This window comes from Paramisgurnus dabryanus, chromosome 8 (genome assembly GCF_030506205.2).
Source record: "Paramisgurnus dabryanus chromosome 8, PD_genome_1.1, whole genome shotgun sequence".
NCBI lineage: Eukaryota > Metazoa > Chordata > Actinopteri > Cypriniformes > Cobitidae > Paramisgurnus > Paramisgurnus dabryanus.
The window spans coordinates 36,046,889-36,109,669 of record NC_133344.1 but is presented as its reverse complement, the minus strand read 5'-3'; the positions used below and the strand labels follow the sequence as shown (position 1 = coordinate 36,109,669).

Genomic DNA, 62,781 nt, shown 5'->3' with positions numbered 1-62,781 from the left:
GGCGCTTAGCGTCTACGTCACGACTCTCAGCCCGCCCTCTTTTCATTGATTCGCCGGTTGTTTTGAAACCTGAGGAAAACGGTTTGAATGGGAGGTATCTCAGACTGAGTACAGAAGCGTAATGAAATTTAGCGGAAGTACAAAGTCTGACGTAGTCAGGCTAACAAATGTAGGCTATTATAATCCAAGCAAATCATGCCATAAGCTATATTTCAGGTGTTGTGATTTGACAGAATACTGTAGGTTTGGCGAGAAACAAACCTTAAATGCAGTTTTATAAAAGCAAAAATCTTTTCTATGTTAATTTAACCAACTAGCCGGTGGCTTACCTGAGCATTTGCCAGGTTCTGTAACAGAGGACCCAAAAGCGAAAAAAATTAACACTGCTTTATTGAAAATCAACTTAAACAGTCAGGCCATTGAGTCCCAAGCCACCAACAACGAGTCAACTTTAGTGTTACAGAGTTTTCACTTAGGAAGCTTTTGTTTACCTCACTGCTCCATGCGCGTTTTCTCCCTTGACTTTAATTTGCTAATCTTGATGACACATGTAGCCTACAAATGCGACCTCTGGAGGCTACAACCTTCGGATTTAGAAACGGCCTTGTTAGCAACACATAACAAACCACGAACAGCCTTTTAATGGTAAATTTCATTTTCATTTAATTATTGTGTAATTAGAGAGGCAAATAAATGCGATGGCGGTATAGCGCATATTTATGCATATAACGTATGGGTGGAAAAAGTGGAAAACAAGTTAACAAGGCACATATCAGCAGCTGACCATACTGTTCTTCCCTTATTAGTGGATTTTAGTTGTCAAAAAAAAAAAAGAAAGATATAATACAAATAAAAAATATAATGTTTTGAGAATTTCTGAGATCATTGTGTCGCGTTGGTCTTTAATTTCACTCATAATGGTCTTAAAAAGGTCTTAAAAAGTCTTAAATTTGACTTGGTGAAACCTGCAGCAACCCTGAAGAAAAACAAGACAAAGTTGTGCAGCTTATTTCTGTGTAAGCTTATGAACAAAATGATCGGAACATTTGGCATTCTAGGGGCAACAGGTGAAATCTTGCCTAGGGCAGCAAATTGGCCAGGGCCGGCCCTGCCGGATGGACTTATGGCTCACACACAATTTTTAAACAAAGGTATGTTGTCCTGTTTAGATTTTTCATGTTCACTGTTGGCCATGATGATGTTTAATAATTCATTGCGCCGCCCGCCACGGTCCTTCGACTTTAGATGTCTTAAATGTCTTGTCTGCAAGTGTTAATTTTTACAAAATAGAGTAACGCACGTAACAAACTTATTTAAATTTCAGTTATTGTAACTGTGTTACTTGATTTAAAAAATACTTTGTTACATGCTTGTTACCACTAAAAGTAGTGGGATTACAGTAACGCGTTACTTTACTCCCATCACTGTCCAGCACATATGATTTTTTCTGCACACAGTTTTGTAACTACACCATTTTTTACTCCTGTCATAACAGAAGCTCCATCTGTGGTGATTGCCACTAGCTTGTTCTTCCAATCAGTGCTGACCCCACTCTTCATTATACTGCACACTTGCTTCAGCTATATTTGTAGCATCTGGCTTTGAGACAGCTTTTACCCTGATAAAATCAAAATTGACCTTCCCCTCAGTGCCACTCCTGATGTAGACCATTTATTTTTCCATTACTGCACTGTCCAGGGATCCAAATGACATGACCGAGATTAACTTGCCATCTGATAATCTTTCCCTCACCTTTCTTCTCTCATCCTCTGCTATGTAGTGTATGAACTCTTTTGCCTGGTACATCTCTCCTATCTTCAAGCCTTTCTTCCTGTCCACCCTATAAATTATTTTTGTGTAAATGAAGCCACTGTTCACGCCTACAACACTGTACATTTCACTGAGATTTTTCTTTTTAAGAAACCCCAAACATAAAGTTTCATCTGTGTCTATGGAAGCACTGTGAATCACATTAAATGCACTGTTTCTAAAACATGTAAATAGTAACGTTAATTCACTTACACATCCATGCGAAGTCAGTGAAAGGCCTCCCCTTTTTTCAGATGGCGTGGGCATTTCGAAAAAGTAGCTGCATCTTCTCCAATTCAGATGTCTTCACTAAAGTGAGGCTTCTCCCAGCAAGGCTCTCTTCAATGCTACCCAATGCTAGTTTTAATCCTTAGACTCTCGTGATGACTTCAGGCATTCTTATGGTCCTTTACTGCCTCAACTTTAAAATTATTAGTTCCCACCATGAAACTGCTCATTTTGTTTTTTCTTTGGCGTACATGCGGCAATCCTTACAAAACATGACAACATTTTCGTTATCAAACACAAGCCATTCACGACCCATCAGCTATTTGGCATTAAAAAAAAAACATTTTTTGTTTGTTTGTCTGTCTTCGTCCCTTGCCTCATTCCTCTTCTTTCCCCCAGAAGTCTGTCCCAACCACCGCCAGTATATTAGTAGCTAACTTAACTCCGCCAGTTTATTAGTAGCTAACTTAACTCCCTGCTATTTCAGTCTATATTTCAGTCACCCTGCTCTGGCTCCATTCGTTCTCCTTCCTTGTGTTTTCTGGTGAACACCCTTCATTTGTTTCCATGGTTTTATTAACACCTGGCAAAATGAATTTCACCCCGTAAGTGTTAATTTAGAACCCTGGTTCAATGCACAGTAAGGTGCGGTTACAGGATCAAGTTAACTCAGCCCCCACCCCAAATTCAAAGGGCTGCTGAGTACAGTTGTGGGGCCAGATCAATCCCATTTATTAGAGCAGAAAGAGTGTTCCCTTATGTCCAAAGGCGCAATAGAGAAAGTTATAGCAACAGACAGGGAAAAAGGCTTTTACAGCAAATACATTATAGTTTCAAAGTAAGATGGCGGAACTTGTCCAATCTTTGATCTGTGCCACCTAAACAGATCAGTTAGAAAATTAAAATTCTAAAACTGACTGTCAGACAGATCGGGCTGACAACTTAAATATATAACTCTGACCTTCTCAAATATATTGATTAAAATAACCTGTGAATTTAATACTTAAATTATTAAGGCGTATACATCAAATAAAATATGTACATTTTACACAAAATATATGTTCTATTTCTTGTAATTTATTTTGGTTTGTTCAACTAAAAAAAAATCACATAACTGACATTAAAGGGATAGTTCACCCAAAATTGTAAATTCTGTCATCATTTACTTACCCTCATGTTGTTACAAACCTGTATACATTTCTTTGTTCTGATGAACACAAATGAAGATATTTTGAGAAATGTTTGTAACTAAAACGTTTGTGGACCCCATTCACTCCCAAAGTAGGAAAAAATAATGCAATGGAAGTAAATGGGGTCCACGAATGGTTTGGTTAGAAACATTTCTCAAAATATCTTCCCTTGTGTTCATCAGAACAAAGAAACTTATACAGGTTTGTAACAACATAAGATTGAGTAAATGATGACAGAATTTTCATTTTTGGGTGAACTATACCTTTAAGAGATTTTATTAAGTTACTTTAATAATTTATTTTAGAGATATTTACAAAGCCACTGTGTCACAGTGTAGTATGATGTTGAGGCACTGTGACTAGCCTTATTACACAGCTATTATTATTACACAGCCACCATTAACACCAAGCACGATTCGAATGCCGGCATTTAATGTATACACGGATCTGTGTAGTGGTGTAGTGTATTGTGCATCTGTGTTTAATGTTAATGTTTTATGTTGTTTATCACTGTTTGTTACTTTCCAAACAAAACTACATTTCATCTGCCATCAAACATTGACTATGTTTACATGCCGTAAATATTCGGGTTATGATCAGGTTAAGGTCGGGTTTCTGAAACATTCGGAATAACCCGTTTACATGCGTGAGCAGAGAGTTACCCCTGTATACATGGAATTGGCAATATCCCAAGGTAAACGGTGATTAAACGGTAAATGCAGTGATTTTGCGTGGCTCACTAGTGCGCTATGCGGTTTTACCTTCATTTACTAAAATAAAATAATTATTAAGCAGGGTAGGCCAGGTTACATGTCTTTCCTTTTTGAGAAAAAGATTAACAAGCTATACTAGCCTTCAGCTAAATATATTTTTGAAAAAAAAAAATTAATTGAAGAACAATTTTCTAACAAGAAGGTTTTTAAGTGCAAATTTACAGAGCATCGGTAAATACAGAACACAACAGTGTCTTAAAGGAGTAGTCTACTCATTTTCAATATTAAACTATGTTATTACCTTAACTAAGAAGAGTTGATACATACCTCTATCATCTTAGTGCGTGCACGTAAGAGCTTGGGCGCGCTGCAACACTTCGATAGCATTTAGCTTAGCCCCATTCATTCAATGGTATCAAACAGAGATAAAGTTAGAAGTGAGCAAACACATCAACGTTTTTCCTATTTAAGACAAGTAGTTATACGAGCAAGTTTGGTGGTACAAAATAAAACGTAGCACTTTTCTAAGCGGATTTAAAAGGGTAACTATATTGTATGGCGGAATAGCACTTTTGGGAGTACTTCGACTCGCCTGAAAAATCAGCTCCCCTTCTCCCTATCATAATGGGAGAGGGAGAGTATTACTGCGCCGAGTCGAAGTACTCCCAAAAGTGCTATTCCGCCATACAATATAGTTACCCTTTTAAATCCGCTTAGAAAAGCGCTACATTTTATTTTGTACCACCAAACTTGCTCGTATACGCACTAAGATTATAGATGATAGAGGTATCAACTTTTCTTAGTCAAGGTAATAACATTTTAATATTGAAAATGAGTAGACTATTCCTTTAAAGAAATTAAAATTAGACAGTATGTATGCACCTATAAATGTACAAAACGAATGCAATAGCCTACAGAAGGAAATGAATATTTATTCATGGCATTTTCAATAATATATTACTAAATAAATTAACATCTATAAAGTATGGCTAAATTAAGCTGGATAGATTATTTTTAGTCAGACGGATTTGTCATCCTTTCAGAACAAGCTTATATGCTATCTATAACAACTTACATTATATCCTGAGTGTTACTTGGCCGAAACTATGTAGAAAATAGCCTATGCGAGTAAAAAATTACAGAACAAAAATGTTTAGCTCCCGTGGATCGAACGAAAAGCCGTTAATTAAGCGGACTGAGGATGTGCAGAAACAGTCGAGTCGGCAGACGATCATCAATGTTTATAATGTTTCACGCAGGTACTGTTGATGAAAAACTTTTATATCTAAATGTCCAGGTAAGAGTGAAGTATTCAGTCAGTTAATAATAAAGCCACCGGTGTTATTGGCTGCAGTTTCCTTTTCCACGGAACAGACGCTGTATACAAACAAAAAGGTTTTTATTTTAAGTGGTTTTATTGCTGGTAAGCAATCAGTTATATTATGGCGCTTTGAATTTGTGTTGATCAATTAGATTAAAGTAATTTTAATCTTAGAAACTGCATCTAGATGCAGACGACGCTACAGTTATTCTGTCATCTTTCACTTTTTTCACACATTCACTGTACGATTTAACGAAATATGAATAGCATAGTATTACAAAAAAACAAGTACCTCTCATAACTCTTGACAATCTATTTGGCCTTTATTATACATGTATGATGTGAAAAACAAGAAGGGCATAGCTATATGAATTTAATGTGAAAAGGGCGGTCGTTGCGATTGATTTCCTCCTCGCTCTAAAAGTGTGGTGCATCTCAGCATGCTACCTCTACTCCCTGCGGGTTTTCTGGCGCATACAAGAAGTTCCTCTACTCAAAAGACCAAGATTCCTTTGGTATAGAACATGTGCAGTACACAAATCAATGTTCCTTTTGATGGGGATATGCCGATACGCGTTTACATGACCAAAATTTCGGGTTAGAAAAGGGGTAACCCAGGGCTAATATTCTGGATTTTAAAAACAGGAATATGAGCATATTCGTGTTTTTGCCGGTGTTTACATGGACGTGCGCGACCGTGTTATTGCTAATATTCCGGTTTGAATGGGTTATTGGCTGCATGTAAACGTAGTCATTGAAATAACCACACGTATATTCTTTATCTACTATCATTTATTGGGCAACAAACATGTATACAAAGATTAAAACACTCACCAGTTTCCATTTTCCAGAACCAAATCTGCACAATAGGGATGTTACCAGTGACACCAAAGCTCCGAAGCGTGTGTCAAAAAAATGAACCTATTTTCATTGAAGCTTTGTATCGAAGCTTGATTCCTTCTGGCAAAATCACGTGACCAACGACGACTGAAGCTTCGTTTCACACATTATATCACACGTTTCATCATCTGATTCAAAGGTTTTAAATTGTGCGATGAGCGGCGCGCCCTCTTGGGTTGTATTGGAGTATTGCATTACACGGAATCAATTGCTGTATAGTGAGTTTATAGTAAAAAGCCTTTTCTGCACGACTTAATACCATGATATTTTTTTTAAATTGGTTCACATTTTATACTTTTGAGACAAGGTCTATCCTTAATTTGTTATTTTTGTTTGGAGTTACCATTTGCATGAAATGGAACATGCTTTGGTCATGGATTTTATATTTTGTTAAATTTATTTTTTAATCTATCTGTCAATCCATTAATTCTTGCTTTTATAATTAATACGTTGTTTGGTTGTGGAACATTCTGTGATACAGAACTTTCATCAGCAGAGGTCCTCATCAAGCTCTGATACAAAAAGCTTTGAGTAACGAAACATTTTCCGATACAATTGGGTTGAAAGCTTCACTGCTTCAAGAAAGCTTCACTTCGTCATCACTACTGCACAATATACAACCTGGATTTTTATACACTTACCATGCTGAGCAGCCATTTTGCTTGTGACATCATATGGGTCACCAGTTCATGCCCGTATAAAAGTGTTCTGTTTTTCTGTTTAAAGTCTTACTGGTTGTTTGATATGTGTGTGGAATTTTGTGTTTGTTCTTATGTATTTTCATTAATGTATATTTTGTTGCCAATTAGGGCTGGGACACGCGTTAATGTAATCGAAGACGTTGACGCCAAAAATACGTCGACGCAAAATATCCGCGTCGCTTTGTCAGACCCAAAAAGGCGGTGACATAGAGGAGTTGCAACGTGAGTGGCTCCAGTCCACGCCGGCTTCACAGCACGTGTGAGCAGTGCGTAAGCGGCGCATGTTTTTTCAGCGCCCATGTTAACAAGCATGCTGCAATCGTTGGTGCTGCGCTGCTCAAGCTCAATTAAAGTGAAAGTGCTTTGTTTATGATTTAAATGCTCGTGGATTGACGCGAAAAAGTGTCATTTCACCTTAATATCATGAATGTGATGCCAAGTGTGTTTTAAACAGTCATGACTTTGAGCAATTTAAAAAAAGCCATGAAATATGTAAAAACACACTGTTTCCAGAAGACTGCGCTTTTATTCACTCTCTGTACAGCAGTAAATGAGTCCTCATCTATCTTAATAAACTTAAGAGAAGAGATTTAATAATGTATACTTCTTAAGTCTAATTGTGTTTATATCTGTCATTACATGGACTAGAACAGCACGAAAACAATGTGGATTAAACAAATCAAGTTATAAAAATGACACTGTGTGACCATCAAAAGGAACATTGAAGAGGTTTTGCTCATAAATGCATGCAAAATAAAGTAATTTGAACTTGAGATTTTTATACTGTTACTAAACTGGACAGTATGCGCTGCAAACGCTTTATTGAATGGTACCTCTGACTAAGAAGGCATTATTTTGCACTTGTATAGTCTTTTTTTATTTTGAAATTTCAAGAGCAATCAACATATATTGAAATGTTTACATTCAGATATGTAAATCAACATGTATAAATTGCTATTAATCGTAAAAAAATAATCGTTTATCCCAGCCCTATTGCCAATGTATGTTTGTTAGTCAGAGGAGAAACCCCCACCAATTTCAAAATGGTTTGATCCAGGGGCGGAGCTAAGAATATAAAATGGCTCTCACACAGTCAATCAGGGTGGGTTGTTGTAGGAGTTTGTGTTTGGCTGTGTACAAAGTTAATTGCTGATGCAGTTCAAGTCAGTTGATTTAGCTGAACTAGCGTGTAAATACTTTGTATATAGTGTGTATTTTGTACAGTTCATTTTCTTTTTGATTATTTTTCTATTTTTACACCATGTGTCATTAATAAATCACCCTTCATCTGAATCCAAGTGGCTTCTGTGTCACTTTTGCCTCCTATCCCCCCGGTCAAATCCTAACACAATGAATCATTTTTTACAGTGTATACATTATGAACTTACGCTATTATTAAATGCATATAAATAAAAATATGTAAAACTAAACAAAGAAGATATCATACAGGAACTGTATGTAAGCATATTTTCTTGTTCGGTCCACGTGGGTATAATACATAATTAAATACATAAAAATGGTCACATATTCTTCTTAAAAATCAGACTCAAGATGCGTCATTTGATTAATTAGGAGCCAGACCCACAGGGCTGTAACCCCTATTGTATCCATATGTTTTATTATTCATCTTCTTGGCCAATGGGAGTCTATGGCAGCCCTATGAAGGAAAATTATGAAATTTGGCACAGTTGTTGTGGTGGTCCTAAATAGTCATGTGAGCAAAGATGTGGTCACTAGCATTAACTCTATAGCACCACCAGCGGCTCAAAAATTTTATGTTCAAACTGTTTTAACTGGTGATCTGTTTAATTCAATTCAAATTTTTTTATATAGCGCTTTTCACAATTGTTAATTGTTGCAAAGCAGCTTTACATGAGTAAATGTAGAGGAGAACACAGAAAATCAATAGATATAAGAAGTAGAATATAGCGGCTAAGGATAAATCGTACAAGCGAGTGTATTAATAATGTAACGTATACAGTAAAGTGCTAAGTTAAGCCAAAATTGGCTGACTCTCACTGGGACAAAAAACCCCCTAGGAGAAAACCCGGTGGGAAAAACTCCTAGAAGGACAAAAACCCTAGGGAGAAATTAATATATATTTACATATATAGACATGGTAGGGATAGGAAGCGAGTAAGCGGATTAAACTGGTTCAGCCGGTGGTCGTTGGTCACGCATCGGCTGGGCATCACGTTGAAGGACAGCCAGTAGATCAGTAGTGGGATGACCTTCACAGCAACAGGAACTGGGTCTGTTTGTCTCATTGTCCTCGGGGTCGAGGACGAGACAGGGAGACAAAAACAGAATTCTATTAGCGTAGGGGCCGTTTGCATGTAATAACTACAAAATAACTACTGCGGGAAATGTACCTTTACTGGACATTCTATGTGAATGCTTTGTTAAAGAAGAATGTCTTAAGTTTAGATTTAAATTGCTCGACTGTGTCTGATACTCGAACATTTTTGGTAAATCATTCCAGAGCTTAGGGGCCAAGTAGGAAAATGATCTACCATCTTTAGACACTTTTGATATTCTAGGGATAATTAAGTAACCAGAATTTTGTGATCGCAGTTTACGTGGTGGATTGTATTCTGATAATAGTTCTTTAATATACAGGGCGCTAGGCCATTTAAGGCTTTGTAGGTGATTAGTAATATTATAAATTGTATGCAATATTTAACTGGTAGCCAGTGTAAAGATGCCAGAATTGGACTAATGTGGTCAAACTTTTTAGATCGAGTAAGCACTCTTGCGGGGGCGTTTTGAACCAGCTGTAGCTTGTTTACCTGATTTGCATTGCATCCCCCGAGTAACGAGTTACAATAGTCTATTCTAGAGGTCATAAAAGCATGGATTAGCTTTTCTGCATCTGATGCAGACAGCATATGGTGTATTTTTGAGATATTTCTAAGATGGAAGAATGCTGTGCGGCAGACGTTGGAGATATGACTATCGAAAGATAGATTGCTGTCAAACATTACGCCTAAATTCTTAACCGTGGAAGATGGCACCACCGTGCAGCCATCTATGGACAACTTGTAATCTGATATATTATGTTTGGAGCGATTTGGTTCAATAAAAAGTATCTCAGTCTTATTGGAGTTTAGCATAAGAAAGTTATGTGCTATCCAGTCCCTAATATCACTAATGCAGTCTGTTAGCTTAGCAGACTGCTGTGTTTCGCTAGGATGTGACGAGATGTAAAGCTGGGTATCATCCGCATAGCAGTTAAAACTTATGTTATGTTTCCTGATAATGTCTCCTAGAGGTAACATGTATAACAAGAATAGGATAGGGCCTAGAACTGATCCCTGAGGTACGTCGTATTTAACGGGGGAGTGATAGGACTCTTCCTCATTTACATAAACAAAGTGATATCGATTGGTTAGATACGATCTAAACCAGGCTAACGCCTGACCACTGATGCCAACATAGTTTTCTAGTCTATTGAGTAGGATTCTGTGATCTATTGTGGCAAAGGCTGCACTAAGGTCTAGTAATATAACGCCTGTTTCACACATACTCCGTATGCAGTGCGTTTGCGTTGCGTATTGCAGTACGTATGCGGTGGGATCCGTCAAGCATCCATTGTGCTTTCACACATACTCCGTTTGCAGTGCGTTGCTAACCGCTGCTTCTGCGTATCAAATGATCATGTGATTGACACTTTCTGTTGAAAAGCGCCTCATCAATAAACAATATAATAGCCTGCTGTGTTTTTTTCTTCACAAAACAATATACTTTAGATATTATTTGATAGACTAGTTATGATGTTTAAAATCTCTAGTGTAGTGGTCAGGACACATAATGGATCAAAGGTCTATTTATCTCCACATATATCAAAAATATAAATTAGCATTATAACTTTTGAAGAGAAAATATAGGTGACAGGCACTATTTATATATTTCCTACTATTTATATATTTGCATAGACGAGAATATTTATATAACGGCAATGAACGTCTCATATGGCAAGAAATATTCTCACATAATTAAAATAACAGCATAATGACATGAATAAACAGACAAGGAAGCAAGAGTGACATGCAAATTGTATTATTATTACCGGAAAAACAGCAATATTACTGAAATAAACTCTGAGGTAAATACGCCAAGTCTAAATAAGCTCAATAACAGTTGAAAAAAAACATTATTATCTCCCAAAACTTTATATGACAAACATTATATTTAAAGCAAATGTATTCTTACAAACATTCAAGATCCACACATTATTCCATATTACTCCCGTTACTGAGCACGTTCGTCTCTCGCCTCGCTCTGTTATAATAATGCTGATTGACAGGTGCGCTTCCCCGTCTTTCAAACACATCAGTTTATATAGTTCTCCTTAGAAAAATTAACCATAATTTTAACGGTTGACAAAACGTTTTTTGTCAGATTGATTATGATTTGTATGACCTTATTTAACAGTTATGGATATTGTGATCAGACAATATGAATTTGGTTACTGTTGTTTTACTACAAATAAAAACTAAAAGACTATGTTAGTATAATTAAACAATGGTAAAATTTATAGTATACTTTATGTATATGCATGTATATAAACACGGTAGAATATTTAACAAGATGTTATATATATAATTTTTCAACTCGTGGTGTTTTGCTTTAATTGCTTCATACTGGGATTAAACAAATAAGATTACAGAAAAAACTACTGAAAAACTTTATTTACATCCATTTAGAGTGAAATTACTGCATTTTTGGTTAAATCTGTGTTCATTCTGACCACAAAACATGCGCTATCACTTTAAATCAGCGCGTGCAGCTTGCGTGCTGTACAGCAAAAATAGACTCGCTGCCGAAACGATCGCAGCACTGCTGCACCGCACCGCATCTGCAACGGACCAGACGGACTGCATACGTATGATGTGTGAAAGCTCTAACCTGTTAACATGGCTACGTAAAAAATTACGCACCGCAAACGCACTGCATACGGATTATGTGTGAAACAGGCGTAAGGATTGAGATTTCACCACGGTCAGATGTTAAAAGGAGGTCATTTGTAACTCTAAGCAGCGCTGTTTCTGTGCTATGGTGGGGCCTGAATCCTGATTGGAACTTTTCATATGTATTATTATTCCCTATGTGCGTAGTAGCTGGCTTGCCACTACTTTTTCTAATATTTTAGAAAGAAAGGTAGATTAGAGATTGGTCTAAAGTTATTAAGATCTCCCTGGTCAAGGTTTGTTTTTTTAATGAGCGGTCTAATAACTGCTAATTTGAAAGCTGTTGGAACGTATCCTAATTCTAGCGATGAGTTAAAGATATTTAGTACCGTGTCTGACACTACATGAAATACCTCTTTAATTAATTTTGTGGGAACGGGGTCTAATATACAGGACGATGATTTAGATGACTTTACTAATTTAGAGAGCTCTTCTATTATAGTAGGTTTAAATGACTCAAGATGTTCGTATGATAATCTAGTGGTAAATGTACTATTGGGTAGAGTGGTGGCTGCTTGCGTAGTTTCCATGTTTTCCCTAATAAACATAATTTTGTTAGTAAAGTTCATGAAGTCGTTACTATTGTGTTGGAGTTAACTATTGGTTTCTGTTTGTTCTTTGTTTCTAGTCAGTTTCGCAACTGTGCTAAAGAGGAAACGAGGGTTGTTATGATTTTCTTTAATAAGCGTACTGAGATAGGTAGATCTGGCGGTTTTAATAGCCTGTCTGTAGTGTTGAACTCTCTTTCCATGATGAACCCCATACCTCTTACTTTGTGTTTCGGTAGTTTCTTTCCATTTTTCTAGCTACTTTTTTAAGGGCTGCAGTATGATGGTCATACCATGGAGCTGGCGTTTTTTCTTTGATTCTCTTTTTTCGAATGGGAGCAACGGCATCCAACGTGCTAGAGCAAACGTTGTTCAGGTTTTCTATTATAATATCCAGATCTTCACGGTTATCTGCTACATGTTTCATTTGAGACAGGTCTGGAAGAGTGCTAATAAAGCTATCTTTAGTGGTGGAAATTATTGTTCTGGCTAATCTGTAGCATGTTGTAGACTGAGCGGTCCTATTTAGAAGTATTGTGTATGACACAAGGCAATGTTCTGAAACAGCATCGCTCTGGGATGATATTTTGATGTAATTAATATTGAGTCCGAGTGACAGAATTAAGTCTAATGTGTGCTTACGAGTATGCGTGGGCCCTGACACGTTTTGTTTAATACCGAGAGAATTTAGAACATCGATAAACGCACGTCCTAATGCCCACGTCCTGTTTAATCTATGAAATTTCTAATTAGTACACATGACTACTCTTACAGTAAAACTCCATTTTGAATTGTACTGTGTTGTGTTTTTTCACTACTTCTCCTTCAATTTTCCCTTACAAAAATGTTCTGTGGTAATCCTGTGGTATATCATGTGATAAAACATCACAGGTACCACACAAAACTTGTGTGGTAATTGTGCGGTATTGTGTTGTTTTTTGGGACACTTTACCACAGGATTTTGTTGTAACGTCTGTAATATTCCTGCAGTATTCTTATGGGATTGTGTGGTATTAATTTCATATTTCTGCGGTATTTACCACAGGATTTTGTGCCAATTATGTAAGATTACTGCAGTATTCCTGTAATATTCTTGTGTTATTACTTTCATATTTCTGTAGTATTTACCACAGGTATTGTGTTGTTTTTGGGACACTTTACCAAAGGATTTTGTTGTAACGTCTGTAATATTCCTGCAGTAATCTTGTGGTATTACTTTCGTATTTCTGTAGTATTTACCACAGAATTTTGTTGTAATGTATGTAATATTCTTGTGGGATTGTGTGGTATTACTTTCATATTTCTGCGGAAATTACCACAGGATTCTACTGAGGTAAATGTCCTCAAAACACTGCTTATTTATGATTCAGTTATATGAATTATATAATAACTGTTTATATATAACAGTTTTATCTCAAAGTAATGGTAGTGCTAAAGTGTACTGTATCGTTTCTGAGGCTGCTAGGTTTGAAATCTTCCATTTGTTTTGTTTCTGACGTAAATGTAACCCTTGGATCCAACCATTTTGGGACACTGGCAGAGGATGTGACATGCTCTTACATTAAGTCTTTTTTCAGTTGCATTAAAACATATTAATGGCAAGTGTTTCATAACACTGCGTTCAGCACAAACTGGGCTACAATGTTATATGAGCTACATGTATGTACATGTTTGTATATTTGAGAGAATAATGTTTATGCATGGTTTTTGAAAAAGCAACATTTTAAGTTATTGCTATAAGTCCACAAAACCCATACTAAACATGTTTTTACAATACTTTTCTAAACATGATCTAGTAGTCTAGAGTTTTTTCTTTAAAATGATGTGAAAATCATTCTGCCTACTCATTCACATATAACAATATATTGATTTAGAAATTTTAAGACGCATTTTGTTTAGAGGGGCCGTATGCGAGAAGGATTGATTGACAAGCTCGCTGGCTTTTTGCCTCGTTATTATACCTAAACATGCATTATAACGTAGGGAAACGATCATTTTACCTTTATTAGTTTTATTTTTTGAACTTAAAAATCAACCATTCTGATGACTGGTGTCCACATCCGAGTCACCAACTCCGAAACTCCACCTCAGACAGCCACACAGTCACCCCACTCTATTCAGACCACCTGAAGATCAAATAGATGAAATTAAAACACCTCCAAGACCTGAAGGAAGTCATCCCAAAAGACTTTTACAGCTTTTATGACAATTTGCTTCACTAGTTTAATATTGGATGCAGTATTAACAAAGTCAGTATGATGGCAATGTCACACCACACACAGACACTCACAGATACATGCACACAGACACACAAACAAGGGCTCACCCTACTTACAAACACAAATACACTCAGTAATGGGCTTAATATAGGAAAACTTAACTATGATTTCATCTGTGTTAACCTATGATATCAGTTATTGATGCATTTTAAATATTAGGTTATTCCCAGGCTTATTATACATGTGCATTGAAGTTTTAAAATGTATTTAATACTTGAATTAAATTGAATGTGTTGGATACCACCATTAATTTATTTTGTGCATGTAAAACACCCCAATTAGCAATTTTATTTATGGGAGAAAAAAGGGCTGTTTAATTAATATAATAATTCTTTTTTTTTTTTGGAAAATGTTGTGTTAATGTTGATACACAACAGTATATGACAGCAATATAAAGGCATAATACCAACATTAACGATACAATGTTTAATAACGTAATGTAATAATGTTTAAAAAATAAATCTGAAAAAAATGATGGTTTTGGAGATACAAGGATTCCACCCGACAGCGACGATATAACAAATAAATGTAAGAAATTGAGAGTGCAACGTTCAACTATGGTCAAACATAAACAGTTTTTATTGAACAAATATTTAAGGCATGATCACACTGAAATACAAAGGCTCATTTAAAAAAAATCCAAAAATAAAATAAGGGCACAAAAATGAAAGCCCCCTAAAGGACTTCACACGTCAGCAATAAACAAAAAAGGGGGTTAGATAAGAAAAGTAAAAAGCATTGTGCAAAAACTCAAAAGCCCCCCCATAAATCAAATTTCACAATTCATCAACACAATTATTTGTCCTTTGTGTTCTGCGTCATCACACTGCATTCGCCATGGTTGCACCATTTAAACCGCTACAACCAGGAACAGCACTGCTACATTCACTGCCGTTAAACTCTGCCTTTAAAACTTCACGATCCATTATTTTAAAACTCAGATAGTCGTGTCTCAAACTTTGGGATGCCAGGTCATCTGTGTTATCTTTGAAGTTTTGGCAGAAATTTAACAGCTCATGAAAATTGCGATCATCATAATTTTGTTGTGAATGGAGTTTACCTCAATTGTTATATGTCCATTCAAAATTTACTTGATTTTTGTGGTTTTACAGAAAGCATCACATGTATTACAATGATTCATTAACGTTGAGGCATTTACTCTATCCATTTTGTGGAATTTTGGACATAAGTCACTCACTCTTATTTGTGCATCGACAATTTCTCACTCCATGGTGACAATTTCATCTTCAACAGTCTCAAAGAAACAACCCAAATCCTTCAGAAGCTTTATCTCGGTCTGCAGACTGGTAGAAAGGCATGGCTTTGTACCAATCTTCCTCACAGAAACATTCTGCAATTCATACCACTGTCCAACATCAACATGGCCATCACCCCACACAATTTAGGTCATGCTGAAAGTCTTGTCAGCAATGCGGTAAGTTTTCCTCAACACTAGCTGGTTACTGCGAGTCAGGGACTGCTTCTGAAACAAGAGCCTAAGTACTTTGACGGTCACCTATGACAAATTAAATACAAATTTTAAAATGGCTCATTCCTTAACATGGACCTCACTAAATTTAGGGCTAAACCTCATATCCCTTACTCGCCACAGTAACATATGCAAACTTTAAACCTTTCAGCATGAAAAAAATTACCCGCTGATATTGCCTGACATCATTGCAATCTTCATTAGTGTTCTTGAATCACTGATGGCTCTCAGACCATCATCAAAAGCAAACGGTAACAGTCTAATAATGGAAACTTTGCTGTAGATGTTGACAATGACATCGTCTCTTAACTGATTTTGAAAAGAATGGCTTAATCTTACCCCACTTAGTTTCACAGGACTCCTGTAAGGGGAGAATAAAAAAACAAGTTGCAATTTCACTTGACCCAACAATTACACAATACAGATTAATAACAAATTCTACTATAACATTTTAGAGTCTGCCATGTTGAAGGATTTGACAATGTTAATGCTAGGTCTTGGCAAAGTAGAAGTGTTATGCTGCAGAATGTATTGGCTACAGCACGTATTAACTACCCCAACACAACACTTATTCTTTCTCTTCATGTTTAATGATAAATCTAAGAGAGACAGTTCTGTCACTTGCCTGTCTTTCTCCACACACTCAAAGACATTGTGGTGCTGCATATAAAATACCACAACACGAGTATTGCGGTCAGCCTCCTGGAGTATAGCTGTGAAATATTTTGCCTTCACAGACTGCAGTACTGGGGACACTTGTTGAAGATAGCCTTCCACCTCAGAACAGGGTCTTTTTTGCTGATGACATCTTGCATGTGGGGAAAATCCTGTAAAAATAAATAAATAACTTTGTAGTACACTGAAAAAATAAGAACTTAATGTGACACCTAGATTACAAACGAGGAGTTACTGTGAGTTCCCACCAGACGCGCTAGGGGCGGCAAAAACGCGCTATTCACGCGTAGTTAGATGCTTGAACATTTTGAGTTTACTCGCTGTATTCGCGCGTGAAAGCCGCGCGTGAAATTCTAGTCTTTCGAGACATTCACGCGGAAATTCGCGTCATGGGAGGGGTTTCCGCCAGGCCGCAGATCCAAGCATGCACCCACTCCTTCAAGAGCTGCCCTGACGGCCGCCTGCAGCGCTACTTCCGGCCGGCCTCAGTTAGATGACCGTGACGGTGGGAGTATTTCCTTCGAGGACTGCAGAGCGCCTGTCTATCGGTCTCCGGTCAGTAAATCATTGAATATTCTGTGTGATTACAAGTAATTAATGACTGAGAACCTCGATAGACATAAATGGGGTGGTTTCCCGGACAGGGATTAGCTTAAACCAACTGTTGTAGACAAAAGTTAATTGTCATTTCAAGTGCAGTATTGGTAACTGTGTGTTCAGAAGACTATGGGGCAGTTTCCCCTTATGGAAATGAATGTATGTTTGTGGTAAAAGTGTAGTAACCATACTATTTTGGTGTATTGATTATTATTAGTAAAACCATGGTTAACTTTCGTAAGGACAGGGATTAAACTAGTCATAGACTAAAATAAATGTAAGAGCTGTCCAAACTGAAAACCACTTGCACTGTCATATCTTAAAATACATTAGTGTCCTTTGTTTTGTCTCAAAATGCACACAAGTAATGTTTTTAGTAAGGCATGTTTGTTAAAACTTGTTATTTCCTTAACTAATTGGGCAGGTAACTGCTATATTAGACTATCATTCAATATTATGTTTTTGCAATGTAGCAAGCAAATCAGAGCAAATGTTAAATAAATGTAAAGGAGATTTAATTAAGCTGTTGTTGTTTAACTGTAAAAAGTAAAGAGAAATGAAGATATCACAAACACCAGTTTTATAATTTTATATTTGCTAATATGGAATTGCAATCTGCATTTATGACAATGTTTATTTTATTTTCTCTCTTTCAGATATCTTACCACTGGAGACTCCTCCCGTACAATCACCACCAGCTTCTGTTGATGTCTAAACAAAGTCTAAACTGTGATTTACTATGTTGTACGCAAAGTAAAATACCAAAACCTTTGGTGACTGTATAGACCATTTATTTATACAAAATATATCAATATATACAAAGAACCTTTACAACTATTTACATAGAGGAATAAGAAAGGATCTTGCTTGGAAGGGGGAGAGCCAAAGTGAAGGAGAGGAGAGAAAGTCTGGTTCATTACCTGCAGAGATTGCTGCCTCTTTTTTAAAACTACATTGTAGGCTCCACATTAAGCACAACTGTGCTGCTTTAATAAATTAATTTGTGAACTTTAAATTTAACAATTTTTTTCATCTGAGGTAGCAACCTCTGCAGGTAAGGGACCAGACTCAAGAGGAAGAGCTCATCCTCTGAGCGTGGAGGCGGTGCTGGATCTACAGGACTGGTCCGGACTCCGGAGTGCTTCTAGGAGGCTGCCACTTCACCACTGATGGCTGCTATCTAGGCCTTCTCTGAGCTCTTCATCTTGGTGGCGCTGTATCAGATGATAACACATTTTGTACAATGAGAAGGCAGAAAAGGATTAAACTTATTCACAAATTGTCAGTGTTGTGTGCTTACTGCCCTGCTGGAAAAACCAGCTTGACCAGCTCAAGCTGGTCCTCCAGCTTGACCAGCTCGAGCTGTGTTTTGGAACATGGTAGCTGGTCTAAAACCAGCATTTGCTGGTAGCTGGTGGCTCAGCTGGTCCTCCAGCTTGACCAGCTCAAGCTGTGTTTTGGAACATGGTAGCTGGTCTAAAACCAGCATTTGCTGGTAGCTGGTGGCTCAGCTGGTCCTCCAGCTTGACAAGCTCAAGCTGTGTTTTGGAACATGGTAGCTGGTCTAAAACCAGCATTTGCGGGTAGCTGGTGGCTCAGCTGGTCCTTCAGATTGACCAGCTTGCTACACCAGCTAAAGCCAGGCTGGGAGACCAGCTGGTGAGCTGGTTTTAGCTGGTCTCCCAGCCTGGCTTTAGCTGGTGTAGCAAGCTGGTTATTTTCAGTAGTAAACCATATGATAAAACAATGAAGCATGCACATGCATTCAAGAAAAATGTATTTATTTATAAATTAATATATTAATTATACGATGTATAGGGAAATGAAATGATAAATTATATATTTAAACATAACTAACATTGTAATGTTAGTATTAATATTGTCTATATCTTTTTTCTTTTAAAAATGAATCGTATGTGTTACACATGTATGTTATATGTATGTATGTATGTATGTATGTATGTATGTGTGTGTGTGTGTGTGTAACACATAAGATACATTTTTAAAAGAAAAAGAGATATAGATATATTAATACTAACATTACAATATCTACAACTTGCCGTATAGTAAAGCTAACAGAAATTACAGTAACAGATATTTTTTAACTTATTTATTGTTGCAGTCTTCACTATTTTAAACTTTTTTTTTCCTTTTGTTGATGTCTTGTATTTTTTCAGTGACGTATCGCCCCAGCTTTCCCACTCTGTTCTTCAGTTCTTCCTCATCTAAATTTTTACCCTCCAGCCACTTTTGAAAGCAACCTAGAACAAGATATGGATATACACAAAACCTTTTTATATGTTTTGCACTCACATTTTAAGCATTTGGACACACGTTCATCCAAAGTGACTTGCACATTTAGGGGCGGTTTCCCGGACAGGGATTAGACTAGTCCTAGACTAAAATAAATGTAAGAGCTGTCCGAACTGAAAACAACTTGCACTGACAAATCTTAAAATACATCAGTGCCCCTTGTTTTGCCTCAAAAAGCACACAAGTAATGTTTGTCGTAAGGCATGTTTTTTAAATCAAGGAATATTTCCTAATTAAACTAAGGCCTAGTCCTGGTTTAAGCTAATCCCTGTCCGGGAAACCACCCTTTAAGGTTTAATGAGTATGTGTGTTTCTACAAATCAAAAGTTTAACATAATCATTTAAAGTTCAAACATCACTTACTTTTAAGTGTTCTGTATTTGTGGGGTGTTAAAGGGGGCCTAGGAGTGGATTTGGTGGTGGGGCAACTTTTTCCCTCAAGGCTTCGGTTGGCCAATGTGCTCGACCCCCAAATGCAGACTGCCAACTCCTTGACAAACAGGCTGTCTTTCATGTTTAATTGAATTTTTTTCCATTTTTCCATGCTTATCACCAGACCTTCACCAATTTCAACCTACATAAAGAAACATTTTACAAATTAAACATTTAGCAAAGAAAACAGAAACACTTTTATTTTCTTTCTTGATCTTTCAAGTTCACATTTAACAAGTCCAACTTTGTGACTCGTTAATAAACTGGAAAGTTGTCACAATTAAAAAAATTCTAATAACTGCCAATGCTCTTTTACCAGAGAGTTTCAGAGTAGTACGATGTGTAGTGACAAAGTGACAAACGTGAAGTCAAGAGAATTGCTGTCACCAAAAGCCAGTTATTGCAATTTATATAGTTTTAAATATCAGGCATGAAAACCGGGTCAGGGGTGAAAAAGGCATGTGATTGGCCAAGGACAAAGAAGAAGTAAGGAACTCAACATCCCTCCACGTGCGCAGAAACAAAATTCCCACCATAACATACATGACCATTATTTCAATTATTTAATTCTGACGGACAATTTAGATTTAAAATGTAAACATTTGACTAGTAACAGAAACCATGTTTAATTAAATGGGTTGATAAATGTGGAAAGCTGTAACAAGTTGAATTCCCGTACTATTTTACATATCTGCAATAATTTTATTTTGCCATTATCAGACCATCAGTCACAAGGCCATACAATTTTAAGTTGGCATTGCAATAGGGTGGACCTGAAGGCCTACATCTAATTTAAAATGACTTAATTTTACAATTTAGTACTGGTTAAATGAATTACATTACGGTTTTTGAGTCATGGGTTGAATAATTTTCAGATAAGCAAAAAAGTGATGTGGAAAAATAAAATAAGAACCAATCAAGACATTACAAGCATATAAAATAAAAAAGAACAAAGTTACAAATAAAGTAAGATCTAACATTATTGATTAGGTAGAAAAACAGTATCAAATTAACATAACACTGTTTTCATACTATGGGCCCTATCTTGCACCCAGCGCAATTGACTTTGTCAGTGACGCATGTATCATTCGTATTTTGCAACGGCGCACAGCGGGTTTTTCCCTCCACAGACGCACGTCGACAATCTAGGGAATGAACTTGCGCTCCCTGGGCGTTTCAGCGCAAAAAAAGAGGCGTGTTCCGGCGCAAACCATCCCTGATGCTATTTTGCAGTTTCAAAAAACAATTGCGCCACTGACCAGAAAAAAAAGTTTAAAGTCATACACTTTGCTTATCTAATCTACACAGATGCAACAGTTATTTTTGCAAATCATAAATTGTTACACTAAAAAATATTAATACACGAGATAAGGGGAATCATAGTGGTGAGCATTGTGGTGATAGTTTTTATTTATTGTGTGGCTGCGTTAAAAAATTCTCATGCAAATAACGATTAAAATATTTTCATAAGTTTGTTGTTGGCTGTATTACGTTTATTTTATGTAAATAATAATTTAAATGTTTTCATAAGAAACCTTAATGTATATGAACTTGATTTGTTAGTCTACTTTGGGGTTGGACCTTGCGTTTCTTGGGTCCGATTTCAAAGCCCCCAAACCCTTTCAGCGGTGAGGGTGGACGCAGCGATGTCCTCTGCTGGCGTCAGGTCCTGAGGCAGATCCACCTCCCGTTACACGGCGTGCCCGATTTATGCTGGCAAGCGTGGGATTCCCCCGTACAAGGACGTCGGTCTCCTCGGCTGTGAACCGCTCCTGGCGTGCGCCTGGTAAATCCGTCATAATAATAGCAACCCGCCACGGAACTTGCGCCCTTGCGTTTAAAGGGAATGTTGGATAGCGTTCTGATTGGTTTATTTGACGTTACGCCCAAACCACACCTATGAATAATGAACCTACTTCAGACCAACCCCTTATTGATTTGCGCCCGGCGCAAGAGTTATTTCTCACGCTGGGAAAATAGCAACAGCGCCCAAGATCCGCCCACAAACTCACTTGCGCGTTGCGCTTCGCACTTGCGTTTCAGATCGTTAAAATAGGGCCCTATAAATTAAATATAATTAGTCTTTTTACAGCTATAAAAGTGATTTTCCTTTTGTCTTTTGTAGTTTGATTAACATTATGACTCAAACATAAGCATTTCTTATGAGACGAACTGTCCCTTTAACAACGGAGAAGCGATCTATACACTGACACATGATCAACTTCTTGCGTATAATAAACGACTGTTTTTATGAGAATACTTTCAGAGACTGTGGTATTACAATAAAGTTTGTGCGTATATCTCCTGTCAAGCCCCAAAAAATATGCGTTTGCTTTGCGTGATTTTTGAAACGCGCGTTGGCCGTGGGCTTTTGAGTTTGTGCGCGTATGCCTACTTAAAACAGTTCACTTTAGCATCTTTGTCGCTCAAATAGTCTAAAATCGCTTAAATGTTACTGTAAACGGTAAACTTTCTTATTAACTGTATTAGTAACAGTATGTTCTTATTACAGCATTTCAAGCAATATTTTGCAGTTTCACCATATTTATATTTAAGTACTTACAGCCGTAGACTAGTAGACCAATGTGACTTACAAGCGAGGAGTACGTCCATAATTCGTTCCGATCCATTCCAACAAAAAATATTTTAGGTCACTTTGCAGTGTCAGTCTGTGTAGATATGTTGTTTTAATTGGTTGATGCCTTCTACAATGATAGTTTTACAGTGTTTTGTGTTGACGTCCCGAAGGCAGTCGCTCTGCGCATCTTCAACAAGCTTGTATGACGAAGAACACAGAAATGCGGATGACATCACAGTAGCGCGAGAGCCGTTCGAAAGCAGACTTCCTTATGGCTTCTCGATTCACTCTCGTGATACTTTGATGTCACCTGCCTGCCTGTCGGTTTTTGCAGCGCAGCATGAACTCAAACAAATTTAATGTCTGGGATACATGTTTGGATGACGGCGAAGGGCGCGTCTTCAAACAACGCGCGCATACCCCCCTCCCCCCAAAAATGTTTTCTCATCGAATCTACATGATTCACGTGGGTCACCTTTTTGGCTTCAAAACGGCGAATTTCGCCGAAAGGTGAGGGATTTTCATGCCTGAAATATGGATATTTTTCTTACAAAAACGATTACACACAGAAAAGAAAGGTGACTGATTGTGTTCTAATTAAAGATAAGTAAATAAATAAATAAAGATAATAATGTATATCATGTATATCATGTATGGCTGAGGGTGAGTAAATCATGGGGTAAGCAATAAGCCCCAATAAGCTTTGGGTTACAATGCATTTTTTAACAGCTAATGGTCCATTAGCCGTTTATGAAATCCACTTCTTTGCGGGCTTTATTGCATTTATAAAACAGTTACTTCATATGCATAGCATAGTTTATACAGGTTCTCTGAATTGCTAAAACACATTTTTTGAAACCATCACTCACTTTCTCAAAACCTTAAACACAAATTGTCAAACTAAATTCACAGAACCCCTGACTCTACTAGCAGAATCAAACAATTTCACCTGTACTCAAAATCAAACTAAGCTTTCAAATTATGAACACATGAGTTTATAACATAAAACACTACAGAGCATTCATTAGACACTACCTTAAAAAATGGAAAACACAACTTTCAGGATATCTGCTTATAGAAAAATACATGTTTATTGTATATAACAACACACTTGAAAAATACAGTAAAAAAATCTATATTACTTTAATCACAAGTTCTGTGAATAATTGAAAACTTTAAGTACTGCTAGTAATAGTAACTGTTCAATATTACTGTAAGCAGCACTTTTATTTTTCTGAGAGTCAGATGAATGAGTATGATGAGGAACAGGACACCAGAGACGATGCAATTGGCCAAATTGGCAATTGGATTGCTGACATCTTTCAAAATAAGTGCTGCTTACGGTTATATTGAAAACTGACTATTACTTGCCGTAATTGCGTTACTTGCAGAAGTTGTGTTTTCTATTTTTTAAGCATAGTTATGGATGCTCTCTAGTGTTTTATATTATAGACTTATATGTGTATGATTTGAAAGCTTAGTTTGATTTTGAGTACAGGTGAAATGGTTTTGAAGGAATTGTACAATTTACAAAGAGTCAGGGGTTCTGTGAATTTAGTTTGTCAATTTGGATTTGTGTTTAAGGTTTTTGAGAAAATGAGTGATGGTTTAGAAAAAATTGTTTTAGCAATTCAGAAAATTTTTAATATTATGCTCATTTATAAGGTTTAATTCAGGTGTATACTAAAATATTTCAGTTAAATTTTCGTAGCATCTTTGCTTTATCTATCTAAAGCATAGAGTCATACCGTGTATTCCTTTTACATTGCATATTAAAATTGATTTAATACCTAATTACCTAAAAATTGTGTACTTTTACTTTTCTTGAGTAAAAGTACAAAAGTACTTTGTACTTAAGTAAAATAAAAAATAAAAATACTAGATGTGTAATGTATTTAAATATTAAATATGAACCAAAAACTTGAAATAATGAAATGTAGTGGAGTAAATATTATGATAATATGCTTTTCTTATATTTTCTTACCTCTTGGTTTTCTGAAATTTCTCCAGAGGTTTGATAAGTCACAGCTGCAGATTTGAAATCTGTGGGAAGGGGAGTAAAGTGTAAATGGAATATACAAAATAAAATCAGCTGCTAAAATTTTGTGTGCTGTGAACTCTTCTTGTAGCTCTTAGTCTTATAGTTTTTCCTAATTTGCTACAACACTAAAGTCCATTCTCTGAACCAAATTCCAGATGGCATTTACTTATTTGTCAAATTAATCATTCTTTGGCCAAAACATTAGAATACTTTGGGTAGTTTCGAAAACTTGTGCACTTCTTTTGGCAAACTCGAAACACAAGTTGGAATGCGTATTTTGCAGCGATTTTTGTCTGAGGATATCAGTGAACACGCCTGAACACTCGGTGAGTTTCACGTCTTTGTAAACGAAAGTGTAATGCATTATAGGAAGGATTGTTCCAGTGCACCATTAAACCCATTGTAAAGGTGGGAGGTGAAACACAAACACCAGAAAATTCTCGGGGCAGCCGCATATGTCGACATTTCAGTCAAAACCGTTCTATTTCATCTTAAACAATCTGAAAACAGGGCTTTAAGTGTAAAATACCAAACTTGTCCTTTAAAACACTTTACAGTAATGCTTAATTCTGTTTTGTGCACACACAGTTCTGTTATTTTCGGGAAAACAGAATATAGATGAGTATGTATAAGATGCGGTAGATGAGGACATGTAAGATGCGCTAGATGAGGACATGTAAGATGCGCTAGATGAGGACATGTAAGATGCGGTAGATGAGGACATGTAAGATGCGGTAGATGAGGACATTTAAGATGCGGTAGGTGAGTGTGTAAGATGTGGTAGATGAAGACATGTAAGATGCGGTAGATGAGGACATGTAAGATGCGGTAGATGAGGACATGTAAGATGCGGTAGATGAGGACATGTAAGATGCGGTAGGTGAGTGTGTAAGATGTGGTAGATGAGGACATGTAAGATGCGGTAGATGAGGACATGTAAGATGCGGTAGATGAGGACATGTAAGATGCGGTAGGTGAGTGTGTAAGATGTGGTAGATGAGGACATGTAAGATGCGGTAGATGAGGACATGTAAGATGCGGTAGATGAGGACATGTAAGATGTGGTAGAGGAGGACATGTAAGATGCGGTAGATGAGGACATGTAAGATGTGGTAGAGGAGGACATGTAAGATGCGGTAGATGAGGACATGTAAGATGTGGTAGATGAGGACATGTAAGATGCGGTAGATGAGTGTGTAAGATGTGGTAGATGAGGACATGTAAGATGCGGTAGATGAGGACATGTAAGATGCGGTAGAGGAGGACATGTAAGATGCGGTAGATGAGGACATGTAAGATGCGGTAGATGAGGACATGTAAGATGCGGTAGATGAGGACATGTAAGATGCGGTAGGTGAGTGTGTAAGATGTGGTAGATGAAGACATGTAAGATGTGGTAGAGGAGGACATGTAAGATGTGGTAGAGGAGGACATGTAAGATGCGGTAGATGAGGACATGTAAGATGCGGTAGATGAGGACATGTAAGATGCGGTAGGTGAGTGTGTAAGATGTGGTAGATGAAGACATGTAAGATGCGGTAGATGAGGACATGTAAGATGCGGTAGATGAGGACATGTAAGATGCGGTAGATGAGGACATGTAAGATGCGGTAGGTGAGTGTGTAAGATGTGGTAGATGAGGACATGTAAGATGCGGTAGATGAGGACATGTAAGATGCGGTAGATGAGGACATGTAAGATGCGGTAGGTGAGTGTGTAAGATGTGGTAGATGAGGACATGTAAGATGCGGTAGATGAGGACATGTAAGATGCGGTAGATGAGGACATGTAAGATGCGGTAGATGAGTGTGTAAGATGCGGTAGATGAGGACATGTAAGATGCGGTAGATGAGGACATGTAAGATGCGGTAGATGAGGACATGTAAGATGCGGTAAATGAGGACATGTAAGATGCGGTAGGTGAGTGTGTAAGATGTGGTGGACGAGGACATGTAAGATGTGGTAGATGAGGACATGTAAGATGTGGTAGATGAGGACATGTAAGATGTGGTAGATAGGGACATGTAAGATGTGGTAGATGAGGACATGTAATATGTGGTAGGTGAGGACATGTAAGATGTGGTAGATGAGGACATGTAAGATGCGGTAGGTGAGTGTGTAAGATGTGGTGGACGAGGACATGTAAGATGTGGTAGATGAGGACATGTAAGATGCGGTAGATGAGGACATGTAAGATGTGGTAGATGAGGACATGTAAGATGCGGTAGATGAGGACATGTAAGATGCGGTAGATGAGGACATGTAAGATGTGGTAGGTGAGGACATGTAAGATGTGGTAGGTGAGTGTGTAAGATGTGGTAGATGAAGACATGTAAGATGTGGTAGAGGAGGACATGTAAGATGTGGTAGAGGAGGACATGTAAGATGCGGTAGATGAGGACATGTAAGATGCGGTAGATGAGGACATGTAAGATGCGGTAGGTGAGTGTGTAAGATGTGGTAGATGAAGACATGTAAGATGCGGTAGATGAGGACATGTAAGATGCGGTTGATGAGGACATGTAAGATGCGGTAGATGAGGACATGTAAGATGCGGTAGGTGAGTGTGTAAGATGTGGTAGATGAGGACATGTAAGATGCGGTAGATGAGGACATGTAAGATGCGGTAGATGAGGACATGTAAGATGCGGTAGGTGAGTGTGTAAGATGTGGTAGATGAGGACATGTAAGATGCGGTAGATGAGGACATGTAAGATGCGGTAGATGAGGACATGTAAGATGCGGTAGATGAGTGTGTAAGATGCGGTAGATGAGGACATGTAAGATGCGGTAGATGAGGACATGTAAGATGCGGTAGATGAGGACATGTAAGATGCGGTAGGTGAGTGTGTAAGATGTGGTGGACGAGGACATGTAAGATGTGGTAGATGAGGACATGTAAGATGTGGTAGATGAGGACATGTAAGATGTGGTAGATAGGGACATGTAAGATGTGGTAGATGAGGACATGTAATATGTGGTAGGTGAGGACATGTAAGATGTGGTAGATGAGGACATGTAAGATGCGGTAGGTGAGTGTGTAAGATGTGGTGGACGAGGACATGTAAGATGTGGTAGATGAGGACATGTAAGATGTGGTAGATGAGGACATGTAAGATGCGGTAGATGAGGACATGTAAGATGTGGTAGGTGAGTGTGTAAGATGTGGTAGATGAGGACATGTAAGATGCGGTAGATGAGGACATGTAAGATGCGGTAGATGAGGACATGTAAGATGTGGTAGGTGAGGACATGTAAGATGTGGTAGGTGAGTGTGTAAGATGTGGTAGGTGAGTGTGTAAGATGTGGTAGATGAGGACATGTAAGATGTGGTAGATGAGGACATGTAAGATGTGGTAGGTGAGTGTGTAAGATGTGGTAGATGAGGACATGTAAGATGTGATAGGTGAGTGTGTAAGATGTGGTAGATGAGGACATGTAAGATGTGGTAGATGAGGACATGTAAGATGTGGTAGGTGAGTGTGTAAGATGTGGTGGACGAGGACATGTAAGATGTGGTAGATGAGGACATGTAAGATGTGGTAGATGAGGACATGTAAGATGCGGTAGATGAGGACATGTAAGATGCGGTAGGTGAGTGTGTAAGATGTGGTAGATGAGGACATGTAAGATGCGGTAGATGAGGACATGTAAGATGCGGTAGATGAGGACATGTAAGATGCGGTAGGTGAGTGTGTAAGATGTGGTAGATGAGGACATGTAAGATGCGGTAGATGAGGACATGTAAGATGCGGTAGATGAGTGTGTAAGATGCGGTAGATGAGGACATGTAAGATGCGGTAGATGAGGACATGTAAGATGCGGTAGATGAGGACATGTAAGATGCGGTAGATGAGGACATGTAAGATGCGGTAGATGAGGACATGTAAGATGCGGTAGGTGAGTGTGTAAGATGTGGTGGACGAGGACATGTAAGATGTGGTAGATGAGTGTGTAAGATGTGGTGGACGAGGACATGTAAGATGTGGTAGATGAGGACATGTAAGATGTGGTAGATGAGGACATGTAAGATGTGGTAGATAGGGACATGTAAGATGTGGTAGATGAGGACATGTAAGATGTGGTAGATGAGGACATGTAAGATGCGGTAGGTGAGTGTGTAAGATGTGGTGGACGAGGACATGTAAGATGTGGTAGATGAGGACATGTAAGATGTGGTAGATAGGGACATGTAAGATGTGGTAGATGAGGACATGTAAGATGTGGTAGATGAGGACATGTAAGATGCGGTAGGTGAGTGTGTAAGATGTGGTGGACGAGGACATGTAAGATGTGGTAGATGAGGACATGTAAGATGTGGTAGATGAGGACATGTAAGATGCGGTAGGTGAGTGTGTAAGATGTGGTAGATGAGGACATGTAAGATGTGGTAGATGAGGACATGTAAGATGCGGTAGATGAGGACATGTAAGATGTGGTAGGTGAGGACATGTAAGATGTGGTAGGTGAGTGTGTAAGATGTGGTAGGTGAGTGTGTAAGATGTGGTAGATGAGGACATGTAAGATGTGGTAGATGAGGACATGTAAGATGTGGTAGGTGAGTGTGTAAGATGTGGTAGATGAGGACATGTAAGATGTGATAGGTGAGTGTGTAAGATGTAGTAGATGAGTGTGTAAGGTGTGGTAGGTGAGTGTGTAAGATATGGTAGATGAGGACATGTAAGATGTGGTAGATGAGTGTGTAAGATGTGGTAGATGAGTGTGTAAGATGTGGTAGTTGAGTAAATTTTACCAGGTGTTTGGGGGGTTTTGATGGTGTCCAAACAGGTGCTGCTCCCTAAAGCATGGAATGAAATAACAAATCGTCGCTGTCCGATGAAACTCACATATGTTCATTTTGCCGATTTTGAGATTTTTTGACAGATTGAATGTCCAGGTTCATTTCCGTATACAGCAGGGGTGGGGAACCCTGGTCCTGGAGGGCCACTGTCCTGCAGAGTTTAGTTCCAACTAGGGATGTCCCGATCCGATCACGTGATCGGAAATCGGCCCCGATCACGTGGTTTCAGACTCGATCGGAATCGGACGTTACCTCCCGATCAGGACTCGGATACATATGCAGGGTTTAAAATCCATTAAGTTCTCGCGCTGCTCCGCGCCAGTGTACGCGCTGCGCTGGTGCGTGTGAACTGAAGAGAATAGGCTTGTTCGACTTCATCCGGCTGCCGGTTCTTGTGGTGCTGCATGACGTCAAAGTTCCGCGAGAACGATTTAAAAGCAAACTCCTCCGTATGATTTCGCGGATCACTCTCGCGGTAGTTTGACGTCACCCGGCTGTCGATTGTTGCGGCGCCGCATGAAGTCGAACAAGCCTATTGATGTGCTTTCATTCATAGGCTTCACACTCGTGCGTGCAAGGAACCCACGACAAAACCGCGTTTTTACCGCTCATTTAAACGACGCGTTGATCGTTATTGTCAACATGTGCTCAGACGCAGTTCCGCGTCTCACTCAGAACCTCAAGAACGCGCATTCGCGCAGGATCATTTGACATTACTGTAGAGATGAGAGAGAGAGAGAGAGAGAGAGAGAAAGAGAGGTAAGAATGGTGCCCATGTCGAAAAAACTTAATAGAAGTCTAGAAACAAAGTATTAAAGTATGTATAGCCATGTCACTCATCTCATTACAAAATGTTAACTAGATAACTGGATACAACTGATTGTATAGTTTAATAAAATAATGTATTTTGATTATACAAATGAATCACGACCTAACTATAGGTATTTTATAACTAACTGCTGACCAGCTTAGGGAATCTATGGCTAATTTATAAGACATATTGCTGAATCAGTATGTTGTTTTTCTTGTTAATTGAGTCTTTTTGGGTAGTCTATCTTATGCCTAGAATGAGTCAAGGAGGTTAAGTCTTATAACTTCATTCAAAGTTTGATCAATTGTGCATAATGACATGTGCACCAAATGCATATAGGGTGTCAGACTCATAGATTTGCATTATTTAAAGTTCAGGTTTTAAAGTTTGGGTCAACATGTGGCACAGCTTTAAAACTGAAACTTATAAAATCCTATCAGAGATAAAAAATGTCATTGAAACACACCCAGTGGCTTTGCTGTCATCAGGATTAAACATGTTACCCCTCGAACCCTCCCTCCAAACAGAGCCTCCCCACAAAACAAACCCCAATTTAACCCCTGAACATATATAGTATATATTCATTATTTTTTAACACATCTGTAGTTATGCGCTGGCACAGAGTTAGACTCTTTTGACTCTACACAGAAACAGCAATGTGTGCGGCATGACATAAGGAACATCCTGGACTGGTTCTGTTTTTTCGCTCTTCTTTATTCTTTTTTTTTATGTATTATAGAAGTATCGGATCGGGACTCGGTATCGGCAGATACTCAAAATCAAATGACTTGGACTCGGACTCGAGGGCAAAAAAACCTGATCGGGACATCCCTAGTTCCAACCCTAATTAAACACACCTGAAAAATCTAATTTAAGTCTCAAGGATCACTTGGAAATGAAATTCATTATATCATTACACTGGCAAGAATATGGTTACATGTAAATATGCCGTACCAACTGTGACAACGCTACATTCAACTGCTTTTGATTTACGGTGTTTTTTTTTCACTTTCTGAAAAGTAACCGTTTTGGACATACGTGAGTTTCATCGGGCAGCGACGAAATGTATCATGACACCTCAAACACAACACAAAACAATTTAGGTAGCCCCTGGATATGTGCTGAGTTGCTTTTCAATTTAGCACTGTTATTAAGCCTTTTTGTTTTCTTTTATACTCTAGATACAAAATCCATTCACTGATCACACAATTAAATCCAGTCTTACCAGACATGTCTGGGGTTTTGATGGTGTCCAAAGACGTGCTGCACCCTAAGGGATGGAAGGAAGTAACAAATGTATCATGATACCTCAAACACAACATACTGCAGAAAGTGCATGAATAAAAAGCATTTATATTTAACTAAGGAAAGTTATAAAGTTGGGTAGCCCATGTGTATGTGCCGATTGTTTGGCCCAATATGACACTGTTATTACAAAAAAAAAATGGTAATTTACTTACCTTCATGTAATCAAAAATGTTGAAGTCTTTCTTCAGTCAAGATGAAATTAAGATTTTTAAGAAAAACATTCCACAATTTTCTCAATTAAATAGACTTTATTGGACCTGAACGGTATCTCAAACAAGGCATAAGGGTATTATTTATCAAAATTATTGTAGATTTCAGTAAGATAAAAAATATGTACTTTTAAACCACAACTTCTGGTCTTGCGCTATCCCTGTGACTCGCCAGTGTGACCTTATGTAATACATAAGCACGCTGAAAGGTCATGCAAGACGTATGCAAAACTACCACCCCACTGTTTACAAGTGTGGAATAAGAGGACCGTTCGAAGATTGTTTTACGTGGAATGATACAAATTAAAGATGCAATAGAGGATGTTTGCTTTATACATTTTTGCAATATTACTTGAAACTGTCTTTACTAACTGATAAAAGACTATTTATTAGGTGCACTGACAGTAATATTATTAACATACGTTATCTGTGCACAAAGTAGGGCCTTAAAAACATCAGCCAATCGCTGATGCGGTCATCGCATCAACGATTGGCCCTCTGGCTTGTCAATCACTGCCATTACGATCCTTGTGAGAGACGTGCACGCTCCAGTAACTTTACACAGGCAACGCATGTGCATATTGCATGAAACTCTGTCTTTACTTTCGGTTTGTTTTCATTGTCGCTCCTGCTTTCCTCTTCGAATTTGCACCATGGAAGAGAAAAAACCCGAAGGAGGACGCAGAGAAAGACTTTTTTTAAGTCGCTAAGAAGAGGACAATTGTCAGAAGAACATAATGTAACCAGAGTTGTTATTGGAGAAACATTTCAATGCTGAAGAGCAATGAAGGAACAGAGAGGTGTAAGACGTAACGTCTTATGTGTTTATTATCATATCATTTCACATAATGAATCCACTGACGTGACACAGCATATGCCGGTGGTAAACAAACACTAGTGTTCCAATACTCGTGCACGAGTTTTGGAAGGCGTTCCCTAGAAATGAGCTGTGAAGGAGGGGGCTGTTTTTACGCATGCGCTCAACTCAGTAACAGTTTTTGGATTCTCACTCGGCGGAAACATCCTCTTTTGCGCCTTTAATGCCTTTGGGCCAGTTTTTGGTTGAAAATTGTCCGCAATGTGCGTGCTTACGCATTACGTCAGATCACACTAGAGCAGTGTTTCCTAATCCTGATACTTCAGTACCCCCTTCCAGAAAGTTATAGCTGTCTTCTTATATAACACACCTGATTTTACTCAACAGCTTGTTAGGAAGACATGTTATCCATTCTGGAAGGGGACTGATTAGTTGAATCAGGTGTTTTAAATGAGGAGACATCTAAATCTTTCTGGAAGGGGGTACTAGAGGATCAGGATTGGGAAACACTGCACTAGAGCATTACACAGCTGGTGCAACACACGAAGTTGTGGTTTAAAAGGGCTTATTTTTTATTTTTCTTGCCGAAAATGAAAATTGCTTTGCTAGATATGACCCTTCTGCCTCATTTGGGATAATTTGGAGCCCTTTGAAGCTGCACCGAAACTGCAATTTTATACTGCATTGCAACTGAACTGTTGAAGTCCAATAATGTCTATTAAATTGAGAAAAATCCTGCAATTTTTTCCTCAAGTACCTATTTTTTTCTCCACTGAACAAAGAAACACAAACATTTTGGATGACATGGGGGTGAGTAAATTGTCAGGACTTTTTTGAGAAAAGTGTAGTAATCTTTCGCTGTCTTTTGTATCTTTAAAGTTCCCGTTTTTCCTGATGCCATTTTTCAAACTACTTAGCGTGTAATGTTGCTGTTAGAGCATAATTCCAGTAAAATGATAAAGCTCAAAGTTCAGGCTCAGCTAAACTAAGCTGCTCGTCGAATCACAACACACCAAACAAACTACACAATCACAACTCTATACGTATTTCTGAAGGAGGGACTTCAGAGAACAAGGAATACATCAGCCCGTTTTCAGGCCACAGGAAAGAACAGGACCTTTAAAGAAAAAGACTTATAAAATATTAACATAAAATATAATAAAAAAATAAATATAATTAACTAAACCCGTCTTACCAGGTGTTTGGGGGGTTTTGATGGTGTCCAAACAGGTGCTGCTCCCTAAGGCATGAGATGAAATAACAAATGTATCATGATACCTCAAAAACACAATTCAGGAAAGTGCATGAATAGATATGAATAAAATTTATACTTAAACAAGTATAGTTATAGAGTAAGGTAGCCCCTTGGTATGTGCCGAGGTTTTTCTCAATTAGGCACTGCTATTAAGCCTGTTCACTGTCTTTTATGTATCTTTAAAGTTAACAATATAATAAAACTATTAATATCATTGATTTTATAATCCATTTACTGACCACACAATTACATTTAGTCTTACCAGATGTTTGGGGGGTTTTGATGGTGTCCAAGGAGGTGCTGCTCCCTAAGGCATGAAATGAAATAGATTTAGTGATGCTAAAGGAGATGCTGAATGTTTGCTGCTTTTAAATGAAAAAAAAAAGGTTTATTCATAACACAAAAAAGTAATGATCATTAAAGGAACAGTTTGTAAGAAATGTATATCAATTAATCATAAAATGGCCCTGATATGTCACTAGACATTAGTGCTGTGTTCAAAATATCGATACGACGATACATCGTTATGGACGCCTGACCATGCGCGCATCGATACAGCACCTTCCGTATCGATTCTGATGCACTTTTGATAGTAACGTGACGAATCGCTGTTGATCCGTGATCCATATGAAAAGGACGCATGTGTCCCGCGGAGTACACAGATTTAAAGGTAGCGGGGTATACTTTCACTTTGCTGGCGCACGTGTCTTATCCACCCACAAATTTCCCCACAGCCCCATTTCTAGGTGGTGACCCTTTTATTTCTCAAATCGTGACCCCAAAAAATCAATACGAAGCAGATTGTGAACTACTAAAGTGTCCCACTCCAAGTAATTTACAAGAAAACATGTGCCTTTAGAGGGTTTTGCATCTGAACTACTCAAATGTTTCATGATACCTCAAACACAAAACAATTTAGGAAGTATATGAATAAATATGAATTTAAAAAAGCATCTAAACCCTGTTGAAAGCAGAAAATGCAAGAAAGACAGTATTCTGACTATTCACCTATTCCATATGGTAATCAAAAGGACAGGACCTTTCTTTGTGTTATGATAATAATGTATTATTAAATCATAAACTAGAACTTAACAGATTTAATTGGCAAAGTTGTTTTCTGGTTGTGAAGGCATTACGTTCTGGAACATAAAATGTATCATTGCATGCCAAAGAGTATTAATAAAAAGGGATGTATACATTTTTCTTTATTTACATTCAGGTAGATTTCTAAATGTAGCACATGCCTTTCTTATAAATACAATCAATCAAAACATTCACAGAAATTATCATGCAATTAAATATTTATAATGGTTTCTGACAGTAATGTCTGGGTTTTAAATGCAGATTCAAAACCCGCTAAACAGCAGCTCCGTCAGAGATTAGATAATGATGTTCACCGAATGCTCTCTTTGCGTGTTACATGTTCATCACTTTCACTAAATCCACTTAAAGGGATGGGTCACCGTAAAATGAAAATTCTGTCATCATTTACTCACTCTCATGTTGTTACAAACCTGTATTAATTTCTTTGTTCTGATGAACACAAAGTAATATACTTTGAGAAATGTTTGTAATCAAACCATTCATAGACCCCATTTACTTCCATAGTATTCTTAATTCCTACTATGGAAGTGAATGGGGTCCACATATGGTTTTGTTACAAACATTTCTGGAAAATGATTACTGCATTAAAGTTTAAAGCGAGAAAATAAAGAAATGGTCTTCTGAAGTTTCAAACTACTGTTATTGGCATTCTTGTAGTTACAGTGCAAACTAACTTACCAGTTGTCATTGGAGCAGGTTGGATGAAGACTGGAGATTTCGGAGAGCCTGAAGTGTTGTTTTCTGAAACGTGTATATATATATGAGACAGTTATTGGCATTAATTGCATTAAAAGGAAAACACCATTTTTCAATATTTTACTATGGTCTTACCTCAACTTACACAAATGAATACATACCTATCATTATTCAATGCGTACACTTCCAATCTTTGTACAGTTCCTTGCGAATGTGTTAGGATTTAGCCAAGCCCCATTCATTCCTTAAGATCCAAACTAATGTTTTATTTTGTGCCACCATACTTTAAATAGGGAAAACATGGAATTGTTTGGTGGCTTCTAAATTCATTCATGTTTGGATCCTAAGGAATGAATGGGGCTAGTCTAATTGGTAACACATTCACAAGGCGCTATACAAAGACTAAAAGAGCACGCATTAAAAAAAGGTAGGCATGTATTAATTTGTCCAAGTTGAGGTAAGAACATAGTAAAATATTGAAAAATGGTGGTGTTTTCCTTTAAACTTGCGCTGCTATTACAGCTAGCCTACAGTTACTACAAATAATAATATTGCTATTTACCAGAACGAATTTTGGAAACCAAGCACGACTGAAGTTCAATGTTTAATTTCCTCAGTTCCTTCACCTCAGCAACAGTATCTTGATATTTACGGGAGAGTGATTTGTATTTCATCTCAAGTTCCTTAAATTTTGACTGTGGAATTAGTTCATCATCACTCTCACTTGATATTTCATCATCCACATTACATTTTCGTTTTTTTGGTGTCGAATGAGGAGGATATATGGGTTGGTTCCTTTTCAAGGCTTGTCTCTTCTTAAAAATATTCATCAAAAATGCCTGTCTCCCTTCCTCAATGCTTGCCTTCTGGGCTGACTGAAAAAAAGCAAATAATAAGCAAAGTCAGATAAATAGATTTCATTCTGCAGTATGTTTTAATTTTACCTACAGCTTTATCTTTAGCTTCCTTTCTCTCGGATGATTGGTTCTCCGGTGGATCTTTATCCAGCAGCTTTGGCACTCGAACCCTTTTTCCCCTTGCCAACACGTTTTCAATTTCTTCTTCAGTGTCTGAAAAAAGATGATTATCAAGGAAAGATTTAGGTTTTTTCTATTACAACAGGCTTTTTTACAGTATATTAGGTGGCCCTTTTACTTATTTAATGTATTGTTTTGACATGAAGCAATGTTTTAGTATGAGGTGACGTGCTCCTGAATGCTCAGCGGGAGAGCATTGTGTTAGCAGGGTAAATGTTCATGGGTTCGAATCTAGGGAACATGCTAATAAAAATTGCATACCTTGTAATATACTGTAAGTCGTAAGTACAGTAAATGTGAACATTAACTTTACATTAACTTACCTGAGGGGGTAATTTAGTCAAACCCTGCTTAAAAGCCAGTACAAATGCATTTTTTGCGATAATTTCCTATTGTTTTTGGAGTAAACGTCAGACCGTCTCAAACGTTGTTAAATGGTCTACGTTAAGTAAATAATGTTAGCACCTTTATAACAAACTGCAGTTGCAAAGTACCGTTAACTTCTAACTTTATATTCATGTCAATTAACGTTAACCTGGCCTCAATGACTTTTACGCGATATCTTGTCTAACACTTTATCAAATGTATACTGCTGTTGTCGACATTTCTGTTATTAAAATGAATAACGTTATATATAACATGAACATATAAAAAAGAGACTTACCTTTCAGTAACAAAATTTGTCCTGTGTTAAACTGTCCTTTTCTCATAATCCAGTAAGTGCGAGTTGTGGAGAAATCCGTTGTTTCAAAGTCTTTAATGTCTTTCACGTTAACAATATCTTTCGTTCCGTCGTCTAAATAATTTATATATGCGAACATTTCTGTCAAATTGCGCGTCTACACGAATATGAACCTGCTGAGTGTAATATGAAATAACTGTTAAAAGCTTCTGTGCGCGGGAAACAGCGTGTTTAAACACCTGAGCTGAGGCGCGTGTGGCTGTCAGTACTGACAGTGGCACAGGGGCTGTGATTAAAGTATCGCGAGACCAACCGGAAACAACAGGTTTCGAACCTCTCTCGCGATACTTACACGTCTGCGCATCACATCTGTATGCTGTGTGGATTCGAGACGTTACAATGTTCCTTCGCAATGTAATATCCCAAAACTTTATCTTATATTTTCCTATTTGTTTCTTTTAATAGTATATAAATTAAATATTTTATATAACATTTTAGCCTACTAGCGTAAGACTGAAGAGTTTTTCCTTGAGGAAGCAGCATGCAGCTTCTACAAAGGGAGAATGGTAAAAAATGAAGAAAAAGCTGTCTCTGCACATTTTACACCAATATATTTCTAAAATTATAATTTTTTTTCTTATATGTGTTTTAAAACTTTCTTTTTACACAGGACACAGGTCCACACAGGCTATGATTAACGCATAGTAGAACATAAAGGGAGAATAGTGGTGAGTAAACGTTCAACAGAGAGAGAGACAGAAAGAGAGAGAGAGAGAGAGAGAGGCCCTTTATGGGCTTACCTTAGGGCCTCCAACAGGTTTTGCTGATTGGCCCTTTAGCGCTTGCCCTGCACAGGAAGCCCTCACACAGCAAAATCCCCAGAGTTAAATGAACACTGCTGGATGTAGGCTATATATTGTCCCAATCTTACAAAGTGTAAAAAGTAACACTGAAGCAGAATTAATAGCTCTGTCTGAAACCTAAAATTGCATTTTACATCTTACTTAATTACACTCATTTTCTTAACTTGGGTTTAGATGTTGACTGTTTGACTTAAAGTCACTATCATTGTGATCAGTGTTTGTTTTGGTTGAACTTGACTCTTGACTTTTACCGACTTCGTTTTTTGACTGCTATATTTTTCTGTGTTTAAAACATTTTGTTATGGCAAAGAAAAGACAATAGTGCAACACTTTCCATGGTGATGGTTTGTACATAATATCAATCACCATAAATAAAACTTTTAGAAAAGATGTGTTAATTTAGTTTTTGCTTGCTCATCTGAAATATCATTTTCTGTTAATAATAAAATATAATGAAGAATCAGATTATGAATCTCAAAAATGGTGACAAAGAAAATAGTAAAAATTGTCATTAATTACTCATGCCGCTGTGCATTCTGGGAGTCCTGGATGAGATTTGTAATTTGTTGATACCCGGCATGCATTGCAGCATAAAGATTTAATTTTATTGTCACCATTGTTGCGATTCATACTCTGATTCATGATGTTTGTGTGTCTACATTTTACAGTCCTTAATTTTTAAGTGCCAGTGTATCAAAATTCTTTAGAATGGCAAACTGCCATGAGAGTGCTGGATCTTATAGTATCACATTACTAACAGAAAAGGATACTTTAGATAAGCATACCATTTATAAATAAATTTTCTGGATGATGATCTTTAGGCTTTATATAGTAACCATCACCAAAGAATTGCATTGTTGTCTTTTCTTGGTCATAACAAACATGTCTTATACAGACAAAGTAATAGCATTTTTTAAAAAACTGAACAGTAGGAGTCAAGAGTCAAGTTTAACCAAAACAAACACTGATCACAATAATGATGATTTCGCATGAAACAGCCAACATCAAAACTTAAGTTAAGAAAATGACTCTACAAGTAAGATTTAAAATGCAATTTAGCTCTAAAACAGAGATGGCGAGAAAGAGGATAACAGAGCTTTTAATTATGCTTCAGTACTCTGTAGATTTTGCTGTGTGAGGGCTTCCTGTGGGCTAACTGAGGGCTGCCCGTGCAGGGCCAGCGCTAAGGGGCCAACGTTTTGCCAATGAGCAAACCTGCTGGGGGCCCTAAGGCTATGGCCATATGGCCATTGAAGGCTTGCTTGCAGGGTATAGGCCAGTGTTCATTGATCCAAAACAATTTCACATTGTTTTTGTTTTGAAGAAAGGAAGAATGAAGAAAATGAAGAGTTATAAATGGTACCTGGAGCCAAATGCCAATTACCTCTTGCCAAGGACAACCAGATTTAGATCAAATCATCCCTACACTCACAACAACACACCTGGGCCATCAGACAGTCACAACAATGCACCTGGGCCATCAAACAGTCACAACAATGCACCTGAGCCATCAGACAGTCATAACAATGCACCTGAGCCATCAGACAGTCACAACAATGCACCTGAGCCATCAGAGAGTCCCAGCAACACACTTGAGCCCTCAGATACTGACCTTTTCAATCAGCATCCTGAACTAGAGGAAAGAAACGTGCTGTATGGCAGTGTAAGAAACTGTGAAGAAAGGGAAACAAATGGAATATGTTATATGGGTGATGTACAGGTAGGAAACCTGGGTGATGTACAGGAAGGAAACCTAGTTAATGTTACTGAAGAACTTAGTGAAAAAGAAGGTGAGACAAACCGTAATGTAGAAAGAATGGAAGTAGACCAAGGAAATAGTGTAAAAGATATTGAAGGGCATGAGGGAGACAGTGAAACAGAAAGTGATGGTGTATGTAGTGAAGTGGATGAAACTGAGATAGACAGTGATTATGGAGAACATGATGATGAAGATGAAGAAAGACAGCCATGTGCAGATGATACTGGTCCAAAATTTGATGTAGACCTAAATGTTCCAATATGCAGATTTCTTACACTGACAAAGGCTGAACTCCTACTGCTACTCATAACATTCACACTAAAGCACAATTTAGCATTTACAGCACTGCTTGACCTGTTGAATCTGATCAACTTTGTTTTCTCCAGCACTGTGCTACCAGCCAGTAAGCATATGCTTAGTAAGATATTCAAACATTTCAGTAAAAAAACAGAACTTCATTTCCTCTGTTCATTCTGTCAGTCTTATCTAGGCAGTCACAAAAAAGACAGTCAGAGGAAACACTTTGTTTGTTCAAACTGTCAAAGATCAAACCGTACCCAACATCTAAAGAGTCAAAGTTACTTTGTAACATTACCAGTTGACTTACAGGTTAAGTCACTACTTGAAAATGAGAAATTTAAAGATTCACTCAATTTCAGATTTACAAGAGCAACATCGGAGAATGTACTAAAAGACATTTACGATGGGGACATGTACAGAGAGCTGTCACGCCCAGGTGGCATTCTGGAAAGAAATGATAACCTTTCATATGTGTTTAATTCTGATGGAAGTCCCTTATACAAAGCCTCAGGCACATCAATTTGGCCAATACAACTGGCTATAAACGAAATCCCCCCCGTTGATCGTAGAAAACACATGATACTTGCTGGTCTGTGGCATGGGAAAGGAGAGCCAAGGATGGATATTTTCCTACACAAATTTGTTGAGCAAGCCAAGAAACTGGTCACCGATGGTGTAATGTGGTGGAACAAGGTCGCAAAATCGTGGATGAAAAGTAGGATTGTAGGGCTGTGTTGTTGTGTTGATTCTGTTGCTAGACCTCTGATGCAAAACACCACCCAGTTTAATGGGTATCATGGTTGTGGGTTTTGTTACCATCCAGGAGCATACATTTCTGGAGCAATCAGATACCCTGTAAGTGAAGAGCAACATGCTGACAGAAATGCAGCGGAAATGATCCATGACATGGAGGAGGCTGTTAGAGGTGGACAATCTGTCCGAGGGGTTAAAGGCCTATCCCCATTAGTCAATTTACCTTATTTTGATGTGGTTTCTGGATTTGTGCCAGATTACATGCATTGTGTTCTACTTGGTGTGACTAAACAACTGTCAAAAATGTGGCTGGAAGAATATGGCAGTGAATTTTACATTGGCTCCCCAGACAATCAGCGTGTAGTGAATGCACGGTTGTCTAAAATAAAGCCCCCTCAATATATTTCCAGACTTCCAAGGGATCTCAGTGAAAGAAAGTATTGGAAAGCTGCTGAGTGGAGAGCTTGGCTTCTTTTTTATGCAATACCTTGCTTGAAAAATGTTCTGCCATCAAAATATCTTTGCCATTTTTCGCTACTAGTACAAGCTGTTTACTTACTTTTGGGTGACAGCATTTCTACAGAGGATGTCAATGCAGCCGACCTACTACTACTTGAGTTTGTTTTTCGCTTCCAGATGTTGTATGGAGAAAAGGCTATGACATTTAATGTCCACTTACTAAATCATTTGGCAGTAAGTGTAAAAAATTGGGGACCTCTGTGGGCACACTCAGCCTTTAACTTTGAAAATGGAAATGGGAAGCTTGTAAAACTTGTAAAAAGTGCAAAGGGAGCTCCACTGCAAATTGTTAACAAGTTTACTATGAGTAAAACTCTTCCAATATTAGCCAGCACAGAAACAATCAGTGAGAGCACAAGCCAGTTTTGCAGAGATTTGACAGAAACGGACAGACTAAGGTATTCTCATACAGTTGGTGATACTTGCTTACTTGGATCTGTTGTAATTGCTTCACTCAGTCCTGAGGAGGAGAATGCTTTGAGGCAAATTATTCCAAATGTATCTACTGGTGTAGAGTGTAACATCTATAGCCGCCTCATTGTCAACTCTCAAGTCATTCACTCAATTGATTACTTACGACCAGCCAGGTCAAATGACACTGTGGTGTGCCTGAAAAATGGAACATTTGGCATTGTGAGCAAGATCTTAACTTTATGTACTGATGATTCAGAGAAATGCATAGTGTTGTTAAAGGAAATCTGTCCTGTTGATGTGCCCCTTTTGCAGAATGGGAGATCAAGGGTTTTTCTTCCCCACATTTTGGTGTGCTCTTCTGATTGCAGTCACACACAAGCAATTCTGCCAACTGAAATAGTAAAGAAATGCTTGCACATAAACTTCACAAATGAAAGCTACATCTGCATGTTTCCAAACATAATTGAAAGGGATATTTAATTTAATTGAAAATGTCAATTTTAAGACAATCCTTAACTATAGAGGAGTGTAAGGGTATTACACAAATATGATATTGTTTTCTGATCTTACATGTTTAAAACTATTAAAGGGTGTAATATGGTATTTTGCTTTGATAGATGTATAACTTGTGATTTTGTTTATTATAAAAAAGTGTGACGACGCACACAAACAAATGTAATTCTGTTCTTACACATGTATAACATTTAGAACGTTCTGCTTAAATATGAAGTAGCATGAAGGCTTTTGTTATCTATATTATTATACTGTATTTTACTGTATTGTAACATATTAAAAGTTGCCTGTTTATTCTGCATGTTTTATGTTTTGACCTATGGCTATATATACATATATTATATATGGTGGGGACATGGACCAGCTTGGGTGTGCTGGCGGGGACCTGGTCAAGCTGGTGGGGACCAGGTCGAGCTGGTGGGCCAGCTTGCTGAGCTGGTGGGGACCTGGTCGAGCTGGTGGACCAGGTTGCTGAGCTGGTGGGGACCTGGTCGAGCTGGTGGACCAGCTTGCTGAGCTGGTGAACCAGCTTGCTGAGCTGGTGGACCAGCTTGCTGAGCTGGTGGGGACCTGTTCGAGCTGGTGGACCAGCTTGGCTGAGCTGGTGGACCAGCTAATGACCAGCTTGGACCAGCTAATGTCCAGCTTGGACCAGCTGATGACCAGCTTGGACCAGCTAATGACCAGCTTGGACCAGCTTAAACCAGCTACCAGCTTAAGCTGGTATTAGCTGTTTTTTCCAGCAGGGTGTAAATATAACATGCATGTAAACATGGCCATTATTACCTGCGGTGACAGCTGCAGATGTTGATGGGTCGGCATGGGAAGCAGAAGCAGCAGCAGGTTCATAGGGGACACAGGCTCACCACCATCAAAAGAACCAGTCGGCTTTGTAATGACAATATGAAATATTAATACAACATTATAACGTTACATATGGCACATTATATTAGTCAGAGAGAAATTAATTTTCATTTACAACTAATGTTGACTTTTCATTATAAAAAAACAACATATATGCCCTGTTGTGTTGCTTCACTTGGCAATATATAAGACTACGTGGAAAATTAATAGTGTATACTATAAATAGTTTAATTATTTATTAAAAAAGACTAAATATGAATAAAAGAAACAAGGAATAGATTCATAAGACAAAATACTACTGGTTTTATCAACCCAAAACAAATAAAATCTTAGTTTTGACCATTAAACACAGATAGGCCTACATAAGAGCCAGGGAATTCCTGTCGGGGATTTAGCCCAGTTCAGGCTGTGGTCAGCGGGGAAGGAGAACACTGACGTCCGCCTGCTACCTCTGGATCTCATGCCCGAATCTGTCTAAGCAAACATTCAAATAGGCGCTATCTCTACTAATCGACTGCATATTTGAATATTGTACATATATATTCTCGACTGAACTAATCTTAAAACTACACTTTGTGTCCAAAACACGGTAATATTGGTAATAAACGGTCCGTAGGCCTATATTGAGTTATTAGGACATTGCTTACATGTATAGCTCAAATTAAGTAAACTTACCAGATTGTTCGATCCTCCTCACTCACTTTCTTCCAACCAAGATCTTTTAAATTCCTGTTTCGGTAAAAAGTACGAAGATGTCTCACGACGATTGATCTCCATTGTTTTGCATTTCTGCCTCCACCGTCTGCTGGCTTCCTGTAATCACGTCACTACTAGAGAAAGCTCCTGATTGGTTAACGCGGCGCGAATGTCCGCCAAAGTTCAAATTTTTCAACTTGAGCGTTTCCCGCGAATCGGCGTCAACGCTCAAAGCGCTCAATTCGCGCTGCGCCGTTCGCGCGTCAACGCTCGAAACGCTCAATTCACGCCGCGCCATTCGCGCAAAAAGCTCATTTCGCACCGCGCCATTCGCGCGTACCGCGCAGCAGGATGTCTATTCGCGTCTTTGCATTGACTTAACATGTAAATCACTCGCGCTTAACGCCCCTAACGCGTCTGGTCGGAATGCACCATTAAACAATGCATACTGTTCTTAAAAGCAGCCAATTATGGAAAAAGGTGGATGGTTTGACAAATTTCAAGATGTGCTCACAAGCAACAAATTTAAATAAAAGATTGTCAAACAAAAAGCCAACAATTCACTGATTAGTCAAAGTACAAGAATCACATGAGAATTTTACAGGAAACATTAAAAAGCTAATTTACAACAAACTTGGCCCCTGTGTAGGTTTAAGTATTTTGTAAGTATCATGTACAACAGACACAAATTTGATATTACCTGACAAAACTCTGTCTCACACAACCACTACAGACAAAAGTAGATTCAAACCTCTCCTCTATTTAAACCTTTTATCTTGTTTAAATCTGTGGACCCTGTACAGGGTCCAAAATGACTTCTACAGAAAGTTCTTTTTTACTTTATGAAAGTTATTTACACTTAATTTACACTATCACCCCCAACATTTTTTATAGGATTTAATATTCACATATTTCATATTTTTCAAATTTGACAAACATGGGCAAGTCTTATATCAAATGAAAGCTTTCACTCTCAGGAATAAAGGGGCCATCAGTATTTTTGTTCTATCATCATAACATATCCAACAATCGTTGGAATGAATAATGAGGTAAAAAATTGTCTTTTGTAAACGTATGTGAAACCTGAGCGTGAACTGCCTGAGATAACACCGATAGCCACAAATGATACACCATCTTTTAGCTTAGGTCCTACTTTTACAAATGAGTCCATTCACAGCATTTCGTTTGGTTGTGTGCATGGATAATCCCTTGGAATGTATAGCAAAACAAAGTATTTTTATATGAAAAATGTATTTTCACACCCTTCAGTCAAATAGGAATAACTTTTGAATTCGAAATGCTACAGAGACCATTCTTTTTTGGGTGTTTTCTGCCACAACAACAGAACAACCAGAACTGTCTGCAGTCTGCTAAAGCACACAGAACCAGAGTTATTCACTTTCTAATACAGTGTTTACAACATAAAAAAAAAAACCGAAAATTTGGTGTTTCATCATATGAAAAACATCATAAATAACCATATTTGTCACAAACCGCAGATTGTCATGTAACTTCAAAGGGTTTTCTGTAAAATGTTATAAAGATATTGCATTTATTCCACTGTATGTGGTTATGGGAACACTTCAGATCTTGTTAGGCAGAAATTGAATACAAAAAGGGTATCATTCCTCCCTTCAGTTGGAATAGAATAACTTATGCATAGATTATGATAGAGAAAAAAATTCCCTTTTCCTCTGTTACTTTGCTGGAATGAAACAAAACTGTCTGCAGGTTTCGTTACCACTCAGTACCAGAGTTATACACTTTTAAATACAGACTTTAGAAGAAAAAACACATCAAAAAGCACCTATTTATTTTTTTTATTAGAGGACTGACAATACATACAACCATGTTTAGCACTTTCAACAGTGTTTTGTGTAATTTCAAAGGGTTTCCTGTAAAAGGATACCAAACTTTTGTATGTAAACCTCTGGATGTGGGTAAGGGAAGCTTTTGAAATTGGCTAGGCCAAATCCAGGCAGAAATCCCCAAAATAGCCTCAGAGTGTAAGATTATCCTTTTGCAGGAGCCACCAATCAAACATGATTGATTTGGCTCATTAATTTATTGTCGGAACGATCAGCATGTATTCTCAATTAAATTTGACTTACACATCAGGTATAATTTTCTCTGTTTCATAGAGATCTTCAATGGAAGAAAAATCATTGAAAACTGCTTGGTGGAATTTTAAGTGTTTCTCAAAAATTTGAAATAGCATCATCATTTAAGTCTTGCATAATGGTTTAATTCTGTTGTGTACACTAAACAAATATTTTAACAATTTTTAGGTTTAATGCTACATCAATCAATCAATAAATAACCTTAATGGAAGAAAAATTATTACTTTTAAGTAGGTTTTATTCATTATGCTATATACTCTATGTAGCAGAGTGTGACAAATTGTGCTCACAGATGAGGTCCAATTAAACACAAAAATCTGTGTAGGAAACAAAACTAATATGTTTCTTATAATTTCTAATATAGGTCAGTAAACAAAAAGGACACAGAGTAAATGGACATGCATGATAGCAAAGACAAAGTACATTACAATTCAACATATATTTATAAAAAATTTTACAAGCTTTTTACAAAGTTTACATTGAAAATATTGCGCCATAACATCCCAGCATTTTGGATTGCCTTTAATCCGTTGATTATATTTGAAACCGAAAGTGTTTATATACTAAGGTACAACTGAGTCAACTTACCTTTGTAGATTTCAGTTCCTTGGCTGGATGAAGCTTATTAGCTCAAGAAAGAACAGCAATTATGGGAGATGTAGAATTGTGAGCAATGATCACGGGTTTAAATTTTAGATTGGACTGGCCAAACACTGGACATCATCAAATCTGGATTGAATTCATACTGTGGATCTTGGAATCTCAGGATAGTGCTCACATGGGCCCTCATTTATCAAAAGTGCGTACACCAAATTTCCAGCGTAAACCTTATTACATTTATTAATTATGCATAATTTAGGATACAGTAGGCCTATTAAAAAAGTTATATCATGTTATCATGCACAAACAGAATTTGACATTAAAGGGAAATTCCGCCTTGAAATGATCCTAGGGTTAATAACAAACATGTACCGAGTTCGACCGTTCACTGGAGTTTGTTTTCATGTTAGTCTAACGTGACCAGTGTTATTGCTAAACGCAAATTAGCATGTTATGGTAGCCTTCGGGGCATCAGTGCATTAAAAGCGAAATCGCTATGTCTATACTACTAATAATGCTCAAAATAACCCCACACTTACACTTTAGCACAATGAGGGTCTCTATATGTAAACCGAAGCATTGAGAACTTTGCAAGTGTACAGGCAGTTTATTAAAAATAAACACTTACCGTTCACGTCTGGATCACATATCCATGCGGGCGCCATCTTGGGAAAACTAAACTCTCGCGTGAAACGTTGTTGCCCGTTGTTGTGGAACAGGTGTTGTGCTTTCACGCGAGAGTTCAGTTTTCCCAAGATGGCGCCCGCATGGATATGTGATCCAGACGTGAACGGTAAGTGTTTGTTTTTAATAAACTGCCTGTACACTTGCAAAGTTCTCAATGCTTCGGTTTACATATAGAGACCCTCATTGTGCTACAGTGTAGGTGTGGGGTTATTTTGAGCATTATTAGTAGTATAGACATAGCGATTTCGTTTTTAATGCACTGATGCCCTGAAGGCTACCATAACATGCTAATTTGCGTTTAGCAATAACACTGGTCACGTTAGACTAACATGAAAACAAACTCCAGTGAACGGTCGAACTCGGTACACGTTTGTTATTAACCCTAGGATCATTTCAAGGCGGAATTTCCCTTTAAGCACATTATTGGGACCATCTCTGAGGAAAGCCAGGTGAGATTTTGATACAGCAAGAGGGAAGACATTGATGATTTCAACATGTTTTTCATTTAATTGGCAAAAAAGAGAATGTGTATTGCCATCTACATGAACTTATGTGCCTTTTAGCACACGAAGATAACTTGCATTTATCAAACTGCCAACTTCAGTGTAGCTCTAAGATTTATCACTGAGAGGCTGCTTAAATACTGCAGAGCAGGGCTGGCCCTGGCCAATTTGCTGCCCTAGGCAAAATTTCACCTAGTGCCCCTAGAATCACAGACAATTGTGTTGCGATCATTTTGTTCATAAACACAGAAACAAACTGCACAGCTTTGTCTTGTTTTTCTTTATTTTTAAAAATATTTTAAAAACACACACAAACATACACACACTTTCAGGCATTTGATTTTAACATTGTTCGAATCTTGTCTTTTTACGTGTTTTAACACTGTACATTTAACTTAAAATATTTAATTTTGTACAAGAAAACAGCCCTTATTAATTAATGATTAGTAGCATATTGTAGTGTCTCGGGAGATCGTGCTCATTGTTAAATAGCTCTGTGGCTATACTGCAATGAAGCGTCAGTTTAAAATATAAATCCAGCATTCAGCGGACGTCAAGAACAAAAAACAACAGAAACGCGGGATTTAGGGGCTGTCCACACGGAGACGCGTATCACTGTATACGTATAAATTTGTTATCGTATTGCCGTTTCATCCACACGGATCCGGCGTTTTGGGAGACTGAATCCGCTATTTTTTGAAACCGGGTCCTAAAGCGGATAAATCTGAAACCGACACCCTTGCGGTTTCGTCTGTACAGCCAATCCGTATATTTTGTGAAGCGAAAACGTCATCACATCACGTGTCGGAAGCGTCACACGTAACAGCAACAATAATAACGGCGGATTATGGGATTGTGTTCGTGCTACAGAAGCTACTAAAGCCTACTAGCTTTATTACAGCAAAATCTATTGCTTCTATGCAATTGTGGTGACCAACAAGCGATAATGGACAACACCATACGTTGGTTATGCGCATGCTCAAAGTCTTCTTCTCCGTGTATAGTGTATATCTGTGGCAGAATTACAGCGCCCCATACTGGTCCGGCATATATACTACACCGCTTTCAGTCGGTTTCAGTGGTTTCGTGTTTACGGATTATTTTTTTAAAGCAAGGAAAAAAAATTATCGGATAGGGAATGCACCGGCTTCGTGTGGATATAGCCTTAGCCTACATAACGTTACACAAACCATGTTTAAATGTCGATGTTTCTGTCCAGAAATACCAACTTATTCACTTTGTCTGGTATTAATAAGCTGGAGTGCTGCTGGCTGCTCACCGCGGTGCTGAAGACTAAGACCCGCTCGGACAGAGTACTGGTGGCACAGCAGATATTTACATGCAACCTATTGGAAAGCACGGATGAGTCATTAGTTAGGTTAGTAAAATAACAAAATTATAGCTTTTAAATAGAAGAAGAAAAGTATTTATGTAAAGAGATATTTTTTAAAGTGTTTAAAAGTGCACAACTCTTCTGAAGTGGAAGAAAGCTATACCTTTTCTCCTTACGTGCAAATTATAATTGGAAAGCGCAGATGAGTCATTAGTTGGGTTAGTAAAATAACAAAATTATAGCTTTAAGTACAAAATAGTATTTATATAAAGAGATATATTAAAATAAAAAGTGCAGAACTCTTCTTAAGTGGAAGTAATAAAGTAAAATAACGAATAATAATTTTATAACCTCGTTAAGTTAAACCATCGTATATTTATAAGAGTTGGGCGCTTTCCAATAGGTTGCACGTAAATATCTGTGCATATGTGCCACCAGTACTCCGTCCGAGAGGGTCTTCAGCACCGCGGCGAGCAGCCAGCACTTCAATCCGCAGCTTAATACCAGACAAAGTGAACAAGTTGGTATTTCTGGCCAAAAACATAGAAATTTAAACATGGTATGTAACGTTATGTAAATCCCGCGTCTCGGTCTGATTGTTGTTTCCGTTTTCTTGTTCTTGATGTTCGCTGAATTCTGGGTTTATATTTTAAACTACCGCTTCATTGCAGTATAGCCACAGAGCTATTTAACTAATGAGCACGATCTCGTCTCCCGAGACACTACAATATGCTTCTAATAATTCATTAATAAGGGCTGTTTTCTTGTACAAAATATAAATAAATATTTTAAGTTCTATATATACATAAATATTAATAAAAATAATAATTTGGGCGCCCGGGCGCCCCAAGGGGTGGGCGGCGCCCTTACCATTTACCTATTCCACCTATGCCCAGGGCCGGCCCTGCTGCAGAGTAAATGTGGATGAGAGAGAAACATAACGTTTACACCTGTAGTATTTAAATACATCTCTTTTGTTCACTTTTGACCACTTTTGTCCTGATTACTTTGAGGGGCAATTTATGAAATAAGATTGCGCAACTTTCACACGCTAGCAAAATGAAACTATGCGGAAATCAGCCGCTTTAGTTTTATCAATGAAAGGTTAAAAATAGCACTGTTCACCGTGTGTTTGCGGCACAAGTCAGAAAAGACGTAATATTTTGTGTTCAGTACCTCAGATTAGATAAATGGGAGGAGAGAAGGTGGTCTCATGTGGCTGTTCGAACACATTCAACCCATAGACTGCAGTTCAATCTATTGTTTTATTTTTTTTTGCTGCCATCATAGGTAACATGAAATAAAAAATTATTCCACACACTAAACTTATACGACGTTGGACTTATACGCATCCTCCAACTCCGGGCAGACTTCCTTTTCTCTCCCACTTGCCATTTCTACACGTAACATGACCTGTAGCACTCACTCTCCACAACAGTCACCTCTTCTTTCGCGTGATTTATGAAAGGGAAACACACTATCTGAGGTCACATACAGGGCCCGAGGCTACATTGCGCATGCCGTGAACCGTCGAACCGTGCGACGCATACACACTCCGAACCAAGACAAGTGAACCAAATGGTTCGGATTTTTTTCATGAACCGTGCCACCCCTAATTATCACCCACTGTAAAAAAAACAACAGCATAGTAATTATAAACTTCAGTGTTTGTTTTTGTGCAACATTTCAGTTCAATGTTTAATTTGTGTGACTTTACCAAAGCATTTGATTTGTAGGCATATGTATTCTTTCAGTTGCAAACCTGTGTGCTTTACCTGACATTTCAGGGCAGAGCATGTGAGCGGAATCGTTAAGCGATGCGGTAATATTAAAACCATCAGAGCGCCTTTCCAAAAAAAACGCCCCGCTCACTCATTTTGCTCAGCATCGCTCGCTCAATCCAGAACGTCCTTTGATAATTTGCTAGTTCTAGAATCTGTGAAAATGTCTAGCAATAAGTTATGGAATTCAAGCCTTATACATAAATGTAAAGTAAAAATCAAAGTTAAGATTGAGCAGGGAGAAGAAGTTTGACATCATTTGAAACTCTGAAGGGTCCTCTTTAACACTCTGGGGTCGGCTGCGGCGCGGGCGCCGCAAACTCTTTATTTTTAAATCACTCCCCAAAGAGACTTAGATATCTCTGCTGATTTTGGACATACAGATATGATTTATACATCATTTAAAACGTTAAATTGTCTAGTTTTTTTCTGTCCACTCCCACTAAAAACAGCATGTTGTGCTTTTCGCAAAATTAAGAAAATAAACATGATGCGCGTTTTGTTCTCTCTCCCTCAGTGAAGTCCTTTCAGAAACACGTCAGAAAAATTTACTCTAACTTAACGAATATTTTTCAAAGAAACAAAATATTAATGTCTACATAATCCTTGGAATGTCTGCTTTTGGAAGATGTAAGTGAAATCGAAAACAAATATTGTAATTCGTTGTTAACTGGATTAGAAGAGAGAGATGTACAGTCTTTCTTCTGTTGCTTCATTATCTATAATGAGCCACGCCCCGCTCCATTGAAGAGAAGAGCAGAGATCATCCATATTCATTAGTCAACCCCACAGTCAATGGACATTCCGTCTCTGCAGCCATTCACTGCTGTGTTGAGTTTTAATCCGAGTGCTGGAAACATGACATCTACTTGTTTACTCGTGACTGTAACTAAAGTTATCTCCAGACGCGAGTGTGACTCGATCGACGTCCAAACGCACACACAAACACACAATGCCTCATATTTGAAGCGCTTTGTGGTATCATTATAAAAGATGCGATTGCACACATCACATACTTGTTTACTCGCGCCTAAATCTCCAGACAGACGCGAGTGTGTGTGCTTCGTCAGTGTGACGAGATTGATGTCCGACATCTAAATCCTTATTTACTTGCGGATGTGTGTCAGTTTCTCCAGACGCGAGTGTTTTCTTTGTCTTCCGTCAGTTGACGTGACCGGAACACACATACACAAACACGCGAGTCAGGAAACTCGACGCGCTTTTTGGTATTCTTATAAAATACGCGATTGCAGACAGTACAATCCTTATTTAGTTGTGTCTAAGCGCATATCTCCGCACAGCAAGTTTATTAAACACAGGATCACTCGCATGTGCACACGTTTGCATTCATGATCAACACGTGAGGTAATGGCGGCGGTTGTAAACAAACATTGAGAAGTTTATCACGCGTGTCCCTGGTTGTGTTTCTACTATAATGATTACAAAAACACAAAAAGGAGTCCATTATATATATAATGTGTGTGTGTGTGTTTACATTGTATTGAAAAGTAAACCTTATCATGGTATTACTGAGGGTTACATTCCTGTTGAACATCCCCACAAGGCTCATTATGTGGCTCAATATTCAACTCTTTTGTCTCTCAGCTGTCAATCACTGATTATTCAGGAGCTTTCCCGCCTCCACGCATACAGCCTTTCCCAAGCAAAAGTGTCTTAGAAATTGTAAATCAATATCTTGCTTTATGTGAATAAGTAGGCCATATGATTTTCACATCATTTTGAAGAAAAAACTCTAGACTACTAGATGTTTTTTTGAAAAGTCATGGGAAAACATGTTAAGAATGAGTTTTGTGGTGTTATATCAGTGACTTAAAAATTTTGCTTTTTCAAAAACCACGCATAAACATTTTTCTCTCAAAAAAAAAAACATGTACATACATGTTGATTATATGATATTGAAGCCCAGTTTGTGATGAACACAGTGTTATGAGACTTTTGCCATTAATATGTTTTCAAGCAACTGAAAAAAGCACAAATGTCAGTGCATGTCAAAACTTCCCCAGGGCCCTAAAAACCCCTTAGACCCCAGAGGGTTAATTAGTGTACATTCACAATAACAAGAGATCTTTGTGTTTTTGTCAAATAAAGAAAATAAACAGGGTGCGCATTCAGACATTTCTGTCTCCGGCAGCTGTCTCTCAAATCACGTTACAAAAATCAGTTAAAACTTCGCGAATACTCGTCACACAAACATGATACACATTTCCAAAGAAAGCCTGAAATGTCTACTTTTAAACAAGCTAATTATAATCAAAAACAATTATTTCCTGTTTATATAATCTGCATTGAAGTAAAGAGAGTACCGTTTTTCCTGGGTGAGCTCATTATCTTTAATTCGTTCACGCCCACAGGCTTTTGACATGGTAATGAAGAGACCAGCAGTTCCAACAATAATAAACAAAGCGTAAAGTTTTATCAGATTTTAAGACTTTATCGCATGTTTGGATTATAAAATTTATACACACACGTGAGGAATATCTTCATTTATGTCTGGACATTGAGGAAGAGAAGCGTTTATCTTTAACGTTACCTAACAACAATGGAAGACGCAATGGAGAAGGATATAGTCCTGTAGAAACTGTAAGTCATTTGTCTTCATTTATATTTGCTATCATGTAATATGTTATGGTTTGTGCAGTTCAGCCTACAACCTCAGCAGCAGACTGCATGCTTCGGATTTAAAAACTTTCGCATTGTTTACAAACAAGGGCTCGTGATTTCACGTAATGGCGGATTTCATTGATACATGCTGTACAGTGTTAGACACAGTTATTCACTTTCGTATCCTTCATGGTAACTGTGAGTAATGCTGCATTGCTGTATCTTTTAAGTGTGTGCTGTAATATGATTCCATGTTTATATGCTTATTTACAAACGAGTTCGCGCGTGATCACGTAATGGCGGATTTCATTGTTACATGCTGTACAGTGTTAGACACAGTTATTCACTTTCGTATCCTTCATGGCAACTTTGAGTAATGCTGCACTGGGGGATCTGCTGTAATATGATATTGTTTACATGCAACGAATTCCATACATTGCGCTTTACACGCGACACTGTTTTATTATGAGCTCCGCTTTGTTTACACGGAGACGCGAGCTCACGCACATCCATTTGCGATGTGCTTTTAAAGTTCATACTCGCTTACAGAAACGCGTTTAAAACAGAAGCGTGACGATAAGGGGATGGGCATCTGAAAACAGTCATCTGAAAACAGCTTTTTATATAACTAATCATTGCAGATGTTTATCTGAGATACTAATTTAGTTTATGATAGTTTATCTGAATGTAGTGATATCATTTAACCATCAGTTACGTATGTAAGGGTATTTCTGTGGACAATTTATGCTAACAGCTGTTCATAACTCTCTTACAGGTCTGCATCCCTCTCATCAGTACAAAACTATGAAGTGGAAAAACATATTCACACTCTTTGGACATAAAGTTATATGGTAACTTGAACCACATGAAGTTTACAGCTCTGTTGTTTATCAGTTTCTTATAAGTTAAGTTTTTGAATAGGGTTCGTTTCCAAATAAATTGAAAATGTCCTACTGACCTTCATTTCTATTTTGATTATATTGTTAACTTCTTAATAAACCTCAAACAAACATGTATACATTTGTCCTCACATTCTTTACTGTAGTTCCCTCCTGCCTCATTATGCAGCTCATTATGCAGCTCATTATGCGGGCCTTTGTTTGCTAACTGACAATCAATCCTTCTCGCATACGGCCACTCTAAACAAAAAGTGTCTTACAATTTCTAAATCAATATATTGGTTTATGTGAATCAGTAGGCAGGATGATTTTCACATAATTTTAAAGAAAAAACTCTAGACTACTAGATTCTGTTTAGGAAAGTCTTGTTAAAACATGTTTAGTATGGGTTTTGTGAACTATCAGTGACGTAAAATTTTTGCTTTTTTAAAAACCATGCATAAACCTTTTTCTCTCAAAAATAAAAACATTTACATATATGTAGCTCATATAATATTTTAGCCCAGTTTGTGCTGAACACAGTGGTATAAGACACTTACCATTATTATGTTTTAAAGCAACTGAAAAAAGACCAAATGTAAGAGCCTCTGACAGTGTCCCAAAATGGTCGGACCCCAGAGGGTTAATGTCTCTTGGGCTTATGGTTTCCTTCTTTTTACAAACTCCTAGACAATTTTACATTTCAGCAAAAAGATGTATCTTGTTGTCTGACAACTTGAGTTAGTTCAGCAATTTCAAAGTTATTATCCCAAAGATTTACTCCTTTTGGATCAACATACAGGGGAATTCCTCTGACAGGTGGAAGCTGGTAAAAAAAACCCAACACAGATCAAACGGACTTTTCCAAAAATGGAGTAGTCACCAGTTTGCTTAACTTGTCTCAATCTCCCATGAACATAACACAAAAGGTGATGGTCAACTATAGAAACCTCATCAATGATCAGAATCTGCAAACTTCCAAGTTTTGCATGCAGTAAATAGGTTTTGTCATCAATTAGGGGCTGATATGGCAGTTTGATATTGGCACCTATGGTAAATGTATTATGAATTGTGGAAGCACCAATTTAAAAACTGGCCACTCCAGTTGGTGCAGTTAAAATGACACTTCTATCATCAGGGTTTTCAGTCAGCTGAGATAAAAGTCTGTAAGATCCATAGTATATTGCTTTGATCAAATGGTTTTTTCCTGGGCCTGCTCTACCAGTAATAAACAAGTGAAATGGTTCAGGGTTGTGTCCAAGAAGTTTCTCTAGACACTGTTTCCGCACTTTGTAAAAGATAGCAGTTTGTTCTGCATTAAATGATCGCAGTAAACATTAACGCCTCTTCTCTAGACATTCACGGTAGCTTTCAATACTGTATGGAATTTGAGGGTTTGCTACAAGATCTGGAATACAACATTCAGAATCTTGCTTAGGAATCATATTACTCTTCCTTAGATCTATGCATTTGTGACGTTCCTTTTCTGTTCCAGGACACAATGCAGCCCAAGCATTTTCCAAATCAACACCTTGCTCCAAAAGCTGTTGAGCTTGATTGATTTTGTCACTTTCTTTTTCAAACTGAGCACGATTAGCATCAACAATACACTTCACTTTTGTCACATCACTTCCACATTCACAGCACCATTGTTGTATAATTCCTCATAAGAGCTAAAACTCTCAGTCTTGGGCTGACAATCTTCATAATGTGGCAAGAAAAGTTGCAACAACAAATGAAGGTACTTTTCAGGATCTTTTTTGGAGAAAATCTTGGATATCTGACAACAGCAGGTTCAGATTGAGTTCTCTTAATCATATAACCACAATCATTGTTAAGCTTAATTACCTTCTCTTCTGACTACTTTTTTGGTGAAGAAACCTCTGATTTTGACACTATCTTGTTTTCAGAGCAAAAACTTGCAAGACATTGAATCTCAAATTCCTCCTTGTTAGGCCTATTGTTGTATCGGTCAATTCAGACTGGTCATCCAAAACCTAGTTTCTTCACCAGCCTGATCAACTTTGTTTTTGATGACATGAAGAGGCAAACTCTTCTTTACAGGATTCAATCCAGTTGGAATAAACTGGACATTATGAAAACATTCCTTCAAATGCATACCAGTCAGTCGATACACAGCTTCTTGAGCAGAAACTTCTCTGTTGCAAAGATAAACACCTCCAAGCATTTTAAGTGATCTTGCTTCAACATTTCCATTCATAGCTTCATTTTGTGCATGTTGCAGCAACAATCCCATTTCTTGTTCTGCTTTTGTGATGTAACTAAAAATGTAAACAACTACAGAGTAAGCATCAGTGACATACTGGGTATCCATGTTGCCTTGCCAGGCACGCAGTAAATGTTAATTATACTGGTTCACCCAGACGTCTTGTGGTCTTTTTTAACACTGTGTGTACACTTTCTCAAACAGAGCATGGCCAATAGACTCAAAAAAAAAAAAAATGCATCCGTTGAATCATAATTTATATCAGCACCAGTCAATGCCTTTTTTCTTTTTTCTAAAATTGTACATGCAGCAACTTTTCCATCACTTCTTTTCAAATCTTCTTGACTGCCACCTCTTGTAGTAAAAGTTCTAGTAGCTAGATGGGGGTCGTGGAAAATTAAATCTGCAAATGTCTGTTTCTTACAACACGTCTTTGAATGCCTGGCACTGTGCTTTTAAACACTTCGGTTTCATCCTCTCTCGGGGTCTCGCAAGTTATGTAATGATCAATAAAATTAGCAACCAAACCATCATTGTCGTCATTGTCTTCATTTAACTTTGGTGCATTTTCAACCCAAAACAAACAGTGAACATGAGGAGATCCATGCTGTTCAAACTACATGATTAAAGTAATCTAGTATCTTCCCAATTGGTTAAGCTGAAGACATAATCACATCTCTCAGAAAACAATGCCATTTATGATCAAACATTCTTGGTGCTGTCACTGGGTATCATCTAATCAGGGCACATTTTTTAGACCAGTCAAGTTGATCTGCTCTTAGTTTTCCCTTCTTGTTTAATTATGGTGCTTATAATATCAGGCCATCTGAGCCCAGATAGCAAAATTTTTCAGGGCCAGAAATGGCTGAGTTCAGGCTGTTCTTTTGGCACACATGCCCCCACGGCTTACGGCCCTTGATTGGTCCCAGAGCTGCTTGCCTTAAGTAATCCAGAATCTAGCCGAAAGCAGACCGTAACTTAGCCGCAACCCTTTCACACCTCGAAAAAATCAGCCACAGCTCTCCCAGAATTTCCAGATAACAACCAGAAAAGAGCCCAAATTACCACATTTATCCCCAAACTTACCCACAACTTTTCCAGAAACCCCAAATGTAACCCAGAAAATAACCAAAATTACCATATTAACCCCAGAACCCACCCGCAACTTATCCAGATGCCCCAGAAAATAGCCATAAAGTGACCAAAATATATTTATATACCGTAAAATGTATAATTGAAAAACACAGATATAAAGCAAATATAGAGTTTTATTGATGCTGACAAGAATAATTTCAGATAACAGCAAAATAAATGAAATGTCAAATGTTCTGCCAAATAAACAAATAACAGTAGAAGGATCAAATAAAAGCAAAGAAATAGCCAAAGTAACATAAGAGCTAACAGAGAAACATTAACTTAATTGTTTTAAACAATAAACATGCAATAAAAAACAGATGTAATAACAGAAAGCAATATACAACAATTGGTTAAATATAAAAAACATGCAATATAAAATGAATGTTTACAGATGTGTAAATGTGTGTTAGATAAATACATTTGAAAATAATACAATGTTATGTCACCAGCTAGAAAAAAAGCAACATTTAGTAACTTTAATCTCCAGTCATGTCTGTGCACACAAAGGACTTCTTACAGCCTACAGAATAAGAGCATAAAATACAGTTAGAAAATACATTTACATAAAATGCATAAGAGTAAGGACAAAAATGACATAGTACACACTGCCAGTCCAAGAACTGATACTTTTAAGTTCTTTAAATGGGAAAAGATATGTTTGCAGATTTCAGAGTTCCAGAAGGATTTCTAAATTACCAATTATTACCATTTTCATTTCCTGCTTCATTATTTGCCAGCGCTCACCCCAAACAATCCAAGATCAAGTACCTGGAACATTTTTAAAACATGGTGTCACTTTTAAGCCAAAACTTGTGCTTTTGTAACTTATATGAATATTAGACAAATTACCCTAATAAGAGACTTAACAAATTAGATATAGACAATAATGTAATTCATCAAATCAAACTGCACAAAGATAAATAATGAACATAATATACATCATCTTACTTTTGTTTTCTGTTTTGATGTCCATGTCTTTGTCTCTGTCTGGAGAATGGTTTGCTGTTCTCCAAGAGGCAGTAATGTCTATCAAATACAGAAGTCAAAAATCAAATCACCCACATTTGTTTACTCTTTTAAACTGATACATTTTTTAACGAAGTTAAAACTCACATCAGTCTTTACCCAGACAGCTGGAACAACATAGTCTGGTATAGGACTTCTGCAAACAAAAAACAAGTATAAGTAAAGTTTATATTGTAAAAGGTCAAATAAAAGATTAAGACAAGCAATAAAGACAACATTTATAACTCTTAGGTATAAAATTCCTTTACAAAAGCAATGGATGTCTTCATGTCTTTGTCTCTGTCTGGAGTACAGTCTGCTGTTTTCCCAAGAGGCAGTAATATCTATTAAATAGAGAAGTCAAACATATGATCAGATACACATTTGTTTAATACTTAAACTATTACATTTTAAATGAAGTATTAAACTCACATTATTCTTCATCCAGATTGCAGGAACAACATGCATTGTTGACAAAGTGTGGTACATGACTTTTAGAAACAAAAAACAAGTACAAGTAAACTTTATATTGTTAAAATGTCAAATAAAAGATTAAGACAAACAATAAAGACAACATTTATAACTCTTGGGTATAAAATTCCTTTACAAAAGCAATGGATGTCCTCACGTCTTTGTCTCTGTCTGGAGTACGGTCGGCTGTTCTCCAAGAGGCAGTAATATCTATTAAATAGAGAGTCAAACATCTTAACACATACACATTTGTTTATTATTTAAACGGTTAAGTTTTAAAAATTAAGTGTATTAACCTCATTATTATTCTTTACTCACATTATTCTTTATCCAGATTGCAGAAACAACATTTATTGTTGACAAAGTGTGGTACATGACTTCTGCAAACAAAAAGCAAATATAATTAAACTTTATACTGTAAAATAAAAGATTAAAACAAACACATACAAAATGCATGACTCTTGCGTATTAAATTCCTTTACAAAAGCATGTGGTTATTCTTCAAGCAGGGGTTGGTTATGTTACACCATAAAATAAAGCAAATAAATCTGGCCTTTTAACAACACAATCTTGTAAACTGCACTGACCAGGACTGAAGAGAATAAGAGATCATAGTAAACCATCTTTATTAAGCTAAAACTTGAATACATGCCTTTTTAGAATATCAAAAACATTGTTTTACTAAGATATAAATAGTAGGAATGACTCACTTGGCTATCTGTTATGATTACCAGCAAATGGTGATTTGTGGTTTGGTACAGAAAACATCTCATCTTTGGTTGGCTTCTTTGGGTTCAGCATTCATTTATTTTTAAAGATTCAAACTTCTTATTGATTATTTTATCATCCCCGTCATGCATGTTGCTTCTTTTACTGTAAAAACATGGATGTTTAACGTAAGCTACGTTAAATGGCGACTGATGATAAAATACTTGCACTTACACGAAAATACATCACAGAAAAGAATAACAAACAAAAAGGAATCTCGCTGTAGAACAATAAGTGCAATCTACGTAGATTTAAAAGAAAAAGAAAAGTATCTTAATAACTTACCTTACTGTGTTATATAAAACTCCAAAAAGACAAAAGATCGCGCGTCCTCCGTCCAGTACACAGCAGGGGTTTGAAATTCGCGGAAGTTCCTGATCATGACCAGTTGCATTATGGGAAAGGTAGTCCATTTTCCACGACGTATTGAACGCTCCTGAGGTTAAACGACTACTATTTCCAAGGTGCATTGCAATATATGTCATTGTTTTAGGAACGAAAGTGCACCAATAAATATTAGTATTAGTAAGTCGCATTTTTAAATTTAAACACAATTTAATGTAAAGTCTTATTTATTTATAAAAAATAAAATACAAAACTAAAAAGACTTAAACAAGCACACATACTTAAAATACTTTTGTTTGATGTATATTAAAACAGACTGCATTATTCATTTATCTGTTTATTGCATTGTTTGTATATTGCACATTGACCCCTTTGGATTAACTGCCCAAAATAACATTTTCTACATTTTGTCTTTCAATAAGGATAAACATATTTATTATTGCCTTAAATATTAACTTTGATGTTTTTATCAATTGTAAATATGATTTTATATAAATAGGTTTTGAAAAGTGTCTGCTATTTAATAAATAAATATTGTCAATGGTTTTTGACATGACAAAGCCATTTAATTTAGACTTTTTACATTTACAAAAACTTTTTGGTGTGTTTTTTTTACTCTTTGGCCAACCAAACCTTAGCCAGAACTCTGCCAGATATTTACTATTTTCTGGCAGACCACACTCAAGCCAGGACTCAGCCAAAAATGTACCTTTTGCTTTTGGGTGGCTAGCCTCACCCCACAACTCCCCCGAAAGCTGTTTCACACAAAGGTGTGAACAAAAGAGAGCCTAAATTTAGCCATAAATGCCCAATGTAAGCCAGATTTGTGCCAGAAACTTTGCTGTCTGGGAGATCCGCAGAACCGAAGGATGCAAAGAAAGTCGGAATACCTAGCTGTCTTACGTCAACAAACTCTTGTCAGATCTTTTGAGTAAAGCAATTGAAACATAAGACAACTTGATCAACCTCCGACAAATACTGTGCATAAAAAATAAAGTCTGTGCTCTGTGCAAAACATCCAACTGCATTGAGGATTCTTGCATTTAAGTATCTTGACAACGTAATTCTTACCTCCCTCTTATCATGAAACGTTGGACCACCAGTTGGATAGAGAACAGGGAAACATTTAGCTTCATTGGACCTATCAGATAACAAACTAACAGGACTATTACCTTCAGCCAGGGACGGGTTGGCAATCTGTGCGTTCTGGAAAAGTCCAGAACGGCCGTTCAATGGAGGGCCGTCGCCCGGCCGATGGCAAAAAAAGTCTAATAACGCAATATGAACAGCCAACAGCAGAGGCACTAATACGATCACTTATATGCTGCTACGTGTAAAAAAACAAGGAAGAAGAGTCGGCCTACTAGCCGTGATTGGTCCACGGATTCCCGGAATTCGCGAGCGTCTATGTTTGCGAGCCTGAGCATCCACAGCCTGGTCATGATGAGGGACAGACCGAGTTAACTTCACATTAGCAAGAGCTAAGTGCCAGTAGTAGCAGGACACGTGACATTGTTATATAATATACACGATATAAAAATAAATAAAACTCGCGTGAAAATTAACGTAATGCGCAACTAGTGTTAGAGAAAGACGTGATGTGAGTGTGTGCGCACGCGCGTGTGTGTGTGTGTGTGTGAGAGAGAGGGGCGCGATTGAACAGTGGAAACATAAAAACAATACATACTCTGTCATTTTGTTCATATGGGACATAATTCAAACAGCATAGTGTTTGCTTATATTTGTATACAGTCGCAATAAAACAAAACATTTTGCTTTTGTCAAACTGTAAACTCTTGTCAAACTGTAACCTACAACTGTCATCTAACCAAAATCACACACATCAAAGCAATAATTATTTATCCAACCCCGTTTAAAGACGGGGTGGACATTCATCGTATTGCATTGGTTTTCATTTCTTTCATTGACTCTATTGGATATGAGAGGTTGTAGTGAGCTCACATTTTCTGCTACAATGAAGACTAAGGTATTGAATTAAACGGGTAAATATCAGGCATGCATTGCAACCACTCTAAACGTGCTAATAAGAAAGGGGGCTAAATAATTGACCAAATATTAGTTTAACAAAAAAATCCTAGCTTGCACTTTCTGTCTGTCT

The 62,781-nt window shown here is 37.5% G+C and overlaps 1 protein-coding gene, 2 long non-coding RNA genes and 1 pseudogene across 5 annotated transcripts; all 4 read right to left on the bottom strand.

Moving 5' to 3' along the window:
• Window positions 1–17,993: 17,993 nt before the first annotated feature.
• LOC135770519 (uncharacterized) lies at window positions 17,994–44,597 on the bottom strand. Its single transcript, XR_010542668.2, has 3 exons — window positions 44,165–44,597; window positions 43,412–43,513; window positions 17,994–18,634 (listed from the first exon to the last, which is right to left on the bottom strand). It is a non-coding gene; the product is annotated as an uncharacterized lncRNA (long non-coding RNA).
• Window positions 19,123–31,942, bottom strand: LOC135770518 (BEN domain-containing protein 5-like). Its single transcript, XM_065280189.2, has 4 exons — window positions 31,622–31,942; window positions 24,728–24,786; window positions 20,097–20,307; window positions 19,123–19,681 (listed from the first exon to the last, which is right to left on the bottom strand). Exons 1-4 carry the CDS (start codon window positions 31,716–31,718, stop codon window positions 19,554–19,556), a joined length of 495 nt encoding a protein of 164 aa, XP_065136261.1. The 5' UTR covers window positions 31,719–31,942; the 3' UTR covers window positions 19,123–19,553.
• LOC141282474 (uncharacterized) lies at window positions 25,447–29,374 on the bottom strand (annotated as a pseudogene).
• Window positions 44,598–59,022: 14,425 nt separating the features above from the next.
• On the bottom strand, window positions 59,023–60,742 carry LOC135770516 (uncharacterized). Of its 3 annotated transcripts, none has more exons than XR_010542666.1 (8): window positions 60,603–60,742; window positions 60,260–60,422; window positions 59,868–59,929; window positions 59,686–59,759; window positions 59,511–59,569; window positions 59,348–59,422; window positions 59,187–59,235; window positions 59,023–59,099 (listed from the first exon to the last, which is right to left on the bottom strand). It is a non-coding gene; the product is annotated as an uncharacterized lncRNA (long non-coding RNA). The 3 variants fall into 3 exon arrangements; XR_010542667.1 differs by having other exon boundaries at window positions 59,707–59,759; XR_012337173.1 differs by having other exon boundaries at window positions 60,281–60,422.
• Window positions 60,743–62,781: the final 2,039 nt, after the last annotated feature.

What these genes read in the sequence shown, in the direction of transcription:
- LOC135770518 (XM_065280189.2), bottom strand. Translation starts at nt 31,718, where the DNA reads ATGTTGTGTTTGAGGTATCATGATACATTTGTTACTTCCTTCCATCCC. An exon ending in CAAAACCCCAGACATGTCTG is followed by an intron (nt 24,787 to 31,621) that starts GTAAGACTGGAT and finishes CCCTTCCCACAG; the next exon opens with ATTTCAAATCTGCAGCTGTG. An exon ending in CAAATACAGAACACTTAAAA is followed by an intron (nt 19,682 to 20,096) that starts GTAAGTGATGTT and finishes ATCTTGTTCTAG; the next exon opens with GTTGCTTTCAAAAGTGGCTG.